The sequence below is a fragment of the Anguilla rostrata genome, chromosome 8 (assembly GCF_018555375.3).
Source record: "Anguilla rostrata isolate EN2019 chromosome 8, ASM1855537v3, whole genome shotgun sequence".
NCBI classification, from domain to species: domain Eukaryota; kingdom Metazoa; phylum Chordata; class Actinopteri; order Anguilliformes; family Anguillidae; genus Anguilla; species Anguilla rostrata.
The window spans coordinates 4,481,200-4,551,776 of NC_057940.1; the positions used below are offsets into that span (position 1 = coordinate 4,481,200).

General features: G+C 45.1%; 3 protein-coding genes and 1 long non-coding RNA gene across 17 annotated transcripts in view; 1 reads left to right on the forward strand and 3 right to left on the reverse strand.

Moving 5' to 3' along the window:
* Window positions 1–7,334: 7,334 nt before the first annotated feature.
* Window positions 7,335–8,187, reverse strand: LOC135260598 (uncharacterized). The gene is made up of 2 exons (XR_010331676.1): window positions 8,057–8,187; window positions 7,335–7,914 (listed from the first exon to the last, which is right to left on the reverse strand). It is a non-coding gene; the product is annotated as an uncharacterized LOC135260598 (long non-coding RNA).
* A 19,272-nt stretch (window positions 8,188–27,459) lies between these two features.
* On the forward strand, window positions 27,460–46,039 carry hnrnpc (heterogeneous nuclear ribonucleoprotein C). 6 transcript variants are annotated; one of them, XM_064345970.1, is made up of 11 exons: window positions 27,462–27,622; window positions 29,345–29,378; window positions 38,785–38,950; window positions 40,797–41,062; window positions 42,684–42,756; window positions 43,187–43,237; window positions 43,733–43,846; window positions 43,967–43,986; window positions 44,484–44,642; window positions 45,023–45,198; window positions 45,349–46,039. In XM_064345970.1, the coding sequence occupies exons 3-11, from the start codon at window positions 38,946–38,948 to the stop codon at window positions 45,454–45,456; spliced, it is 972 nt and encodes a 323-aa protein (XP_064202040.1). In that variant the 5' UTR covers window positions 27,462–27,622; window positions 29,345–29,378; window positions 38,785–38,945; the 3' UTR covers window positions 45,457–46,039. The 6 variants fall into 6 exon arrangements, with proteins under 6 accessions (XP_064202041.1, XP_064202040.1, XP_064202044.1 ...); XM_064345971.1 differs by lacking the exon at window positions 29,345–29,378 and having other exon boundaries at window positions 27,460–27,622; window positions 40,815–41,062; XM_064345974.1 differs by lacking the exons at window positions 29,345–29,378; window positions 43,967–43,986 and adding an exon at window positions 43,900–43,919 and having other exon boundaries at window positions 44,529–44,642.
* A 547-nt stretch (window positions 46,040–46,586) lies between these two features.
* LOC135260602 (uncharacterized) lies at window positions 46,587–56,104 on the reverse strand. Its single transcript, XM_064345966.1, has 11 exons — window positions 55,948–56,104; window positions 53,436–53,537; window positions 53,085–53,291; window positions 52,482–52,580; window positions 51,821–51,968; window positions 51,155–51,351; window positions 50,534–50,740; window positions 50,134–50,232; window positions 49,134–49,278; window positions 47,832–47,954; window positions 46,587–47,172 (listed from the first exon to the last, which is right to left on the reverse strand). The coding sequence occupies exons 1-11, from the start codon at window positions 56,080–56,082 to the stop codon at window positions 47,129–47,131; spliced, it is 1,506 nt and encodes a 501-aa protein (XP_064202036.1). The 5' UTR covers window positions 56,083–56,104; the 3' UTR covers window positions 46,587–47,128.
* A 7,452-nt stretch (window positions 56,105–63,556) lies between these two features.
* Window positions 63,557–70,577, reverse strand: part of LOC135260599 (uncharacterized) — a 19,476-nt gene continuing 12,455 nt past the window's right edge. For all 9 annotated transcript variants that reach the window (XM_064345956.1, XM_064345958.1, XM_064345959.1 and 6 more), the window contains 10 exons: window positions 70,455–70,520; window positions 70,307–70,381; window positions 69,988–70,065; window positions 69,658–69,723; window positions 69,434–69,496; window positions 67,993–68,067; window positions 67,804–67,843; window positions 67,308–67,359; window positions 66,254–66,668; window positions 63,557–65,337 (listed from right to left, as the gene is read on the reverse strand). In XM_064345956.1, coding sequence (XP_064202026.1) covers window positions 64,141–65,337; window positions 66,254–66,668; window positions 67,308–67,359; window positions 67,804–67,843; window positions 67,993–68,067; window positions 69,434–69,496; window positions 69,658–69,723; window positions 69,988–70,065; window positions 70,307–70,381; window positions 70,455–70,520 — 2,127 coding nt within the window. In that variant the 3' untranslated portion in view covers window positions 63,557–64,140. The remainder of the gene's footprint in view (window positions 65,338–66,253; window positions 66,669–67,307; window positions 67,360–67,803; window positions 67,844–67,992; window positions 68,068–69,433; window positions 69,497–69,657; window positions 69,724–69,987; window positions 70,066–70,306; window positions 70,382–70,454; window positions 70,521–70,577) is intronic.

Sequence of the window (70,577 nt, forward strand, 5' to 3'; positions counted from 1 at the left end):
TCCTCCTCTCCCCCTCCCCCTTCATTCATGTTTTCTCTCCCACTCCCTCTTCTTCTCAACCTTTCTATATATCCCTCTTTTTCCATCCTTCCCCCCCCCTCTCCTGTCTCTCCCTTCTTCCCCCTCTCTCTCAAACCAGGCTTTCTCTCTACATCCTCCTGCTCTCTCTCTCTCTCTCCCCCCTCGCGCTCTCTCCTTCTCTCCTTCTCCCCCTCTCTCTTTGTGTTACGTTCTGATCTCTCTCTGAGTGTTCCCTCTGTAGGATTATAAATAGAACCCCCTCCCCCCCCACTCCCTCCCCACTGCACTCTCCTCCTTTACTCCCCCACACTGTAGCACTTAGCACTCTGTCTCTCTGTCTCTCTCTCTCTCTCTCTCTCTCTCACACACACACACATGCAGACACGCACACACATGCCATTAAGAGAATCATGCATGCACGCATACCCTTATTGCAGTCACGGACCCGGATTTATACATGTATCACGGCTCATAGTCATCTTGGCTCCTCGGTTGCTTTGCTGTAATGGACATTTTAGAATTGAAAGTCAAATTATGTTTAGTTACCTCACAGGCTTGGCTATGCTGTCAAAGCCTCGCAGTTATGAGCATTTTCTCATTAAGCACTGAGTGGGCGGAGTCTCACTGGTATTTCCTCATTAAGCACTGAGTGGGCAGAGTCTCACTAGCATTTCCTCAAGCACTGAGTGGGCGGAGTCTCACTGGTATTTCCTCATTAAGCACTGAGTGGGCGGAGTCTCACTGGTATTTCCTCATTAAGCACTGAGTGGGCGGAGTCTTATTGGCATTGTCTCATTAAACACTGGCATTGGCTCAGTAAGCACTCAGTGGGCGGAGCCTCTCTGGAGTAGCCTCATTAAGCACTGAGTGGGAGGAGTCTCACTGGCATTGCCTCATTAAACACTGAGTGGGCGGAGTCTCACTGGCATTTCCTCATTAAGCACTGAGTGGGCGGAGTTTCACTGGCATTGCCTCATTAAACACTGAGTGGGCGGAGTCTCACTGGCATTGTCTCATTAAACACTGAGTGGGCGGAGTCTTATTGGCATTGTCTCATTAAACACTGAGTGGGCAGAGTCTTATTGGTATTGCCTCATTAAACACTGAGTGGCGAGCTTATTGGATTGCCTCATTAACACTGAGTGGGCACAGCATGCCTCTTGATTGGACTATCAGCCTCATACACTGTCAGTCTTTAAAATCATGGTGACCACCAGCTGCTTCCCTCTGTACCTCACAGTCATACAGCAGGCCTCCAGATACAGGTTCCTCTCTGGCCCGCCCGCAGCTGTGAATGTTTAATGGGAGAGGCTTTGCCAATCTCCATACCCACCAGGCCTTCACCTGCACACCCCCCCACCCCCAGAACCCCCACCAGCTTTACTTTGAAGGAGAGGATGACTTATGCCCCCCCCCCCCCCCCAAATAATTTATCTACTCTAATAATGGTAGGTAAGGAATGTACTTGTTTCCATACACCAATGAAATTAACTTGCCTGCTCCAATAAAGGTAAGTAAGAAATGCACCTGCTCCAGTAAAGGTTTGGCAATAATTTACCTTCTCTATTAAAGGTAAGGAATTTACCTGCTCCGATAAAGGTAAGTACAAATTACAGCAGAACAGAAAGGTGAGAAGTGAGCCTAGGCAGGTGCACGTCCCGGGCCTGCCTGACCACCCGGACCAGAACAATAGGCTCTGACCTTTGACCTTTGACCTCTGACCCACGATGCCTGAGAGCATTGCCGCTATTTTCTGCCGGATCCTGCTGATGCTCTGCTCCAGTGATGGTGGAAATTGCGCTCAGGCTGCTCTGGGTATGGTGGTGTTCAGGTGAAGGGTAGTGTTTAGGCTCATGTGTATGTCGCTCAGGTTACAGCTAGGGTTCGTGTGTGTGTGTGTGTGTGTGTGTGTGTGTGTGTGTGTGTGTGTGTGTGTGTGTGTGTGTGTGTGGCGAGACATAGTGTATGGGGCGACATAGCTCAGGTGGTAAGAGCGATTGTCTGGCAGTCGGAGGGTTGCCGGTTCAAACCCCACCCTGGGCGTGTCGAAGTTAGCAAGACACCTAACCCCTAACTGCTCTGGCGAATGAGAGGCATCAATTGTAAAGCGCTTTGGATAAAAGCGCTATATAAATGTAGTCCATTTACCATCTTCAGCTTATGGTTAGTTTCAGGCTTGTCTGTCTTTTGCTCTGTTTACGGACATTACATGAATGTTGCTTAGTATACTTAGAGTTTAGTAGAGTGTGTGTGGGGCAGTGTTTAGTAGACTTAATGGTATGCTGAATTTGCGTTTATCAGCGTTTAGTTGATGTCTTGCGAGCAGTGGTTTTAGTGGAGGAACCAGACTGTGTGTGGGGGACAGTGTTTAGTAGACTGTGTGTGGGCCAGTGTTTAGTAGAGTGTGTGTGGGGGACAGTGTTTAGTAGAGTGTGTGTGGGGGACAGTGTTTAGTAGACTGTGTGTGGGGGACAGTGTTTAGTAGAGTGTGTGTGGGGAGTCCAGTAGTGTGTTAGTGTTAGAGGTGTGTGTGGGGCAGTGTTTAGTAGACTATGTGTCGGGGACAGTGTTTAGTAGAGTGTGTGTGGAGCAGTGTTTAGTAGAGTGTGTGTGGGGGACAGTGTTTAGTAGACTGTGTGGGGGACAGTGTTTAGTAGACTGTGTGTGGGGGACAGTGTTTAGTAGACTGTGTGTGGGCCAGTGTTTAGTAGAGTGTGTGTGGGGGACAGAGTTTAGTAGACTGTGTGTGGGCCAGTGTTTAGTAGAGTGTGTGTGGGGGACAGTGTTTAGTAGATTGTGTGTGGGGGACAGTGTGTTTTAGTTAGAGTCGTGTGTGGGGGACAGTGTTTTGTAGAGTGTGTGGGGCAGTGTTTAGTAGAGTGTGTGTGTGGGGCAGTGTTTAGTAGAGTGTGTGTGGGGCAGTGTTTAGTAGAGTGTGTGTGGGGCAGTGTTTAGTAGACTGTGTGTGGGGGACAGTGTTTAGTAGACTGTGTGTGGGGGACAGTGTTTAGTAGAGTGTGTGTGGGGTAGTGTTTAGTAGAGTGTGTGTGGGGGACAGTGTTTAGTAGACTGTGTTTGGGGTAGTGTTTAGTAGAGTGTGTGTGGGGCAGTGTTTAGTAGTGCGTGTGTGGGGCAGTGTTTGGTAGAGTGTGTGTGGGGTAATGCTCAGTAGAGCGTGTGTGGTGCTGAGGTAACAGGGAGTGTTTAAGAGAGTTACTGTATGTAGGCCATTCCCTAAACGGGCTGTTGGCTCCAGAGGTCTGGGGAAGCGCTTAATGGGACACGTCCTGCGAGAGCAGGACTGGAACAGAGATCCACAGGGAACAGATGCACGTCACGGGCAGAGTGTGAGTGTGTGTGTGTGTGTGTGAGCATATATGTGTGTGTGTGTGTGTATGGGAGCGCATGTGTGTGAATGTGTGTAATGTGTAATTTGCCCCTGGCCAGTGTAACACTTAAAGCTTCTTATGCATGGATGGGCAATGCTTTTAAAATGTTATTTGCCCACAGATACAGTATGCTACCCAGATATTTGCTCCTAGCTACAGAACACTACACTACACTACACACACAAACACACACATATGTATGTACATACACCAAGTTTGAATCTGTCCCATTGAAAATGACAGTTGAAATTTAAAAATGTGTCTGGAGTAAAGTTAGACTGACTTCCACGGTCCTAAAATGGATGTGGAGTGGGAGGGGTGAATCATGGGTAAAAACTGCCTCAGCCCACTCCAGGACCGTGTGCCTGTGTGCTTCGCTTCGGCTCGGTTAAAGGAAAAGTAACATATTTTTGGGTTGGAGGTTCGATGCTTGTTTGCCTTCGCCGTGAGGGTCGGTATTACATTACAGGGCGACATGGCTCAGGAGGTAAGACCGATTGTCTGGCAGTCGGAGGGTTGCCGGTTCAAACCCCGCCCTGGGCATGTCGAAGTGTCCTTGAGCAAGACACCTAACCCCTAACTGCTCTGGCGAATGAGAGGCATCAATTGTAAAGCGCTTTGGATAAATGCAGTCCATTTACCATTTAGCAGACGCTCTTATCCAGAGTGACTTACATAGCATTTACACTGCATCCATTTATACAGCTGGATATATGCTGGAGCAATGCAGGTTGAGTACCTCGCTCGAGGATACAACGGCAGTGCCCAACCTGGGAATCAAACCTGTGACCTTCAGGTTACAAGGCCAGCTCCTTACCCGTTGTACCACACTGCCGCCCGGTGTGCTGCACGTGCTCCCTGTGGCTCTGAGTGACGAGCAGTACCCCTCTCAGTTCCTTCTGAGACACAGATTTCAGTTCAGTGTGGCGCGAAATAAAGTCACGTCCTTATGAAAACATGGAAACAAAAGTACACGCACACGCCAAAAAAAAAAAAAACATATAAATTATGTAGGTGTGGTGTGGGAGATGCGGTTACAGTACCCCTGCCTGGGTCAAGCATTGACCTGGCAATTGGATAATGTGTTAAGATTAAATCCAGGCAATGGACCCAGGAACAGGAGGCTGCACCTGCGTAGTGAGGTATCACTGCGCACAGGTTAAATCTCCCATCCCACCTCACAGGGACCTCTGTCATGACAGTTTTTAGATCTGCTCACTGCTGTAACATCTTGCCAACCCTCGTAATAAATCTGACTGCTTGAACATCATCTCTGGCTCTGTGCTGGAGGCCCTTGAAAACACTCGTGGCCTGTGGCAGGCGTGTTTGCCACAGTAGGATATCTATATTGTGCTTTACTGTATTCGATTTCCGGCCTTCTTGTTCTTTTCCAAGAAGTGATGCGCTCCGGGTTGCAGAGTCTAGTTTTTGGAAAGGGCAGGCGTGTGATTGGCTATTGCTTGGACCAGGGTTGGCTGTTCTCATTGTGTTATTGGCTATAGCTTTGCGCAGGAAGGGACAAGCTCAGTCCATGGTGGGGGGCCAGGGGTGTGTGTGTGGGCGTGGGGGGGGGGGGGGGGGGGGGGTTAGGTGGCTGTTCTCATTGTGTGATTGGCTATAGCTTGGCACAGAAAGGGACAAGCTCAGACCGTGGTGGGGGGCCAAGGGTGTGTGTGTGTGGGGGGGGGGATTAGGTGGCTGTTCTCATTGTGTGATTGGCTGTAGTTTGGCCCAGGAAGGGACAAGCTCAGTCCATGGTGTGGGGCGAGGGGTGGTTGTTCTCATCGTGTGATTGGCTGAAGCATGGCTCGGGGAGGGGGCGAGGGGGAAGGAATCCCAGGCTGATAGGCTGCAGAGTGAGAGGAGGGCAGCAACATTGACACTGGACTGGAGGCACACGTGACGTTGAGGTGGGAAAGTCCAGGTTCAGGGAGTAAAAGTCCTCTTCAGGATTTTGTTCCAGTCCAGTCGATTTGCCAATTAACGCAATTCTTCAGCCGGGAGGTAGAACTAATTAGTGAAACCAGCTGGGCTGAATTCATGTCTGGATGAAACACATGGCAGGGCTTTTACTTTCTGAACCCCTGGACTTTCCCACCTCTGGTTGCAAGTCACCAGTTTAATGGGGCATCTCTCAGTAATGTTACTGGGCAGCCACACTCCACACTGGGGGGTGGGGGGGGGTATAAAAAGCTTGGGGATAAAATGAGGTAGAAAAGTGAGGAAGATGAGGAAGACCACCCTTTAGATACGCTGGTACTGAACGCAGTGATCAACAAGATAGGCTTAATTAAAATTGTGCATATTCCTCATTTATTCTTGCAGGAAGGTTGAAAGACGTACCCCTGCATTCAAAAAGTATTTTTAAAATGCCGTTGCTTAGGCTACGACAACTTAAGTCTACACTTTTAAAAACAGGGCACGGCTGGCACAGGCAGCACTTGCAGGGGATGTGATGCGGAGATGTCTGCTCGACTGCCTTTAAATTACAGAGCACTGCGACACGTTTCACCTTCCACATCTCTATTTATGCAATCACGAACGAGGATATTCGCAGTTTGACTTCGGTCTGTTCTTTTGAGCAGTGCGCGGACGGTGGCGTTCTTTTCGCTTGACTAGTATAACGAAAAGGCGATTTCGATTTGCTTACAAAAGTCGTTGAGGCTCTGAAGACACAGTTCTGGCACTTTCTGACAGAATAGCCCGGCATCTTCAGCAGGCCCAAAAGCCTATGTCAGAGTGTTTTGTTTTTTTTGTTTTGACTTTAGTTTGCGTTTGACTCTGTGTTCAACACCATGAAGACACACATTCTCCGGGAGTGTTTGTTTGATTTAGAGGTGAACGGCGGTGTTATTCTTTGGATTAAAGAGTTCCTCTTTGGTCACCCCCCCCAAAGGGTTTCCATAAATGGAATTGTGTCAAATCGGTTTTAAATAATGGTGCACCTCAAGGTTGTATTATATCTCCTCTACTTTTTTCTATATATACAAATAATTTTAGAATCTTAGAGACTGATTTTTATTTGTTTAAATACGCAAATGATATATGACTGTACTTGGTCTTCTTGTTGAACAGGATGCCCTCATAAAAACACAGTATTTTAATTATGTTGGTGTCCGCTAAGTGCTTTGGAAATTAATGTGGGTAAAACCAAAGAGATTGTTTTTATAAATAGAAGGCATGTTCTACACTGGCTGACATAACCAGTAATAAAAGAGGGAAACTGTTGATAGGGTAACAAGTCTCAAGTACCTTGGATCAATTTTCAACGATTATCTATGTTTTGACAAGAAACTGTGCTTTTATGTACAAGAAGTGTCTGCAGTGGTTTCACCTCATAAGGACACTGCGTGATTTTGAGGTTAACCAAAATATTGCAGAGATGGCATGTAAACAAGTCTTATTGGAAGTGTCTTGTACTGCAGTATGACTGTTTGGTTATATCAACGGTAAGAGTAAGGCTAAACTTATGAGAGTGGTGAATATAGGTGGCAAAGCTGGTGGGGAAAACTCAAGACACAGCTCACAGATTTGTATATGGCTCAGATCCACAGGAAAAGCACAAGGAATTGTGGATGACATACAGTATCTCATCCCCTTTTCTCACAGTTTGTGTAACTTCCCCTGAGGTCAGATGTCAAGAGCCACTAAGAATCTCTATAAGAGGTTGTTTGCACCAAATGTAGTGAGCAGTCTTAACTCCTAAACTTGTGATACAATGCACTGCTTGGTTACACCTTTGCAAATCTCATTGGACAGTCTTTAATGAGTACTTATGCATAAATGGCCTACGTGTTCTATGTTTGTAATGTGATTTAGTGTGTTTTATATGTCATGTGTAGCCAAAGCTAAATCTCCATGTGTGTGGGCAATAAAGTTTTTTCTAAATCTAAAACTAGACAGAAAATGAAAGGACAACAGATCTGGTTTAACTGTTTGGCAGCAGTTTAATTTATGCAGTAAAATTAGACAGAACACACTCTACCCAATGATATTAGCACCTCTACTGCCCCGAGACTGTGTATGGAAACCAGATGCTTTTCCCGTTAAACAAAGTGCATAAAATCACACTGACTGTCACAAGCACTAAACAAAATAGTAACCCAAACTAGAGACGGAGAAACGAAATAAATACACACACAATTCAATGATAAATAATACATAAATTATATACCAACACATAAAATAAAATGAAAAAATTTAAAAGAGAGTTGGAGGGTGGGTAAAGTTTCCATACGCAGAGTGTAAGCGTTTCTCTGAGATGTGTTTAAGAAACCACGGGGCTTTCCTCATTCCTCATTCTGACAGTAAAACCTGGTGAGACCTGCATGTTGTACCGGTGTGGACTATCTTGTGAGACCTGTATGTTGTAGTGGTGTGGACATCCTGGTAAGAACTACATGTTGTATTGGTGTGGACACCCTGGTGAGACCTGCATGTTGTACTGGTGTGGGCCATCTTGTGAGACCTGCATCTTGTACTGGTGTGGACTATCTTGTGAGACCTCCTGTTGTACTGGTGTGGACTATCTTGTACTCCATGTGTATGGTGTGGACATCTGTGAACTGAGTGTACTGCTGTGACACCCGTAGACCTGTTGTATTGTGACCTGGTGGACGATCTGACTGGTGGGACATCTTGGAGACCTGCATCTTGTACTGGTGTGGACTATCTTGTGAGACCTGCATGTTGAACTGGTGTGGACTATCTTGTGAGATCTGCATGTTGTACTGGTGTGGACCCTATGTGAGACCTGCAGGTTGAACTGGTGTGGACACCCTGGTGAGACCTGCATCTTGTACTGGTGTGGACCATCTTGTGAGACCTGCATGTTGTATCGGTGTGGACTATCTTGTGAGACCTGCATGTTGTATTTGTGTGTACACCCTGATGAGACCTGTATGTTGTACTGTTGTAGAAAAATCTGGACAACCGTAGGCTGCTCCTCCAGGGGCAAACTGTACCTCACTGTATCTCAGCTTCACCTCTCAGTTCGGAAACATACTTTCTGATTTTCACTCATTGCTGCATTTTTCTTATATAGAATGGCTGTTGCATTACAATGATTTTCTAAAAGCGTAAAGTAGAAATTTCAGGGAGACGAGCATCGCCAGGCTAATCTCCCTCTGCCATAAAACAGTTTTGTTTCAGTCTCTTTCTCCCTTTCTGTACTTTAAATCCTCTGCTGAGAACTGTGTGTTTGAGGCCTGAGTAGAAAGGTGTGCGCATTCAATGTGAAAAGGCTTTGTTGCTCTCTATCTTTCTTTCTTTCTCTCTCTCTTTCTGTCTGCCTCCCTCTCTCCTTCTCTATAGTAAATCACTCCAGTTTGGGATTTTATGAGTTCAGGATTAAACCCTTTAAGGTGTTAGGGTAAGATCACACATACATGATTAGAATGTTCTTAACTGAACATTCTAATGCTGATGTAACAATCAGTACTGGTAACTGAAAGCACATAGAACACTGACTTGGAATTCTGAAAAAAAAGAAACATTCCAAAAAACCTACTCATTAATGGTTGCACAAACTCTGTGTTCCTGTACATAGTGCCTGACCTGTGTGCTCTGTGATTGGCTGATTGGTTTGTCATTTATATCAGTGCCAGGACACTGATTGGTGGTTCTGGCCCAAATGGCTCTGCCATGAAACACCAGCACGCACCAGAACAACACCAAAAACCCCAACCCACAACCGCACACCTGCCACCCACCGAAACCCTCTATGGGAGATTCACCTGAGTCCAACAGAGAGAGAGAGAGAGCGAGAGAGAGAAAAGAGGCAGGGGGAGGGAGAGAAAGAGACCGGGAGAGGGAGAGGGAGAGAGACCGGGGAGGGAGGGAGAGAGAGAGAGACAGGAGAAGGGAGAGTGAGAGACAGGGGGAGGGAGAGAGAGAGACAGGAGAGAGAGACAGCAGGGGAGATGGTGAGAGAGAGAGAGAGAGCGGGGGAGAGATGGTGAGGGAGAGTGAGAGACAGGGGGAGGGAGAGAGAGATGGGCGGGAGAGAGAGAGAGAGGGAGCAGGGGAGAGATGGAGAGAGAGAGAGAGAGAGAGAGAGCGTGCTACATGCGGAGCAGTGTGCTATCGTGGATAAGCCGTCTGAGTGGAGTGCTCATGTCTTCAGTGCTCGGGCCTGTGTGCTACCTGCTCCCTGCTAGGGCCCTGACTGACGAGTGCGGAAAAAAGGAGCGAGGGAGGAGGGAGGAGGGAGGAGGGAGGTGGTGACAGGGTACTTTTCATGCTTAGTTATTATAAACTCCTCATCCTTCTTTTTCCTATCATTCTCTCCTTCCCCTCTCTCCACCCCCCCCCTCTGTCCTTCTCTTCCCTCCTCTCTCTCTCTCCTTCCCCTCTCTCTTCCCTCCCCTCTCTCTCTTTTCGTCTCTCCCTCCCCACCCACCCCCCCCTCTCCCTCTCTCTATCACAATTTTCTGAGGATGTTGTTTTTTGTGAGTGTGTGTGTGTGTATGTTCTCTTTTTGCGCTTCTTATTTCTTCTTCTTCTGGAAGCGTCTGAACTGGTTCTGTATAGCCAGAGCAGCCTTCTCCGTCTCGGGGGCCTCCAGGTCGATATCAACCTCCTCCTCCTGCTCCTCTGGCTTCCCCGTCCCGCCCGGAACCTTCTCTGTGTTTGGGGGGGGGGGTGGGGGTGGGGGCGGGGGCGAGACAGAGAAAGTGAGCTGTGATTTTTCAATGTTTTTTCCTGTTAAAACTAAAATAAAATCTAAATTAAAAATTTACACTGAATGCCGTGAGCATGTGTACCAGGATTAATAATTAAATAGTAGATTAATATTGATGGAGAGGGGGTGGAAGAGAGGAAGATTTTATCAGAGTTGATGGTGGAAGAGGGGTTTGTCTATACTGCACCATATTGGAGTAATTAAGCCCAGCACTACAATCTTAGAGCTGCTCCAAACTCGAATAACCAAGTCCAATACAACCATCTTATTGCTGCTCCAAACTAGAGTAACCAAACTCAGCACGACCATCTTATTGCTGCTCCAAACTAGAGTAACCAAACTCAGCACGACCATCTTATTGCTGCTCCAAACTAGAGTAACCAAACTCAGTACTACCATCTAAAGAGTTTCCCCAAACTAGAATAACCAAACTGAATACGACCATCTGAAGAGTTACTCCAAACTAGAGAGACCAAACTCAGTACGACCATCTCATTGCTGCTCCAAACTAGAATAACCAAACTCATCACAGCCATGACACTGTGTAGAGGTATGGGGAAACACATACAAAACCAGCACTAATCCAATTTTCATCCTACAGAAGAGCGCTATAAGAATTGTAAATCGAACGGATTATTACGAACCAACCAATGCACTATTTATTAACTTACATGCTTTAAAATTTTGTGATCTAATTGAGCTTAAAACTGCACAGATAATGTACAAAGCACAAAATAATTTGCTTCCTATCTGTATTAAGAGGTTGTTTGAAATTAGAGAGAGCCAGTATGAAATTAGGGGAATAGGTATGTTTAAAAAAATCAAGGGTAAGGACAAATATAAAGATTAGATGTGTAACTGTCAAAGGGATTAATTTGTGGAATAGTTGTGACAAGGAATTATTTTATTTATTTATTTTTTTATATAACCTTTATTTAACCAGGTTAGTCTCATTGAGATTAGAAATCTCTTTTTCAAGAGAGACCTGGCCAAGAAAGCAGCAGTCGATTACAGACACAACAAAATTTCAACATTTAACATACTATAAAAGCAGACAAACAGCAATGTTCAAAGTTTCACAATCTGGTTAACATGAGTAATCTTTAGTGCAACTAGAGTAACCACACTCAGTACCACCATCTAAAGAGTTTCTCCAAACTAGAGTAACCAAACTCAGTACGACCATCTTAGAGCTGCTCCAAACTAGAGTAACCAAACTCAATACGACCATCTTAGAGCCCCTCCAAACTAGAGTAACCAAACTCAATACGACCATCTTAGAGCCCCTCCAAACTAGAGTAACCAAACTCACTACGACCATCTTAGAGCCCCTCCAAACTAGAGTAACCAAACTCAATACGACCATCTAAAGAGTTACTCCAAACTAGAGTAACCAAACTTTGCACTACCATCTTAGAGTTACTCCAAACTATAATAACCAAACTTAGTATTTCCATCTTAGAGCTGTTGTTTAGGATAGAGTCAGAAATGACCACACTCCCATTTGAACATAGAATAGGCACAGTGCAAACAGGTAAATATGTAAAGGACCGTCTCTCCTTGTGAGTTATGGTTATTCTGAAGAGAGAGGGAGGGGAGGGTGGGGGGTGGGGGGGGGGGCAGGGAGAAAGGGAGGTAAGGAGGGAGATGTTCAGAGAGGCAGGAGAAAAAGAGAATTATTTATAGTCCTAATTATGGAGAGAGAGAAAGGGAGAGAGACAGTGAGTGCAAAAAAAGACAGTGAGAGAGAGAAAGAGGAAGAGAGTGAAAAAGAAAGAGAGAGATAGAAAGCGGAAGAGGGAGAGTGAGTGGGAGAGAAAGCAAAGAGGGAAAGAGAGAGTGAGTGGGAGAGAAAGAGGGAGAGTGAGGGAAAACAGGGAGAGAAAGAGGGAGTGAGAGAGAGAGGGAGAGGGGGAGAGACAGTCAGAGCAAAAAAGAAAGGGTAAGTGGGAGAACAAGAGGGAGAGTGAGAGAAAAAGAGGGAGAGAAAGAGAGAGAGTGAGATAAAGAGGGAGAGAGAGTGAGTGGGAGAGAAAGAGGGAGAGCGAGAGAAAAAGAGGGAGAGAACGAGAGAGAGAGGAAAGAGAGAGTGAGAGGGAGAGGGAGAGGGAGAGGGGGGATCTGACCTTTGTTTTCAGCTACAGGCTCAGGGCTGCTGTTGGGGTTTCCTGTGGTTCTCTGTAAGGGCGAGACACAGAAGCTGCTATTATAACAGTTACCACACACACACATCACATAAACACAATCACCATCGTACATTACAGAAATAAAGTTATAAAATAGAAATAGTTAGTTAGAAACACAAACATATATCCGCAAAAAACAACACTTGTACATATACTGGAAAACTACACATTCTCATATATTACAGAAATATAAAAATACATAGTTTATTTCAGAAATATAACAGTTACAGAAACGACTTTCTGTTCCCATTGGGTTTGTCACAGCGATATCAGCTATGCTGACCTGGCACACCATCATCAGCTGCCGTAAGTATTCATGAATTTAAACGCATTAATTATGACAGGTGGAGGGAGAGACATTATTTACAGAAGACCCTACATGGGGAAAAACCAAAACATCTGCTGTAGAGTGAGCAAGGGTGTGTGTGTGCGTGTGTGTGTCCGTGCGTGCGTGTGTGTGTCCGTGCGTGCCTGTGTGTGTGTGTGTGTGTGTGTGTGTGCGTGCATGCGTGTGTGTGTCTGTGGGTGCCTGCGTGTGTGCGTGTGCGTGATATTATCGTTTTTAATTTGGGTTGCGGTAGAAATCAGATGTTTGCCAGCTGAAGCTGTAATCCCTGATCATTACTGCATGTCTAATCTGCTTTCTCCCTCGCTCTCCCTCTCTCAATCTGGCTAAAAATGCCTGACACGTGTGACCTGTGACCCACTTCTTTCTCTGCTTTATCGGTTAACGTCTCTCCCTTTCTCATTCTCTCTCTCTCTCTCTCTCTCTCTCCCCCCTCTCTTTCTGAATCCCTCACTCAATAGAGCTGATGCGATATGGCTTTGATACAGGAAGAGGTCTGGTCCATTCTGTCTCCAAGATGAAAGAACAGATGCTCTCTCCCATCTAATACAGTGGTGCCCTTCGGCTAAGAGCATAATACATATCCCAGTCCCTACACACACACACACACACACTCACAAACACCCCAATCCCTAAACACACACACACACACACACACACTCACACACACCCCAGTCCCTAACCACACACACACACACACATACACTCCAATCCCTACACACGCAGACACTACACACACACACACACACACTCACAAACACCCCAATCCCTAAACACACACACACACACACACACACACACACACACACCCCAGTCCCTACACACACACACACACACACACACATACACTCCAATCCCTACACACGCAGACACTACACACACACACACACACACACACACTCACAAACACCCCTAACCCTACACACAGACACACACACCCCAAACCCTACATACAAACACACATACTCACACAAACACCCCAATCCCTACACACACACAGAAACACACACACACGCATGCACACACACACACTCACAAACACCCTAATTCCTACACACACACTCACATACACACACCCACACACACACACACGCACCCCAATCCCTAAAGACACACAGGCACACACACACACATAAACACTCACACACACCCCAATCACTTCACTAACACTATACAGACACTCAGTTTACACACTCTACACACACACGGTATGCTTCTGTATGCAGCCACTCTAACCTGTATACACAATACAAAAGCAGGATACGTGTACAGACTGTACGCTACAAACGCACACTGCTACACGCATGCGCAAGATCAGAGAGAGAGAGAGAGAGAGTGGCACGGGAGAAAAGAAAAAAGAGGGAACGGGAAGGAGGACAGAGAAAAGACAGAGAGGATGAAGCCCACGCACATCCACAGTAATAGGCTGCCACTATATCCGAACCCCCCCCCCAAAGAATTACCCACCCCGTTCCCTTGCTCTCCTTTTCTGTGCTTTCCTCCTCTCCCTTTCTCTCTCTCTCTCTCTCACTCACTCACTCCCTCGCTCTCACTGCGCATCATTGCCTATAATTATACCATGTGTCCCAAAATGCTCAAGCTTCTCACGCCAGCAGAGTATTAAAAACTAATCTGGTGTAATGTACTACCCCAGTTACTGTGCCACATGACCCCAGTGTACCGCGCTGCATTCTCCAGTAACTGCACTGTACCATACTGCACTGTCCAGCAATGCCACTGCATTCTCCAGTAACTGCACTGTACCATACTGCACTGTCCAGCAATGCCACTGTATTCTCCAGTAACTGCACTGAACTGCACTGTCCAGTAATGCCACTGCATTCTCCAGTAACTACACCGTAATGCATTGTACTGCCCAATAATGACACTGTTCTCCAGTAACTCCATGGGAATGCACTGCACTGTCCAGCAATGCCACTGTATTCTCCAGTAACTGCACTGTACTGCATTCCAAAATGCACTGTTCCAGTAACTCAGAATGCACTGTATTCCCAGTAATGCACTGATTCCAGTAACTGACAACTGCACTGTCCAGTAATGCCACTGTTCTCCAGTAACTGACACCACGTAGCATGCCACTGTATTCTCAGTAACTGCACTACTGCACGTCCAATAATGACACTGTTCTCCAGTAACTCCATGGGAATGCACTGCACTGTCCAGCAATGCCACTGTATTCTCCAGTAACTGCACTGTACTGCACTGTCCAATAATGACACTGTTCTCCAGTAACTCCATGGTAATGCACTGTACTGCCCAGTAATGCCACTGTATTCTCCAGTAACTGCACTGTACTGCACTGTCCAATAATGACACTGTTCTCCAGTAACTCCATGGTAATGCACTGTACTGCCCAGTAATGCCACTGTATTCTCCAGTAACTGCACTGTACTGCACTGTCCAATAATGACACTGTTCTCCAGTAACTGCACTATAACGCACTGTACTGCCCAGTAATGCCACTGTATTCTCCAGTAACTGCACTGTACTGCACTGTCCAATAATGACACTGTTCTCCAGTAACTCCATGGTAATGCACTGTACTGCCCAGTAATGCCACTGTATTCTCCAGTAACTGCACTGTACTGCACTGTCCAATAATGACACTGTTCTCCAGTAACTCCATGGTAATGCACTGTACTGCCCAGTAACGCCACTGTATTCTCCAGTAACTGCACTGTACTGCACTGTACCACACCGCACTGTATTGCCCCAGAAGCTGCACTCACTACACTGCCCATTAGCCACACTGTACTGCCATCCCTATTCTTTCCCACCCCTATGGGATGCCATGTTCATTGATTTCTCTCTTTCTCCGGCTGCGTGCGAGCCTTTCAAATGCAAATTGCTGCAGCTCCTTGTACTAATCCTGTTTATATCGAGAGAATGGCTTCACCTCCTCCCCCACCCCCCTCCCCCCTCCCTACCCCTCTCTCTCTTTCTCTCCCTCTCTCATCCTGTTTCACAGTGAGCTCCATGTCTCTCCTTCTCTTTCCTCCTCCGGTCCGCTCTCTTCTAACTGCTGTCTCTCTTTCTTCCATAATCCCTCTCTTTCCGCTGCTCCTGTACAGTACTGACACTTCATTTTCTTACCCTGTCACCAGAAGGACCGTGGCGGAAATAGACAGTTTTACGGCAGTTTTGTGGTATTTTAATTATCAAATTAATCAAATACAAATTGCACAGCCAATGAAATGACACTGGTATAAACCAAAATTATGGATATTTTATGTTGGTATACATACACATACAAAGCATACATATTCATATACGCTACACAGGCGAACACACAACATCTTATTTTTTAACCACTGTCTCTCAGACTAAGGCAGGATAAGAAATATGTTGAAATATGCCATATTTATCCAGTTTTAATTCTCTCCCAGTAGGATAATAATATGGGATTGTAATGTTTGGAAGGAGGTTATCTTAAAATCAAGAGTGTATAGTCTATATATGTATCTCCATGTTTTCAGTCTTAAATGTATTTACATAGCTGTATTTCGGTTGGAATGGTTGTAATATGGGGGTGGCGGAGTAGGTATATGTTGGAGTAGGTTAGGGACGGAGAGACTGCCTGACATGTTGGAGTCGATCGGTGACTATGAGACTTGCTTGCTGGAGTCAATCAGTGAGATTCACTTGTACAATGGAGTTGGTCAGTGACTATGAGACTCACTTGCATATTGGAGTCGGTCAGTAACTCTGACTCACTTGAGTATTGGAGTCGATCAGTGACTATGAGAGTCACTTGAGTATTGGAGTCAATCAGTGACTATGAGAATCACTTGAGTATTGGAGTCAATCAGTGACTATGAGACTCACTTGAGTACTGGAGTTGGTCAGTGACTATGAGAATCACTTGAGTACTGGAGTTGGTCAGTGACTATGAGACTCACTTGCGTATTGGAGCCGGTCAGTAATACTGAGACTCACTTGCGTATTGGGAGTTAGTCAGTAACTCTGAGACTCACTTGCATGTTGGAGTTGGTCAATAACTCTGAGACTCACTTCCGTATTAAAACCGGTCAGTAACTCTGAGACCCACTTGCGTATTGGGAGTTAGTCAGTAACTCTGAGACTCACTTGCGTATTGGGAGTTGGTCAGTAACTCTGAGACTCACTTGCGTATTGGGAGTTGGTCAGTAACTCTGAGACTCACTTGCGTATTGGGAGTTAGTCAGTAACTCTGAGACTCACTTGCGTATTGGGAGTCGATCAGTAACTCTGAGACTCACTTGCGTATTGGGAGTTAGTCAGTAACTCTGAGACTCACTTGCGTATTGGGAGTTAGTCAGTAACTCTGATAATCACTTGCATGTTGGAGTTGGTCAGTAACTCTGAGACTCACTTGCGTATTGGGAGTTGGTCAGTAATTCTGAGACTCACTTGCGTATTGGGAGTCGATCAGTAACTCTGAGACTCACTTACATGTTGGAGCCAGTCAGTAACTCTGAGACTCACTTGCGTATTGGGAGTTAGTCAGTAACTCTGAGACTCACTTGCGTATTGGGAGTCGATCAGTAACTCTGAGACTCACTTGCATGTTGGAGCCGGTCAGTAACTCTGAGACTCACTTGCGTATTGGGAGTTAGTCAATAACTCTGATACTCACTTGCATGTTGGGAGTTGGTCAGTAACTCTGAGACTCACTTGCGTATTGGAGCCGGTCAGTGACTGAGACTCACTTGCATATTAGAGCCGGTCAGTGACTGAGACTCGCTTGCGTATTGGAGCCGGTCAGTGACTGAGACTCACTTGCGTATTGGGAGTTAGTCAGTAACTCTGATACTCACTTGCATGTTGGGAGTTAGTCAGTAACTCTGATACTCACTTGCATGTTGGGAGTTGGTCAGTAACTCTGAGACTCGCTTGCGTGTTGGAGCCGGTCAGTGACTGAGACTCACTTGCGTGTTGGAGCCGGTCAGTGACTGAGACTCACTTGCGTATTGGAGCCGGTCAGTGACTGAGACTCGGTCTCGTATTGGAGCCGGTCAGTGACTGAGACTCGCTCGCGTATTGGAGCCGGTCAGTGACTGAGACTCGCTCTCGTATTGGAGCTGGTCAGTGACTGAGACTGCCTTGCTTGCAGCTTGCTCACACGTGGCTCTCCTTGCGCTTGGCAGGAAGGCCGACCACATGGCATAATTAAGATCTGCTAATTAGCCCGGCTAAGACTGGGCCTGTTGTTTGGGGGCAAGACCCCTTTACTGCCTTATTAATTAAGGACACCGCCAATCTCAGACAGAAGGAAGGGAAGTATGTGCATATCATAGCTGCCAATGGTGAAAGCGTATGTGTGTGGTTATATATATATATATATATATATGTCTTTGAATGCGTGTGTTCTCTGTGTGTGTGTGTGTGGGTTCCTGCGTGTGTGTGTGTAAAATAGGGAACAGCTTGTTTTAAAGTGAGAGAATATGCCAAATGAATATCTGTGCACATCTACTCTACATCTCTGTCAAACTCAGTTTATGTAACGCAGGTTATTCCAGGTCCCCCACTCAGCCAACTATGAGAACACGGTGTCTGTGATCCACAGAAAAAAAAAAAAAACACATTAAAAGACACTAAACAGTGGAAGACTAAAATAATATAAATTATAAATTCCTCTTACCAAAAATAAACATGGAAAACAAACGGAGCAATCGAAGAGCAATACCTGTACAACTGATGATAAATTAACCTATAGCCTATAAATAAGTTAACACTCTGTTAATGAATCTTTAAATACATTTTCATCTGTAATCATTTTTTCTGCAGCAAATCTCTCTCTCTCTCTCGAATTCCTCTTAATTAGATATATGCGAAAAGGCAGATTTGGCGTTCGCTCAGTCTACCACGCGCTGTGCAGATGTTTTGCTCGCGGATACGCGCACACTTGTATTAATACAGTGGACTTCACGTTCTCGCGCTGTTGCCAAGGAGAGAACGACCTTAGAATTTCTCAAAGTAACGAAAGAACGCTGGTATAATAGATAACTATGACTGCCCTTCATGCGTGTATAAGTTAATTGAATTAAATCATGGCTGCAGACGAGGATGCGAAATAAAAACAATCCCCTCCCCCCAAAAATGCATACACATACCAGCAAATACTTTATTAACATCAGGTAGCATAAGTAGCAGCCGGAGTAAAAAGACCAAGAGCTGCAATGCGAAAGAGCGCGCATACAGTATGTTCTCAGACTCTTTCAATCCAAGCGCATTGTTGGCAGTGAGTCTGATAGGATTCTGGGAAATGTACCGGAGCGATTAGGTTTACCAGTGGTTTAAAAAGCACACGGTAGGCTATAATCTCCCCGTGCCAATATGATAGTGGCAATACGTGCAGTGGTGTGTATCTAAAATATGACTAGCCTACATTTTCTACTGAAGTCACATTATATTGTATCACATAACGTCCCATAATAAATAAAAAAACACTTATTTTAAATTGCACATCAACAATTATAAACAAGTGATGCACTATTTACATCCGAATTTTAACATTGCGCTATGCGGTTCGCCTGAATAATAAAATTAACTATCCTAATTTTCAACGGAAAACTTTATTCGCGACAGAAAGCACATACTTAAGCGTATTCAAAACAACAAAATAATTTGCAGCTCCGCGAATCGCATTTTATATGCGATTTATGAAGCAAAACCGGTAGCCTCGGCACCGTACTGTGCGCTTCTGCACCTTCCAATTATCCAGTGTAAGGGCCCCCACCTCCCTCTATGCGCGCGCGTCGGTGATAACTGCTCGAGATTGCCGCAAGTTGTATAACCTGTCAGTGCGCGAGAGTGGCAGAAACCGTCGCTGTGCAGTAGTGGTCGCGAGGTTTTGGGATGCAGCCAACGCTAGGCTGCAAGGCGACAGCGGGGAGTGCCAGATGTCAGGAAGAACTTGTCATTTATGTCTCAATTCCGCATCACCAACGAAGAAGCGATATAGACTCCTCGCTCGGGGACCCATTGAACCCAGGCGGATAAGGTAAAAGTGGTGTGGTTACCAGACGCGATTATGCATAGACCAATCAATAACACTTTGCCGCAAACAAGCCCTTTGACACGACACTATGTGTAACTTGTAATGTCAGTATTGTAAGATCTGTATTTCCATCAAGCACTGCGTTGTAATATTCAGTAGGCTAACGCTTTTATGTGTTATCCCCTGGGCTCAAAATAGACTACATGCTATCTTGTATGTAATGTATTATTTGAACCCAAACACAAAACCGATCCAATGCGTATCCGGCATTTATGACAGGAGTGGCACCTAGCAATCGCAGCATAACGGAGATTAATTGATTACCACTATGCTAGAAAGACGCCGTAGCCTACTAAGAACTAAAATCCAACCCGTGTCCCGTTCAACACGTGGAACAACTATGTAGAGTGGGACAGTTCGTGTGCATTATCCATGTCGTTCAGTTAGCGTGAACACGGCTTACCTCACTCATTTTGTAACCGTAGTGCTGCAATAGAGTTTCGCTGCCGTCGCGCCTCGCGCTTCCAGTCTGCACCTATTGGAGAAGCACTTGCCGGGGAGGCGAGCAAGAGGTTTCTAAATGCTGATAAACCCGAAAAACCAAATCCGGACACCTTTTTTTAAAATCGCCGCTGAAAGAGCAAGTTCACGCTAATCTGTAACGTTTCGCTCTAGCTGGAACGCTTACCGACAGCTTCTGGCCACGGCTGAAGTGCGACACGGAATAGTGCGTGTGTGCGGGGGGGAAAAATGAAGTAGAAATCCTAAAGACAGCTCTCTCTCTTCTTCCAGCCCACCTCCCCCTCTCTCTCTCTAGTGTGCCTTGTCAAATGGTAATAAGCGCATACACTGCGCAGCCGCTTCTTCTGGCGTACACTGGCTGCCTGTTGGGACAGCTACGTTTAAGAGCGAGTCTCTAACTAACCCCATCATTATGAGCAAGCTTCTGTGGATAAGGGAGACAAGGAAATAAATTAGCCGTATAAATAAATTCCTTAACAAATATGCGATAAATCAATTAACGAATTTTATGTACTAACCATAGACATGTACTAGCCCACTATTAGTTGTGGGGTGCTCAGTAATACTTATAATATGCGAATAAAAACAACAACAACAACAATAACAATACTCATAATAAGACTACTATTACTACTACTACTACTAATCATAATAATACTCATAATAATACTGCTACTACTACTAATAATAATAATAATAACAATACTCAAAATAAGAATAGTACTACTAATACTACTACTAATATTATTATGAATAATAATAATAATAATAATAATGATAATAATAATTCCACATTTGAACGTGCAGATTACACTTCACTGTCCACGCAGCGACTGCTTAATTCACAGAGACAGCAATGGCAGTATGTCGGTAGGAGGCCAATATCACACGCCGTCGGTGAAGCTGACGGCACTGCCCTCTGAGAGAAATAAAAAACTTCCCCATGTTCCAGAGTGCGGAACGGGGGGAGGGTATCATTTATCTAAAAGAACAAATAATAACAATGGATTTAACTTGCCATACATAAACATCATGCAGTACTGTGCGAACTGGACTTAATGTGTTCATGGCTATGAATAACTGTAACAACAAAATGAGTTTTGTACCTTATCGAACCTGTTTTTCGTAGTTGTTCCAATGACCTTCGGTGTGCACTTATTGTACCTCGCTTTGGATAAAAGCGTCTGCCAAATAAATGTAATGTAGCCTAATGCAATGGCTGCAATCAATGTTCGCAGGTCAACCAAGTTGTTTCACTTAGTTTTGTCACGTTTCAGGAATTGTGTAAAATTTGCATAAAACAGTCTATATTAATCTCTACCGTCAGCACTTTCATTTGCATTGCAGTTGTATTGGCAATGTCTGCAATGCTGTGAATGTACATTTTTGTTAAATATAAGCCGTTTAAGCAAGGACTCCTTAACAGTTAATGAAACCCCCTGATCAGATCATACATATTGCCAATACATATTTTATTAATATATTCATAATGTGGTATAAAACGGCAAGCATTTAAAAACACATAGCCTAATTTATGTATAACCTACATGAATGAAAGGGTTAAGACTAAGTAACCTAATTAATGCTGTGCTGATGTCATTGCAGCTACAACCCACGCAGGTAGATAACCAATTAAATCTTTAAATTAAAGCCACTCCAGGTTCCACCTTCCGGATACGCTCAAAATCAAAGTGCAAAAACCCACGGTAACGGCAAAAACGGCGTCTCCGCAGAACCTGCGTCCACCAGGTTCCGGTTCAGGTGTCATTTGGACGTACCGAGCTCTTATTGGATACAACGCTATCACCTGATTGTGTGCTTCGGCATGTAGTCTTGCACACGCGTGCAAATTATTGGTACGCTAGTCAACTTCAGTTGTATGCGGCCTTAGTTTCTGATCAAGTGTTCGGTTTAACCCCAGTGCATCGCTGCACTGTCATCTGGGCACGAGTGTTTGTGCGTGCGTGTGTGTGTGTTGCACTAGCGTTTCTGCGCTTGTGTGTGTGTGTGCGCGTGCATGTGTCTGTGTGTGTGTGCGCGTGCATGTGTGTGTGCATGTGCATGTATATGTGTGTGTGTGCATGCATGTGTGTGTGTGTGCGCGTGTGCATGTGTGTGTTTATGTGTGAGAGAGCACAGGCACAGTTAATTCACTTTCAGATTCATACAGTGTCTGCACTTTACACCATATTCACTCCTGTATTCACTCCTGTATCGGGCTCGGGTCCAGTTCAGCCAGGGTGCTTGTCCTGGCCTGGTCGCCCAGTTCTGTGGGATAGGCTGATCAAGGCGCTAAGGTGCTCCAGGTGCGACGGTACACCTGTCTGCCTTCTGATGATTCACTGTGCCCAAATTTTCAGCGTGACGGTCATTTTCAGTGAATGAATATTTTTCTGGATTTCTTACGATCTGTGCTTTACTCCAGTGGCCGCTCATTTAGAAAGTGACTTGTTCTTGAATCTATTTAAAATTTGATACTATTTTTTTCCCTCACTAATTTAGGTTGGAAGGAATTTAAAACTTTTTCAATTAATTAATCCCTGTATTTTATTTTCAGTATTCTCTCATCCAATCTTTACTGCTTTCCCTTTATCTCTTCCTTCATCTCTCTCCCTTCATCCACCTTTTCTCTCTCTCATCTTCCCTCTCTCTTTCCTTCCCTCCCTCCCCCCTCCCCCTTTCTCTCACTCCTACCCTCCCCCCTCTCCTACATTTTTTCTCTCTCTCCTATCCTCCTTCCCCCTCCCTTCATCTCTCTCACCTATACTCCCCCTCCCTATCTCTCCTACCCTTCATTCCTCTCTCTTTTTCTCTCTCTCTTATTCTTTAATTTTCATTTTTGGTTTTGTTATGTGTTTTGTGTATTCTGTTTCATATGAAAAAAAATATTTTATTTTTATTTTTTTAAAGCTGATTGATGCCCTGGGCGGCTAAAATAAAGGAGTATCCAAGGCCTCTCGCCCTCTCTCTCCCTCTCTTTCCCTCTCTTTCTCGCTCCCTTTCTCTGTCTCTCAGCTCTGGCCCTGGAGTCTGACTCCCTCTGCTCCATCCTTACTGCTGGGGATGACGCCGTGGTCTTGGGCATCGACCTGCATCTGGACCGGCCCGCCACCTGAGTCCACAGCTCTCTGCTGCACCCTGCTGGTCAGACCGGAGCAGCACACCCCCCCAGCCCTGTCCCCAGGACTAGCATTACTTTCATTCAGCAGATGCTAATTATCCGCTTTGCAAGAGAATGCCAGCGCATTCATCCGATCTATATGGGCAACTATAACTATGCTAATCAAGAACCAAAACACTAAACACTGAATGCAGAAATATTACATCCATAACAAGTCCCATGAAGAAAAACATGGGGTCTTAAAGATGTTGCACCCAACCAGAGCCAGTCTCCCCCGATAGTGCAGATCAGAGAAGTCTCTCTCTCTCTCTCTCTCTCTCTCTCTCTCTCTCAGTAAGCTGGTGGTGATGAAGGAGAGGCAGAAGAAATGAGGCAGGGAGATCAGTGCGGCACCCAGGTACTCTGGTACCTGATAAGACACTCGGGGAACAGAAGAACACAGAGGGTAAGATCAGTGCCAGTGTCAATATGTCTCTCAGTCAGAGGCTGGCTACCTCCCTGTTAGCCTTCTGTGTTTGGCTGTGAATGCTACAGTTAGCCAGAGTGCCCTCCCCGCAACAAGTTAACCCACAACAGCACTGCAGAGTATAAATTAGCCTTAAAGGACCATGACAGACTTTTACTATACTACAAGTTTCCTGCTAGCAATCACGTTGGGATTGAGAAATCATGGATGTTTGAATTTTGTACGTAAAACTTCTTTTCTCCATGGACTAATTTTCTGGCGGAGAAACATTCTGTTGTTGTGGTGTCTTCAGGAGATGTATTATGACTGACAGTTACACAGTCCTGTATTTACATTTTCATGTTCTTAACCTGCTCAACCAATCAAGGATTACTTCCAAGTGAGGATTGATGCTGATCCCTAGCAACACAATTCCAGATTGAGGGGAAAACAATGGTTTCCCTATCAATCCACACTTTAAAATGCATTGTTACACAACATTAACTAACTTTGACAAAACGTTGACAATGATGGATTACCTATCTCAAACAACTGTCAAGTCTCTGCAAGTTGATTTTCATACAGTAGGGAAATGAATGTAAACCAATGGCTGCCTGGAAGGTAGGAAAAACTTGAATTAAAAAATCTAAAAAGCTGTTGGTTTGGTTGGTTGGTTTTTGCAGCAATGTAAAGTACACAAAATTTGTATTAAATGGGCTTTAACATCCCAAAATACCGGTATGGTGCTTTAAAGCTGCTTTTCCACAGCATGGTACCGGCTCAACTCGACTCGACTCTACTCGCTTTTGGTACCAGGTACTTTGTTTTCCACTGCAGATAGTACCCCTGTCAATGTAGCTTGTCTTCAATAGCGACGCCGCATGAAACTGCCATTTCTGACCAATCAGTGATCTGCAGTGTTTTCACGTCACCTTTTGGTATCGCCTCAGCTCGCTTGGAACCTCGCCGGAGGTGATACCAAAAAAAGTACCAGGTACTGTCCACAACTTTTACCCGATGGAAAACCAAAAAAGTCGAGTAGAGTCGAGTCGAGTCGAGTGGAGCTGGTACCCTGTGGTGGAAAAGCAACTTAAGTGTCCTGAGGCTGCTGTACACTTTGGGGACACAGGGACCTGGAGGAGGAGTTCCAGTGGCAGACAGGCTTGGGCTCAACCTCCATGGTCTTGAGCTCTGGGTCTTGTTAAAGTTTCTCTGCCTGTACGTTCAGAGCAAGCGGCCAAACCTGGGCTCCATTTTTGAAGCTCACTTCCTGGTCTTGTTGAGAGACGGTGCTCACTAGTGCCAATGCGGTTGGCTCCAGTATAGGCGTTTTTACCACCCGTTTCAATAGTAAAAATATGGTCAAAATACAGTCAAATTTTTTTTCCCCCACTAGAAAATGTAGTCACAATAGGTGTGTTTTATCTTTGCCTAATGTCTCCCCATGTGCTGAAGTTATTGTGTTATTCTGACAAGATTGTAATATTTTGTGGACAAATCGGGGACAGTTTGTGTCACTGACGAGTCACCGTATCTCACGCACTGTATTTCATGGACGAACAGACTTCACGCCCATATAAGGTTCCCCCTTTTCCCTAATGAGCAGTCTCTGGCCCCAATTTGTCCAACATGGCGGCGCCCACAATCTTCCCTTCTCAGGCTTCAAAACGCTTTTCACCAAGCCCATGGAGAGTCAACGGGCGTTGTCACAGTGACTTGGTCCATATTTTTTTCTACTATCTATGTTTCGGAGCCAGCAAGCTGAGCTCAGGCTGCTGTACACTGCTCCCTGAGCCCCAACCATGACTGTGCCACCGTATATATATGTATACTGTACATACTACAGTATATATATAGTTTGATTTTGCAGCACTACTGCTAAGTCCTGACGTACAGAGATCTGCCTGCTTTTTGCTGATGCAGTGTTTCTTTAATGTAGGGCATTTGTCTGTGACACAGGACTGCTGGCCAGGCACTGCTCTGCTGCGTGTAACAAAACACTACATTGCACGGTGACCCACTTCTTTTCTCGAACAGGATGGATTCTCTGGGACACTCCTCAGGACTTCCCCTTTTGTGCTCTATTCTGGCTTTGGTGGAAGTGGTGAAGGTGCTAAAGGGACAGTTAATTTCAAACCCCTCCTCTGGCTGGACCGTAGGCTCTGATTGGCCAGCTGAAGAGGAGATTGATACTTTTGTGTCGCCTTGGTTGGCAGCTGCTGCTGCTGCAGCCGTTGCCGGTCCATGGCCAACTGTCGTTTCAACTTTGCTGTCATCATCATCTTAAAGCATGAATAAGGATTGTCAGATTAATAATAATAAATTAAAAAAGGAGTAAATCGATGAAAGTAAGAAATGTTTGCTATCCAGAAGCTTACTGGCCTCATCTCCCACCCCCATTTCCAGCTTTTTTGTCTAACTGTCTGGGGACCTGAAAACATTAGAACACAGAATGCCAATAACAGACTCCAAAGGCAATCAAAAGGCTAGAATCAAAACTAGATACTGAAAGCTCTCTTATACCTGCACTAAGGAAGCAATTGAACACACCCAACGAATCAGAAACACCTGTGAAGTAATTTGTCCCAAATATTATAATGCCCTGAAATGGGTGTCGGGGGACTAGGCTATTTATAAAATGTGCTGTAATTTCTACATGATGAAAACCAAAATAATGAAATCTGAGACTGTGCACTTAAACCACATGTGAATTGTTCGATTACAAATCTAAAATTGCGGAGTACAGAGCCAGATCAATAAAAAACGATGTTAGAAAGACTCCAAGGATCCTGACTGACAGGGGCCCTCAAAAAGCATTATAGTTATAGATAGTTATGTTGCATGTATAGGTGTGTATAGGTATGGGGGATGCCGCCCCACCAAGCAGTGACTTGACAGGTCCATAAATCGCAATCGCGACAGAACCGGAAATAGAGGGTCGCCCGAAGGTACAGCGGGACGCAGACCAATGAACTACATAAGAACATATACAGTTCGATGACGCAGACGGGGCACTTACACCAGTCTCGGAAATGCTAACGAACCTGAAGGGAATGACGACACGACTTATGGAGGCCCGCTTCAGCGCCTCGTTGGATCGATTGTAGACGTGTTATCAAACAGTACTTTGTGTAAAAAAAACTAAAATTGGTGTTAGGGGAAGAATATTTTTTGATCATACTGTGCAGTAACGGGTTAACTCCGCAGTGCATTACAACATTTTCCCTCTCTGTGAAGAGACTAAGGTCGGAATAACAGTAACCGATAGGGTTTGGAGAAAGGGGACGAGCAGGGTGTTGCGCGTTTGAGGGTATTGAAAATACAAAACACATCGACAGCTACCTTGTTCCGAAATAAAAGAAAAAATAAATGGTGTTGAACACATCAAAATAAATTATTGCGTTTTTGTACAGGTTATTGTTTAAAACACCAACTGTTTCTAAGTTAAACATCAACTCCGTCATTTTGACGGTGATCTCAGATTCCTCTTATATTACTTTAACCAATCACTGCCGCAGGACGATCAATCGTTGTGATTTTAACCAATAGTGTTTCGACTATCAATATTTGGGCGGTTCTTCGTCTGACCGTCTGTTCTATCGACCCGTTAGCTGCAAGGTCTTTTTGAAACGATTGTGTCACGAAAGTAGATGGACACATGTTTTAGCCACTCAGTGGCCAGAATGGCTAACGCAGTTGTAAAGGCAACCAGTTATATACCGGAATGAAGTACAAAGGCGGAACAAGGCGGAGTACCCTGTATTTGATGTGTTCACATCGTGCGCCATTTCGAGTGAGCAGACGAACGTCTCGCGAGCGGGAGGTTGTATGTGAAACAGAAGAAATAAAACACAACAAAATAATTGATAGAACCCGCCGAATTTTAATCATTTTAAACTTTAAACTCTTGGTGAGTATTTTGATTCGGAACAATTTTTCATTTTTTTTATTTTTCTGACTTTGCAGTGTCTGGGATTTTTATTTTTAATGTATTTTTTCTGACAAACTGGTAGACTTGGTTTATTGTGTCGTACATTTTGTGCAGCAGTACCAGCTAGCTTGTGTTAGCTAGCCAGCTAACTAGACTTTTTTGTTTTGTTTTTCAAAATGCATTTTTTTCATAAATCAGGATTTTTCCAGCTGTATTAGCTAGTGCTGTCCACAGTGGTTTGTGTCAGAACATATTTTTAAAACGGAAAATGCTGAAGATTGTTTATGATCTAAATGGACCGACGCTCCTTTTGCGGTGGTGGAGTCTTTTTCTCTGTTGGGATTCATAATTTGTTTGAGCTGATTTCGACCTTGTTTGCATTCGGTCAGTTGTCCAGATTTTTCAAAAGAGTTGCTTTTATTTTATTTTTTTGGTTGACCTTTTCATTTTTGCCTTTGGGTTGTTTGTGCACTACGCAGTCATGCAGTAGGACTGGTAACGATTTTTCTTTTTTTTTCTTTCTTTTTTTGAGGGAAGACATTTTTCGTCAAGAACGGTCGGGCAGTTTTTAAAGAGACATTTAAAATTGTTTTCCGTCATGATGGACAGGGTTTGCGGTTTTAGATTTGCATTTTTAAACTTTGAAGTTCTTTATGTAAATACCAGCAATATCTAAACATTTTACGCATTGTATTTTTTATTAAAGTACTTCTAAATAATGGTTGCGGGAATGTTTGTCTATTCACTCCCCACAGATCCTCTTGTCCCAGTTTTAAAGCACGTGAACGTTATAGTGGCGGGAGTACCCCTCCGCAATGCATCAAGTGACGCTGCGACCTGCGGGTTAAATTTAGCCAGCAACGTTGATAAAATATTTGTCTTAACTACATCGTTATCAGGGGGGCAGCAGTAAAATGCTCTAATCCGTGCTCATCTTTCAGAAGGGAATGGCAATGCTAGTCAGGCTGTAGACTGGCGCTTCCTCCATCTTGAATCAGAAAGCACACACTCGGATCGGTAGGGCTTTGGCTGTCCCCGTGTGCTTGGAGGCCGCCGATCTTGGAGCTCCGGGTCGTCGTGCTTTGTGTGTGCGCGCGCGCGCTCGCACAGACTAGGACCTCTACAACGCGGTGTCATATTTAGCATTTCTTTTTATTGATGTACAGTGCTATTGCTGGTGGCAGTGGAGGGAATCAGTTTGCTGTTCAGATGGAATTAAAAAAAAAAAAAAAAAAAACACTCAATGGGAAATGGGGCCAAATTTTTATCATTATATTTATTTTTTTGGTGTGTGGGGGGCTGGGTAGTACATGCTTCAATAACCGTCTTTAGAACTTGATCCGAACAGCCACACTGCTTCACACTTCCTGTTTAGTGGTTGAATATGGACTGCTGTGTTGTGCTTTTAGGGTGTTTGCAGGAAGGAGGGGTTGGTACCTTATGGCTCTACACATGTTTGCCCTGAGGCCCACAACCCTGCCTGTGCATCAACAAGATTCATCAAACACTGAATAAAGTGAATTGGCTATGTGTACAGAATCCAATATATTGGTCCAAATTCCCAGTAAAGGGTTCTAGCTTTTATTTATTCTCTATATTATTTTTTTGTTCCAGCCCCACGTTGGGTCTCACTGTGAACACTTTACAATCCCTTTTCTAATTAAACCTGTTTTGTTGTCCTTTTTTATTTTTATTTTTCAGTTTTTGCGGAGGCTTTTTTGATCAGCGGCGACCCGTAAGTGTTTTTTTTTTTTAAGTTTATTTTTAGACCTTTTTACCTCCACTGTCATACCAAGCTACACTTTTATCCTTTTTAAATCTTCTGAGCTTGACCATATTTTTGAAAGTAGTGTTGACTCCTACCCTACCCCACCCCCCACTCAGTAATTTCCTAAGCTGAAGGTCTCTCTTCCTGTTATGAAATAAACACCTTTATTATTTCCAGCATAACATTCACAGTGTCTACTCTACAGGCTTGATTGACACTTTTCCCCCCTCTCTTTGGAAATGATCGTTAAAATAATTTTGGAGCATGCTGTAGATTTTAGATCTAGTGTTTTAGTACGAACGATTCCCTAGATTTGTTGAACCACGGATATACGTGTCTATTTTGAATAGTTTTTTTTTTTTTTTTGCTTTTTTTGAGCAGTGTCACTGAATATTTGCATTTATACAATAAGTTTGTCTATTGGCTCATACATACATAGACCCAAACGTGCATACACTTGCACGCACAAACTACCATAGAAAGCATGCTTCCAATGGGATGCATGGTCACTCTCTCTCTAAAACGTTCTCAGGAGTGCACTGGACTGGAGGACCTGCTGTGGCTGGATATGTCCCCCAGTGCACTGCTGGGGAGTGACCTGACCCCCCTCTCTCTCGCCTAAAATTTTCACCTGCTCTAGTCTAACTGTCCTGGAGCAAAGTCATGCAGCAGAGTAGGAATGAGCTGTGGGGTGTGGTACCGGTTTGGACTGTGCAGAGTCCCTGGATCACTTGCACAGTGAGCTCAAAGTGAGTGCAGAGGGGAGGGTTTATAAGGGCGCACCAGGAGTCGGCAGGGGAGGGTTTTTAAGGGCGCACCAGGAGTCGGGAGGGGACGGTTTTTAAGGGCGCACCAGGAGTCGGGAGGGGAGCGTTTTTAAGGGCGCACCAGGAGTCAGGAGGGGAGCGTTTTTAAGGGCGCACCAAGAGTCAGGAAGGGAGCGTTTTTAAGGGCACACCAGGAGTCAGGAAGGGAGCGTTTTTAAGGGCACACCAGGAGTCAGGAGGGGAGCGTTTTTAAGGGCACACCAGGAGTCAGGAGGGGAGCGTTTTTAAGGGCACACCAGGAGTCAGGAGGGGAGCGTTTTTAAGGGCACACCAGGAGTCAGGAGGGGAGCGTTTTTAAGGGCGCACCAAGAGTCAGGAGAGGAGCGTTATTAAGGGCACACCAGGAGTCAGGAGGGGAGGGTTTTTAATGGTGCACCAGGAGTCGGGAGGGGAGCGTTTTTAAGGGCGCAACAGGAGTCAGGAGGGGTGGGTTTGTAAGGAGACACCGTGTCCGAAACGGCTTACTTGCCTGCTATTGAGTATACAAGTCCTATTCAACTGGTAAGCCGAGTAGTAGGCAAGTAAGCTGTTTTGGGCGTGGCCTTAGAGTGGAGATAGAGGGGTATTTAAGGGTGCATGAAAAGTGAGAAGAGGAGGGTCGTAAAGGATACAATTACTGCTGTTAAGTGCAGATGTTATCCATACTGAATCACCATGCACATTAATTTGTGCCAGTGGTCTTTTTGGTGGAAATTGGGGTGTGCAAATTGGTTGGGACCTTGCGCACACTAGTTAAAGGGGGGTAGTTAATTTTCTGGAGTTTTTCTTATTTCTGTTTTTGTGCGTTTTTTTATTTTTTATTTAATAACTGGCCAAGACCGTGTTTGTGTGTGATGGTTATTTTGGATGCTGACGAAAGTTTTATTTTTGACCGACTTTGGCTTTACAATGGTGGGTAACGGGGGCATTCAAACAAGAAAATACCTTTCCAGGTACCTTTCAACTCCAAAGCAACTTGCATAGAGGAGTTATGGTTACTGACGCCGTGCATGTGAACAGAGTGATTTCGTTCATTCAGTCATAAACATAAAAATGCGTTTTTATTCTGTAGCAGTACGTTCTGCTGCAGTTCTCGAGCAGTGCAGTTTTTCATTCCCTGGGTCCTGTGTGGTGATGTTGATTCTGGACGCCACTCCAAAGTCTCCTTGACTGGAGGGAGATTGTGTGCCCACAGTAAATGGAGCCCAACCAAATAGGCCTATATGGTTAAACATAATTTTTGTTGGTGCCCAATGCGTGGCACAATCCATAGGGGGTGGCTGACTTCAGAGTATCATCCCCATCTCCCAGGGGTTCGATCTCTGCTGTAGCGCTGTCTGAGATCTCATCCCTTCTCGATTACCCTCTTTCCCCCAGTCTGAATTAAAGCAAAGCAATAAATGTATGCAATGTGTATTAGCACTTTCCATTCATGGTTCTAAGCCCAAAGTACTTCACAACAGAGCGCTTGCATTCGCCAAGGGTTCATATAAGTATATATATATCATGATGTAATATACACAACTTGCTGCTTTGGACTGTTTGGAGTTGCAAAATATCTCTGATCCCCACCATTGTAAAGCAAGCAGGTTAAGTTTTGCAAGAATCTAAAGCATCCCTTATCGTACACAAAACTGTATGGTACAATCTAATCTAACTTAATACTTAACTTCAGGTTCATCATTTGAATTTTTATTTTTTAGGGAGTGGTATAATGAACACAGTGTTCTGCTGCCTCCTCGTGTGTGATAAAATAAGTGTTCTAATGAGTTTCTCAGCCCAGTTACAAGATGTGCGTATTAAAGTGTCGAGGTCTGAGATTACAAACGTGATCGGAATGTTCTTAACTAACTGAACATTCCAATGCTGATGTAATGAGTCACTGCTGGTCATTAAAAGCAACCGAGTTCTAGAACCAGGGTTCGTACGGTCATGAAAAACCTGGAAAAGTCATTGAAATTTAAAATGCAATTTCCAGGCCCTGGAAAAGTTATGGAAAATTATATTTTTTGAAAAGTAATGGAAATATTGCTAAAGTTGCATCAAATATAATTACTAATTAATCCAATCATAAAAATAGTATGTATAGTAATAAAACGTAAATTGGCACGTAACCTTCGCGGTATTTTGATGGTGAGAGAAGTTAATTCGGTCTGGCTCAGTCTGTTTACAGGCAAGCCCAACAGGCACGCTTCTGCTAATGTACCAGTTAGTAAACGTAGGCCCTACTGTGCCGACAATATGCCAGGGAAGTGCAGCTTCAATAATATATCAGGGCTCGAAATTAACTTTTTTACTTGGTAGCACTGGTGCTCCCAACTTCAAAAGGTTAGGAGCACCCACCAAAATGTAAGGAGCACCAACAATATATGCAATAGATTTTTTATTGATAAACGACAATATAACAGTACGGTTTACAAGTAACAGTTAAACGGTCACGCCTAAAATGTGTCGACTCTTCAAGCAATTGCGTGTTATGCATTCAAACGACAAAGCGCTTCTCGTCACATTAATACCGCTGATTAAATCAACCGCCAGTAAACTGCATCGGAGAAATGAGTTGTTTCAACCAGGTCGCTACACAAAACACTACGTTAACGTTTCAAAAAAAAAATGCCGTAATCGTTCGCTTCAACTTTTCAGCTTTCGATAACGCTAATAAATTGAACAAACTTTTCGAGCCCTGTTTGAGACATTGACAAAAATGTTAAACTATTCAAATTAAAATATGAGAGAATGTATCTAAGTGTGGTGTTTATTTGTTTTAGAGAGGCACCATATGTTTCAGATACAGACCTAAGTTTACTTAGTGTTACAATAAATAATTTTAAATCGTCCCGCTGTGATAAAGTCATTTGTTTTTGGTCATGGAAATTCAGTTAAAGGTTGTGGAGAAGTCATGGAAAAGTCATTGAAAATCATTGGTGAAAAAGTGTATGAACCCTGTAGAACACTGACTTAGAATTTTATAAATAAAATAGAATTTTAGAAAGAAATTAAATTAAAAAAAAAAAAAAAAAAAAAAACCTACTCTTCCAAGGATTAACTGAGAGGGCTATGAGCAGTTTTAAGTTGATCAGTGAAGTCGGTACCAGCTTGCACACCCATAAACCAGTTTTGTTTTTTTAAATTCCGTGTTCTCTCGCCCGACCAGTGCCTTATTACTGAAAGATCTGCTTGATCTGAAATCGGGTTCTTGGTCAGCAGCTTTCATTTTCTCCGATTACCTTCTTCCTGTCTGCCCCTTGGTCAGAATCTCCTTCCTGTTCTGGACCCCCTGGGAATGTGCTTCCCACTGTGGTCAGGACAGGAGGACCCCCCCCCTCCCCCCCCCCCCCACCCATCTTCTATTGCAGACTTAATACTTTCCACTTCAGTCCTGTTTACTTGACCAACTTTACACTTGCAGATTATAAATGCGCCTTCTGGGCCATCATTTTGTATTTCTGCGACTGCCACTTTCGTTTCGTAAGTTACACTTAGTGTTGTCTAATTGACCGTGATGTGACCAACAGACACGTGCTTCTTTCTTGCTGGTAATTATCAGCTATAAGCTGGGAATTATGCTTCAGTTAATGTGTCTTGGAAAGCTGATGTAGAAAATAATTATGTTCTGATGAGATGGCCACTTATTTAAAAAAAAATTTGTTTATACTTTAAAAGCTCATGAAGTGATTTACATGTGAAATTGGCGTATTTGGACATCACTTTAATAGTTAGGAACATTTTCGTTTCTAAATGACCCCCCACCCATTCCAGAAGGGCACATCTGATAGCCTTGATATGTAAAAATAAATAAGGGTGACAGTCCGGTGTTCTTTTAGTGAATGCATTGCACCACTGTGAGGATATCATTTATATATACACACACACACACACACACACACACATTCTGATGTCCTGGTAAGGCAGCGTCCTTGGTACACCTTACTGGAGACTTGCCGTGCATTTGGGGTTTGGTTCTAGCTTTCATCTCAAACCCACCAGTGGCTGCAGGAATAGTTCACTAGCTAGCTTTAGGCACACACAATATTGATGCGATTGCATGCTAGAAGAGTCAATATTTGTCAAAGATTTCCATGACGAGCTCTTGTATGTTTTTATATGCATGTTTTTATTGGAAGGGTGCATTGTAGGAATCCAGTAGGACGACATGTGCAAAGGAATTCTCTTGCATGACACAAACTGGGTAGATGGCCTTTTTTTGAACTGGCTCTCATGATCGTTACACTTTATTCCAGCGTTCAAAAATACTAATGCATTCACGTTGTTTGGCCTGAACGCGTGTCCATTCAGTTCCCAGATGGACTACAATCTGACTACAATTCGTGGACACTTTCTTCCCCCATACATTTAAACGTTCATTATTGTGTGTGTATCTCTTTAAATTTCCTCCACCATCTGTCCAAAATTAAGATTCCATTGAATGTTAACTTTTTTACAGGAGGTCAACATCCAGATCCAAAGACATGCAGGTTAGGGTAAATTTGATGGGTGTTAACAGGGTGTTTCTGTAAACAAGCTCAGTCGGCCTACCCTGTATAAATAAAGGTTAATGCATAAGATGTCTGCTATAAATTCAGATATTCAGTAAACATGCTTGTGCGGTCGTGGCAATAGAAATGGTGTGTCGTGCATTATGAGGTCCTTAATGCTAAAGTGTGGTCACCTGGCCATTGAGACTAAACCGTATGTGGGAAATGAAGAATACAAGGACAGAGCAATGATAATCAGCCAAACAAATTAAATTTATTAAATTATGGACCTTTCCGTATACTTTAATTGCTATGAGATTGGGGGGAGGGGGAGGGGGGGGGGGGTTGTGTGTAGCTAAGCAGGGTTACTCCGGGACCAGGGTTGAGATCCACTGCTGTAGAGCTGCCCCTTCAGACTGACCAATCAAAATCTGCCCGATACATCATATCTCAGGTTTACTCTGCTGTTATTGGCTGGCTGACCAGGAAACCCTGCCTCTTGACCTGTACTCTGTGTCTAATAGGACAGCTGACCGGACAGTTGAAGGATATTCCTGGCCCCCATTGCTTTTTTTTTTTTCTCTTTTGCACACCCACTTTCGTCCAAAATGCACACTTCGCTGAATCAGCCCTCCTGCAATTGGTCAGAGTCTGACACTGTCGGGATTTAGTCAGAGCCTTTGAAGGACTTATGGATGACTCTGAGACTGGGGTAAAGGCTTATCTTTTCCAAATTCTAAAATTATTATCTCCCCCCCCCCAAAAAAAAAGTTTATTTTGTTCTACCTAAGGGCGTGGGGTAAGCACCTTTTCTGGAATGGTGCCTATTATTCATTGAAATTTTCAGGTATCTGGAGAGAGTTGTTACCTTCACCTGCGCTGTTCCCAGGTTTACACTAGTCTCAGACTGACCAATTGTGTTAGTGTTTTGGGCAAAAGTGGGTGGCCAAAAAAAAAACAAAAAAAAACACCTGGTGCTCACTTTCCTAAATGCATGCTTGCACACCCCATGTATTAGCATACACAGTAGTGCACACATGCTTTTAGTGTTTAATCCGAAGCATTACTGAACGTTGTCGGTGTGCATGTTGGCAGAAGTGCCTTCCGATCTGCTTGCACACCCCATGTAATAGCGCACACGGTAGTGCGCACACACACATACATACTTTTAGTATTTAATCAGAAGCGTTACTGAGCGTCAGCGCTGAATGTTGTCGGTGTGCATCTGCTTGCACCCCCACAGTTGTGTCTCCGGCGTTCCTGCCCGGCTGCAGCCGCTGCAGAGAGCGCGCCTGGAACACCTTTTCCAGGTCGTGGTTTCTGCAACAAAAAAAAAAAAAAGAAAAAGGTTTGGCCCGATTGACACTGCGGCCGTTTCCACGGCAACAGTGAGAAGAGGGAGGAGCCTTGGCTCCAGTGCAGTGCAAGGGCTGTGGTCGCGTTTCTATGCGCCCTTTGTCAAATGCCCTTGCTGGGGGGCTGCTGGGTGGGATTTGGTAAATGAGCCCCCGCCGTCTCGGGTAGAATTCGTACCGTGCCAGCTCCGCAGCTATGGGGGGGTTCCTGTTTCATTGCTTATAGCGACCTCTTCCCTGTTGATTGGGAACCCGTGGCCTGCGTATTAAAATAGCACGTGAAAGGTCTTCCGACTCCACTCTGTGAGCTCAGCCGAAGTGTGATGTGTTAAGAAGTGGATTGCGATCTCTGTTTTTGGGGAGAACCGCGGATGTCCCCGCACCCCTCAAATTAGCAGTGGAACACTTGCTGGGGTAATGCAGACAGTTGGACGGTCCAAATTTGGGCGGGAATTGGACATGCTCAGCCCCAAGTTGGGTGACAAATTTAGGTTAAATACAGAAGTAAAATGCTTTGCTGGGAACATTTAAGCTGCTGGCTGAGTACTGTTTTGGATCAAAATAAAAAGAAAATCTATAAAACTACGTGTAGTATATCATTTCTAAGCACAAACTGTGGAGGTATGACAGTTTATTTTTGGATTTTCCTTTCACTTGTATAAAAACCCATTTAACATACTGCACATTTACTTTAAGTACATAATAAACATGGTCTTTAACTGGCCAAAACCGCGTGCACCATTTAATAATTATAATCTTGCTTATTAAAATGGGCTTAATGTTTATTTTTTGTATTTTGTGTGTAGTACAGCTATTAAATGCAGATTTAGACTATGGGGTTTTTAAGTTTATAAGTTTAAAAAAAAAAAAAGGGGGGGGGGTGGCGTTGACATTGATTTTGGACCCCCTACAGCGCCTTTGTGGACCCATGGTTGGGAAACCTGAAAAATAGATTTTGGTAGGAAATCCTGAAACTGCTCAGCCAACACTGTGGCACCCTGGTTCAGATTCACTCAGGTGTTGGAGCTGTTCCCCCAAGCTGGGTCAGCATAGGAGAGCTTTGAGCGTGGAGAAGAGATTCTCCACAGCTGAAACGAATGGGGCAAACCGTAGTGCTAGGACTTGGCTCTCAGGAAATGGACTGGAATTCGGTTAATTGTTTAGGGGGAAATGCCCATAATGCTTTGTGGGTGATTAAAAAAAAAAAAAAAGTAATACTTTTGTTTATTGTAAAGTGATTGAATTTAAATAGAGTTGACCAGCACTGTATCTTACTGTCACCTTCTTGGCCTCCCCCTTTTATTGATCGGTGCGGCAATGTGGTCTTAAGCCTAGGAATGAGCCACAGTAAACAGAACTTACCTATGAACTGCATGTGCCATCATCCAGTTTGCGGGAAGCCACTAGAATCCTCCTCTTTCAGAGGAAGTGAGACTAAAAAAAACGCTGCGAATGCTGTTGTAGGTGCATTGTGGGAGATGGAGTCCTTACGCAAAAGGTTTAAAGACACAGACGCAGTGTGGCCCATTAATAATGTTGCCTGATATCTGAGTAGCAATTAGATTATGGCTGGGGTGCTGATGGGTGGGTGTGGGGCTAGTTTGGGGGCGATGCATCTTGTCTAAATTATTATCTGTGTTGTTTTCTGTATTTCCTGTTTTTTAACATTCTAATTTCAGATTTTTTTCTTCAGTGTCTCTTCTTACATTTTTTCTTTTTTCTTTTTCACATTTTAAAGTTCAACATGAACCTTTTTTGAGTGCGGACACACCCCCCCTCCCCTGCCCCACCCATCCCGAATGAAAAGAGTAGCTATAGCCACTACCGCCAGCCCTGTGTGTGATCTTTGGGGTGCAAAGAGAGAGCAGCCAGTTATCACACACACTTAATTTTATCAGTAGAGGAGTCCTGTCCTGTCCTTTAATCTCTATCCACGTTTTTGGGGACCCCCTGCTCCTCTGACCCCATCTGCTACTGGCCAATGAAACGGCCCTAATTTTTTTTTGGATTTTAAAAATGTTTATTTTCTACCCCCCCCCCTCCGCCCCGGAAGTTGTTTGTTGAGAGGAAGAGGGATGCTGGGCTTTGGAGTCTTTTTTTTTTTTTTTTTTTTTTTTTTTTTTCCAGCTTGGGAATGGTTTAAATTTTTTCATGTGGTGGGGGGGGGGGGGGGGTGGTGTAAGGGAAAGGGAAGACTTGCAAGGTCACATGTTTAGCTGACAGGCTACTCTGTTTAAAAAAATTGTTCTTATTTCCCTTTCTCAGGAGAACAGCAGAAAAGAGGGGGGAAAAAGTGATCTAACTCCCTGAAGAGACCGTAAAGAGAGAGGGAGGGAGGGAGGGAAGGAAGGAGGGAGGGAGGGGCGTTCTGAGCCTAATGTAGCAGCGCACAGTGATGACTGGCAGAAATTCACAGCTGGAAACCGGCAGTTGGCCATTTGGTTGAGGCTGAGCCAACAAGTTCCACTTTGATCCGATAATGGCAGCTACCGTAACACGTAGGGTGTGAGCGTGAGAGACAGATTGGAGAGAGAGAGAGAGAGAGACAGATTGGAGACAGAGACAGATGGAGGGAGCGAGTGAGCGATATCTGACTATATTCGGCCAATAACTGTGTTCGCTCGCTATATTTGGCTCAGAACGTGGGGGGGGGTGGGGGGGGGTTTAGCGGGGTGAACTCCTACAAGAATGTGCTCCCCGTGTGGTTTTTTCTGAGGTGTGTTCTCTGTCGCCTCAGTTTAACTCGGTGGGCAAAGAGCTGCGTTGGGAGAAGTTAAGAGAAAACGGACTTGGGGCTGCTGGGAGTTGTAGTGTCACTGTGAGGGACGCCTGCTCGCACACACTCGGCCCGCCCACAGTGAAAGAGCAGACACACAGACAGACGACCGCCCAGACACTATGGAGTGAGTGATGATTGAATAACCCCACCGCTGTTGATGTATGCAGGCTGTACTGTGCCATTGTGTCCCCCTCAGCTGTTTGGTGTGTCCGGCAGAGTATCCGTTACCCCCGCTGCGATGCCCCGTGGTGCCCCGACCCGCCCCGACCCGCTCTGCCCTGTCCCGCCCTTCCTGTGTCTGCTGTATGTTTCCTACACTGTGGCCCCCAAAACTGGACATGTTCCCCCAAGACCGGGCCTACTCCCCAAAACCAGGCCTGATCCCCAAAGCCTGGCTTACTCTCCAAAACCGGCCTACTCCCCAAAAACCGGGCCTGCTCCCCAAAACCGGGCCTACTCTCCAAAACCGGACGTACTCCCCAAAACCAGGCCTACTTCCCAAACTGATCCCCAAAGCCGGGCTTACTCTCCAAAACCAGCCTACTTCCCAAAACCAGACCTGCTCCCCCAAAACTGGATTTGCTTCCCCAAAACTGGGTCTGCTCCCCAAAACCGTGCCTACTCTCCAAAACCGTGCCTACTCTCCAAAACCGTGCCTACTCTCCAAAACCAGACCTACTCCCCAAAACCAGGCCTACTTCCCAAACTGATCCCCAAAGCCGGGCTTACTCTCCAAAACCAGCCTACTTCCCAAAACCAGTCCTGCTCCCCAAAAAACAGGCCTGCTCCTCCAAAACCGGCCCTGCTCCCCCAAAACCGGGCCTGCTCCCCCAAAACCGGGCCTGCTCCCCCAAAACCAGGCCTGCTCCCCCAAAACCAGGCCTGCTCCCCAAAAACCGGACCTGCTCCCCCAAAACCAGGCCTGCTCCCCCAAAACCAGCCCTACTCCCCCTAAACCAGGCCTACTCCCCCTAAACCAGGCCTAATCCCCAATCCCGGGCTTACTCTCCAAAACTGGCCTACTGTGGAGTATAACTGGAGTTATTTTTTAATTTTATTTTTACATTGTATTTATTTATTTGTTTATTTTCATTTTGTTCTTTTAGTTCTGGTCTATTATTTTGAATGATGTTTTATATTTTTGGAGATGTTTCTCACAGCCTGCCTACTTTACAATGGCTGGTATATGCACCCACACACACACCCACCCACACACACACACACACACACAGAAAGTGACCAATCTGTTTAATCATAAACTGTGCAATGACCTTAATATCAGAGTTCTGACTGTGCAGTGATTGTAACTGTGCAGTTGCCCTAATGGCGTTTAATCTCCCTTACGCCTGTTAGCAGCCATCGTAAAGATGCCGTGTAGGTCAGCTGGGCACGTAGACACGCTTACACCCCTGGGCACACCTGTGCACACTCGCACGCGTACGCACGCCCAAACTCAGGTCAACGCTCATGCGTGCACCCTCGTGTGCACGTGTACTCCTTCACATGAAGGTTGCAGTGTGTCTGCGCACACGCACACGGGCAATTGTATCTAATGCGCAGGTGAGGCCAGGTGAGGATGCTACAGAAGGATGGTCATGTGACCATACCCATATTGTCTGATCCTCTTTAAAAAGCCAGGTGCTGAAACACATCTGGCTCTATGTAGAACGGCTGCTTTTAGAGATGACCGCTCCCTGTACCTGTTATTTCTACTGTGTATCTTTTATAAATGTATCTTCTGTGTGGATCACTTATTCGCTGTCTCTCTCTCTGTCTCTCTCTCTCTCTCTCTGTCTCTCTCTTTTTCTCTCTCTTTGGCTCTCTGTCTCTCCCTCTCTCTTTGTCTATCTCCGTCTCTCTCTCCCCATCTCCCCTGTTCTCCCCTCCACCCCCCATCTCCCCTGTTCTCCCCCCCCCACCCCCCATCTCCCTACTCTCTCTTCCCCACCCCCACCCCTCATTGCCCCTAGTCGTTCCCCCACCACCAGCAGCCTGATGGCGAGCAACGTGACCAACAAGACCGACCCGCGCTCGCTGAACTCGCGGGTCTTCATCGGGAACCTCAACACGCTGCTGGTGACCAAGGCCGACGTGGAGGCCATCTTCAGCAAGTACGGCAAGATCGTGGGCTGCTCCGTGCACAAGGGCTTCGCCTTCGTGCAGTACGCCAACGAGAGGAACGCCCGCTCCGCCGTGGCGGGGGAGGACGGGCGCATGATCGTGGGACAGGTGTTGGGTAAGCGTTCAGAGACTGGATAGAGCAGGTGTTGGGTAAATGCTACTGTAAGACTGGTTAGAGCAGGTGTTGGGTAAATGCTACTGTAAGACTGGTTAGAGAAGGTGTTGGGTAAGTGTTAAGACTGGATAGAGCAGGTGTTGGGTAAGTGTCGAGACTAGATAGAGCAGGTGTTGGGTAAGTGTTAAGACTGGATAGAACAGGTGTTGGGTAAGTGGTAGACATGGAAAACAGTGTTGGGTAAGTGCCGAGACTAGATAGAGCAGGTGTTCGGTAAGTGTTAAGACTGGATAGAGCAGGTGTTGGGTAAATGCTACTGTAAGACTGGTTAGAGCAGGTGTTGGGTAAATGCTACTGTAAGACTGGATAGAGCAGGTGTTGAGTAAATGCTACTGTAAGACTGGTTAGAGAAGGTGTTGGGTAAGTGTTAAGACTGGATAGAGCAGGTGTTGGGTAAGTGGTAGAGATGGAAACAGTGTTGGGTAAGTGCCGAGACTAGATAGAGCAGGTGTTCGGTAAGTGTAAAGACTGGATAGAACAGGTGTTGGGTAAGTGTAAAGACTGGATAGAACAGGTGTTGGGTAAGTGGTAGACATGGAAAACAGTGTTGGGTAAGTGTCGAGACTGGATAGAGCAGGTGTTGGGTAAGTGTTAAGACTGGATAGAGCAGGTGTTGGGTAAGTGGTAGAGATGGAAACAGTGTTGGGTAAGTGCCGAGACTAGATAGAGCAGGTGTTCGGTAAGTGTAAAGACTGGATAGAACAGGTGTTGGGTAAGTGGTAGACATGGAAAACAGTGTTGGGTAAGTGCCGAGACTAGATAGAGCAGGTGTTCGGTAAGTGTTAAGACTGGATAGAGCAGGTGTTGGGTAAGTGCTACTGTAAGACTGATAGAGCAGGTGTTGGGTATAAATGCTAAGACTGGATAGAGCAGTTGTTGGGTAGGTGCTACTGTAAGACTGGATAGAGGAGGTGTTGGGTAGGTGCTTCTGTAAGACTGGATAGAGCAGGTGTTGGGTAAGTGTTAGAGATGGGGAACAGTATTGGGTAAGTGCTAAGACTGGATAGTGCAGGGATTGGGTTATGGAATGGGTCTGGTGGAATGGATGTTGGGTAAGGATTAGGCCTGAAGGAACACGTGTTGCGTTGGGAATAAAGCTCAGGGAACAGTGTTGGGTAAGTGTTAGAGGTGAGGGGGAACAGTGTTGAATGTGTTCAAGATGGGGCAACTGTGTTGGGTAAGCAGTAGAGATGGGGAGCAGTGCAAGCAGTAGAGATGGGGGAGCAGTGTTGGGTAAGCAGTAGAGATGGGGAGCAGTGCAAGCAGTAGAGATGGGGGAGCAGTGTTGGGTAAGCAGTAGAGATGGGGAACAGTGTAAGCAGTAGAGATGGGGGAACAGTGTTGGGTAAGCAGTAGAGATGGGGAACAGTGTAAGCAGTAGAGATGGGGGAACAGTGTTGGGTAAGTGGTAGAGATGTGAAACAGGGCTGGGTAAGTGTTAGAGATGGGGGAACCGTTGGGTAAGTGTTAGGGATTGGGGAACAGCATTGGGTAAGCAGTAGAGATGGGGGAACGGTGTTAGTGGTAGAGCTTGGTGCTCAGTCTCTTGTTTCTTTCTCAGATATTAACCTGGCTGGTGAACCGAAGCCTCACAGGTCAAAGACCACCAAGCGCTCTGCAGGGGACATGTACAGGTAGGTGAAACGCACCTGTCCGTGTGTTCACCTGCTCCACAGGCGTTTTGCTCCCCCTGAGATTTCGGGCTGAGTCCTGGCGGCCTGTCGGGCAAATCTGGAGCAGGATGCCCTGACTCTTTGAGTCCCTCATCTCCCCCATACTCCATACCGGGCGTCTTGCCGAGATGGCTGATTGCTAGACTCTTTGCAAAATGAGGATGGGGTTAATCCTTTTCAGCAATCAAAGGGGTACAAGGAACTTTTATTTTACAGGCCGTTTACACTGCAGGGAACTGCAGTTTGACACGAGAAGTTATATCAGTTTAACTAAAGCAAAAAATGCATTTCTCTGGCCGTTTCTCACCTGGCTGTTACTGTGTGTGTCCCTCTTTTTTTTTTTTTTTTTTTTGTTAAAACTCAAAACTTTCTCTCTCTCCCCCCTCTGCAGTAGCTCCTCGTTCGATCTGGACTATGACTTCCAGCGGGATTACTATGACCGGTAGGTTTGCTGCTAGCATTTTTTCCCCTCTTTATTTTTCTTTTTGATCTTCTGTGTTGGTGGGAATGTGTTTGAATATGAGGTGGAGCCAGGAAGTGACATTACATTACATTACAGTCATTTTGCAGATGCTTTTATCCAGAGCAACTTACACAACTTTTACACAGCATTTACACTGCAATGCAGGTTAAGTACCTTGCTCTAGGGTACAATGGCAGTGTCCTAACTGTGACCTTTAGGTTACGAGACCAGCTCCTCACCCGTTATGCTACACTGCTGCCCTATCAATACATCAGTACCAGGTATACAAAGAATTGAATTGAGGCAAGAAGAACTGAATTATAAGTGTGATTATGGTAATACCATGTCCAAAGAAAAATCCCCAGGAAACCCCAGGACTGACCCCTTGAGGATTTAGGACTGTGCTGGGTGTAGCTCCCTGTGCTGATTCTTGGGTTAAATTTTGTTATTTTTTTTTTTTTTTTTTTGGTGCAGGATGTACTCGTACCCGTCGCGCGTGCCGCCCTCCTCTCCGCGGTCTCCCTCCAGCGTCCCGCGTCAGTGTGAGCGGCATCCCCCAAGACCGTCCCTCCTCCAGAGCAGCCAGAGAACCCCGCGCACAAGTCAGTGCTACTCCATCTCTCCCAGTACACCCTAACCCTAACCTCCTCCTCGCGCACAAGTCAGTGGCTACTCCCATCTTACTCCCAGTTTACTCACCCTAACCCTAACCTCCTCCTCGCGCACAAGTCAGTGGCTGCTCCCATCTTACTCCCATCTTACTCCCAGCTTACTCACCCTAACCCTAACCTCCTCCTCGCGCACAAGTCAGTGGCTGCTCCCATCTTACTCCCATCTTACTCACCCTAACCCTAACCTCCTCCTCGCGCACAAGTCAGTGGCTGCTCCCATCTTACTCCCATCTTACTCCCAGCTTACTCCCATCTTACTCCCAGTTTACTCAGCCTAACCCTAACCTCCTCCTCGTGCACAAGTCAGTGTCTGCATGCATCTTATTCCCAGCTTACTCCCATCTTACTCCCAGTTTACTCGCCCTAACCCTAACCTCCTCCTTGCGCACAAATCAGTTTCTACTCCCAGCTTACTCTGATTACTCAGTTTACTCAGTTTACTCAGATTACTCAGATTACTCTGTCTGCATACAGTTTACTTACAGATTACTCCGTTTACTGTCTGTGTGCAGCTTACTCACAACTTACTCACAGTTTACTCCCTCTCTATATAGAGCTCACTCTAGACTGCTCTCTGTCTCTACACCCCGCTCCTGCAGTGAAGGCTGATGACCTGCAGACCATTAAGAAGGAGCTAACGCAGATCAAGCACAAGGTGGACTACCTGCTGGAGAGCCTGGACCGCATGGAGAAGGACCACAGCAAGAAGTCAGGTAGGGTTCGGACCGTGCGTCTGCATACCAAGGCCGCACGCACTCGCCGCTGTGTAACCAGAAGCACAAGCGCTACTGTGAGCTAAACTGACGCTGAGTTCAGTGTTAATGGCCATGTTAAGGACTATGTTAACTTTTTGTGTGTGTGTGTGTGTCCCTCTCTAGGAGGGGAAGCCTGTGTTAAGATAAAGCCTGGTTATGATAATGTCTGTGTTGTGTTGTGATATAGCCCGTGATAAGGGTGGTATGTGTGCGTCCCTCTCTTGGAGGGTAAGCCTGTGTTGCGATACAGCCTGCGCTATTATAAAAGCTGTGTTGTTTTACTGTGATAAAGCCTGTGTTAATGGCAGTATGTGTGTGTCCCTATGTCCCTCTGTTAGAGGGGAAGAGCGTGAAGCCCGAGCCAGGGGAGGTCTCCTCTCTCCAACACTCCAGCAGCAAGAAGGAGGAGAGCGTTAAGAGGGAGAGAGAGAGGGAGAGCCAGGAGCTGAACGACTCCGAGGAGGAGGGGGACCTGCTGGAGGAAGAAGAGGAGGTGAGAGAGACCGAGGAGGAGGTGAGAGGAGGAGTAGGGGGACGATAGTTAAAACTCACAGAATTGTTCTCTTGGGGAAATGCAGTCATCGAGGGTGCGTGTGCGTGTGCGTGTGCGTGTGCTTGAGAGAGAGAGATGGATCTCATCTGGCTGCCTCCTCCTCCTCCTCAGGTGAAGAGTCGAGGGCGGGAGGATGACAACGAGGATGAGGAGGAGGAGGGAGAGCAAGAGGAAGGAGAGGATGATGGTGACAGCGTCAATGGAGATGAGGACTCGTAGATAAACACACGTACATGCCCACACACACACACACGCGCACGTGTGCACAAACACTGAAAGGCCGTTACTGCTCTTTCCCTTATCCGACCAGTCACCACTGTACCCCCTCCCAGCTTTTATTCTCAATGTTTAACAACCCCCTCCACCCAACACAGACTCACAGCACACACACACACACACACACACACACACACACACACACACACACACTCAATTGCAAAGGAGTGTTTTGTTGTTTTATTTTTTATAGCTTGTTCTATTTAGTGTAATGCATTGAGACTGGATCTTACACAGGAGTAGTTATTACTGTAGGTGACAGGGTGTGAGGTGTGGTAGTGCTGTTTCTGGACCAGCAGGTGGCAGTGTGCTGATGTATATAGAGCAGTCAGACGGGAAACGCATCTGAAAGTGCAGACCTTTTGTTTTGGGGAAACGAATTAAACTGAACTTTAACAATGTCCCTTGATACTTTAATATGGCAAATTACATGTTATGTCTCTTGTTTTGTTTTTTTTTTTTTGTCCATTTGTCGTTTCAACTGTTTAAAAGAAACAATTTCAATAAAATATTAAAATGAAAGAAAGTTGATGTCTTATTTCTGGACTTGAATGGGGGGGGGGATGTAAGCTGTTTTACTGGATTGCACCTGTTTGCGGTGCGTAACCCTCAGCAGCCCAAAAGTGCAGATGCAGTTTAGGTTGCTATGCTGGCGTGCCAAAAAGCCCTCTGAAGATTATATTTACTGTGAGTGTGAGAGTGTGTGTGTGTGTGTGTCTGTGCCAAAGTATTTGGCCAGTGACACGATTTTTGTTCCGTGTCGCCTGCCTGTCAGGACGGCGTGAGACGTACCCATCTCCCGTTGTCTTGCGTTCGTTTAGAACGATGGAATAATTCAGACTCCGAGAAGCTAGGCTGATTTAGCATCGCATCTCTCCCATGTTAAGTTCAGGGACAAGGTGCGCCCACGAGAGTGTCAGAATTTGGGCGATTTTGTCGTCCACCTACGCCAGGGCATTGAGATTGGTTTTTTGAAACGGCGAGGTTCAAAAATCACTGTTATTGGGGAGCTGACCCGACGCAATAAAGAGTAATGATCATTTTTGAAGGTCAGGAATGACAACAGACTTGAGTTAAATGTCATACAAAAATGAGGCATCGTTTATTGTGAGAACAAGGGTGATGATGAGCGTTTAATTAAAACTGTGCACGGCCATTATGTGGGATACTGTCATACAAAGACCACTGCGTTAGGGCTTGCCACACCTCGGCCAAATGGCTTCATTTGTAACAAAAATACACATCGGACCTGGGTCAAATACGATATTTGTTTCGGATTCAAATACTTTTCTGTGCTCTGTTGATCTTGCCTGGTCTCACTGAGCCTGCCAGCATGACCAGAAGGTGGGGTTTTCATTGGTACCAATACACCAGACAAGATCGGTAATGCGTAGAAAAGTATTTGAATCCAAAACAAAAACGTATTTGACCTGCATACACACACACACACACAGATGCGATACGTGCACATTCAAAAATAAACCCACAGTAAAAGAGGTAAATTAAAAGCTATAAATATTAGGAATTGGAGTTTCATTTGGCTTAGTACTGACAGACTTCTTTCCCCAAATGAGCATAATAGTACAGGCGGGGATGGTGGGGGTTGTTCAGCTTCTCAAACCAGACGGGAGATCAGTGCGCTGAGCAGGACCATCAAAACTGAGGAGTGAGAGAAAACAGAGAAAGATTATTAAACCATCTGTATTGGTTTATCATTTACTATCTTAAGCCAGGAATTGTGTGTTTTACTGATATTAAAGAATCCTGAATTTGAATCCAAAAGAGAGAAAAAAAATGGGGGGGAGGGGTTCCTATTCGCTAACTAATATCATCAGGATTCTGACAAATACCATGATCTGACACTCAATGGCACTCCGCAGCTTAAGTGCAGTGCAACAGATGCTTCATTTGCAGTGGGTAAGGAACTGGGCTTGTAACCGAAAGGTCATAGGTTTGATTCCTGGGTAGGACACTGCCGTTGTACCCTTGAGCAAGGTACTTAACCTGCATTGCTTCAGTATATATCGAGCTGTATCCATTTATATCCAGCTGGGGATATAAATGGATACAATGTAAAATGCTACGTAAAAATTGTGTCAGTCGCTCTGGATTAGAGCGTCTGCTAAATGCCTGTAATGTGATGTCATTTCCTGAAGGGGTCGGGGCAAATACTCTGATGGTGATAAATGGCTAGGGCTATGGGGTTAGGGGTTAAGTTTAGGCGATTTAACTTAAACACACTTAATTTCCTTTTTTCGTTTTTCTTTTTTTTTTTATCGCTGGTGCGGTCAGGTGGCAGTTAACGGGCGATTTCGTACCCAGGGAAACGGGGTGCAGGGAGGTTCCCCCGTTGCCTCCCGCTGCGGTCTGGCTGCTGTTGTTGTTGGTCAGGTCCAGGCTGGTGTTGCTCCTCAGGTCAAATGTGGGATCCCCCAGGACTCCTGCAGCGAAAGAAAAAAATAAATAACCCTTTTAGAGTCCTGAGGAAATGCAACACAGAGCAAGAGTAACAGGCAACAAGGGACTGTCCCACACAGTTATGTCTACCTGTGCTGTGTGTGGGTGTACTGCTGGACTAGGATTTGGTCAGTAGTTTGGTCGAGCTAGAGAGCAGGTCGATGTTTTGGCTGGTCAGGAGAGCGGGTCAGTGGTTTGGCTGATCAGGAGAGCGGGTCAGTGGTTTAGCGGTCAGGAGAGTGGGTCAGTGGTTTGGCTGGTCAGGAGAGTGGGTCAGTGGTTTGGCTGGTCAGGATAATGAGTCGGTGGTTTGGGTGGTAAAGAGAGTGGGTCAGTGGTTTGGCAGGTCAGGAGAGTGGGTCAGTGGTTTGGCTGATCAGGAGAGCGGGTCAGTGGTTTGGCTGGTCAGGAGAGCGGGTCAGTGGTTTGGCTGGTCAGGAGAGTGGGTCAGTGGTTTAGCTGGTCAGGAGAGTGGGTCAGTGGTTTGGCTGGTCAGGAGAGTGGGTCAGTGGTTTGGCTGGTCAGGAGAGTGGGTCAGTGGTTTGGCAGGTCAGGAGAGTGGGTCGGTGATTTGGTTGGTCAGGAGAGCGGGTCAGTTGTTTGGCTGGTCAGGAGAGTGGGTCAGTGGTTTGGCTGGTCAGGAGAGTGGGTCGGTGATTTGGTTGGTCAGGAGAGCGGGTCAGTGGTTTGGCTGGTCAGGAGAGTGGGTCAGTGGTTTGGCTGGTCAGGATAATGAGTCGGTGGTTTGGGTGGTAAAGAGAGTGGGTCAGTGGTTTGGCAGGTCAGGAGAGTGGGTCAGTGGTTTGGCTGGTCAGGAGAGTGGGTCAGTGGTTTGGCTGGTCAGGAGAGTGGGTCAGTGGTTTGGCTGGTCAGGATAATGAGTCGGTGGTTTGGGTGGTAAAGAGAGTGGGTCAGTGGTTTGGCAGGTCAGGAGAGTGGGTCAGTGTTTTGCTGGTCAGGAGAGTGAGTCAGTGGTTTGGCAGGTCAGGAGAGTGGGTCGGTGGTTTGGGTGGTAAAGAGAGTGGGTCAGTGGTTTGGCAGGTCAGGAGAGTGGGTCAGTGTTTTGCTGGTCAGGAGAGTGAGTCAGTGGTTTGGCAGGTCAGGAGAGTGGGTCGGTGGTTTGGGTAAAGAGACTGGGTAAGTTATGAGGTTTTGGTGCTCACCGTTAGTGAAGCTCCCACTGCCAGCGGAGATGAAGAAGGAGGTGTCGGCGCTTCTAGTGGCTGTGGCGTTCAGTCCCAAAGCGGTGAAGGTGCATTGGATCACACTGCCATTGAGTGAGGCCAGGACATCGCTGACTGCTCCGGTCTGAAACACGCAAAGGAAATGCCCAGGACGTAAACAATATGCAGGCACAAAGGCTAACCCTGCGTTCACACAGCAAACAACTCGGTCGATGGGTCGCTCAAGCATACTAGGCTGAGGGAGGGGCGGGAGCTTCCCGTTGTGTCCTCTCAGTGGTCTCGTGCAGCTTTGTGTTTATTGAAGAGAAATAACGGCGTCATCAAAGTTGTATATTTGCTATATAACCACATATCATCTCCGTTAATTCCTAGTTATGTCAGGACAATGATAAATATTATTTGTTACAGCTATGTTGTTGGCCATATATCTCTCTATCCTACTCACTATCTCACTAGCTAGCAAGCTAGCGATCTCTCCATATTTCTCTCTCACTAGCTAGCTAGCAAGCAAGTCGAATATCCCGTCCAAGCGTCATTTTTTAGATGCTTGTCCAGGTACTCTTTTTTTAAAAAAAACATTGTATAACACCGGGTATGATTGTAAGTTTTTGTTCCTTAATTTTTCCTCCCTGAGCGGAACAATAATTCACAAAATGGCATCATATTGGTTGGAGAAATCTGAACCCCAAAGCTCTGATTGGCTGTTGATGGTCATTGCCCTCGAAAAGTTAAACCATGGCCAACGTTTTTCGGGCAACTTTGGTTGCTCAGGTGCCCAGTTGCTTGGGTTGCTGGACGTCGCTCAGCTACATGGAGAAGGAGTGGACTTCCGGCGACTGGTCACCCGAGTTGCTCGCCGTGTGGAAAGCGGGGTAAGTCTCACTTACAAACATCGCGATGTGGATCACATCATTTAGTTGATCAGACTTAATGCTGAGGCTGATGTGTTTGGTCTGGCTGGCTGTGTGCTGATACTCACCCTGTTGTTTGTGATCAATTTTTTGTTGTTGAGGGTTGCGGTGAAGAAGCGGGGGGTGCTGTTTTGCTTCGCGCAGACGAAGGCCTGGTTGTTCCCTCCCTGCAAAAGCAAAAAAAAAGGGATTTTCACACATTTTTACAAACACAAGAGTCCTAACAGCTACAACCTGTGTGTACATGTGTGTGTGAGAGTTTAACACACTACACTCTTCAGACTGTATTTTACTTTCTGCATTTTGTGTGTGTGTGTGTTTGTGCTTGTGGGGGGGAGGGAGGGAGGGGGGGGCAGTTTGGGGGGGAGCTCTGTTTATTGGGAGTGATTGAGTGAGTGTGAGAACTGTGTCTGTTTATCAGAGGGGGATGGGGGGGGAGGGGTACAGTGCGAGCCCCGTAGTGCGTACCTCATTCTTTTGGGTGGACAGGATGAGGACGATGTAGCCGGCGGAGAGCCCTCGCAGCTCGAAGGCCACCTTGGTGCCGGCGTTGGCGCTGCGGTTGAGGGCGGCGGCGGAGACGAACAGGCAGTTTCCGTTCCCGCTGGGGTCGCACTGCGTCGGAACCTCCTGACAAAGCTTCGTCCGGCCGCAGGACGCACGACGGATGGTGTCCTGAGGGAGGGAGGGAGGAAGGGAAGTAGAGTAGTACAATGGGTAAGGAACTGGTCTTGTAACCAAAAGGTCACAGGTTCGATTCCCGGGTCGGACGCTGCCGTTGTACCCTCGAGAAAGGTACTCAACCTGCATTGCTTCAGTAAATATCCTGCTGCATAAACGGATGTCATGTAAACGCTATGTAATTAAAGTTGTGTAAGTCGCTCTGGATAAGAACGTCTGATAAATGTCTGTCAGTGACAGTCGTCCCTTTAAACTTCACCGCCATCACGTTGGCTTATTTTAATTTTATTCTTTTTTTTTTTCACAAAGAAAATGAAACGACGTCGAGAAGGCCGTGCAGAGACGTTTTTCCCCCCCCCGGCTGGCTGACAGAGACAGCGGAAAAAGGTGCATAGAGGCGAGGCTTACTTTAAGAGGGCCCACGGGGATGGCGGCGGAGGTTGCGTTGGCGGCGGAGGTTGCGTTGGCGGCGGAGGTTGCGTTGGCGGCGGAGGTTGCGTTGGCGGCGGAGGTTGCGTTGCCCGCGGCCGGAGTTCGAGGCGGGAGGCTGGTCAGATCCACACTGCCGTTGCTCGTAAAGGTAATTGTGGGATTCCCCAGGGCTCCTGCAATGAAAGAACAAGTAGCCGTTTAAAACCCCCTGAGGAAATACAACATAGAACCGGAGCAACGTGGATACAACATGGAAACCGGGACATTCCCAGAGTTATCTGTGCTGTGTGTGGGTGTGTTGCTGGACTAGGATTTGGTTGGTGTTTGCTTGGTAAGGAGAATGGGTGTTTGGCTGGTCAGGAGAGTGGGTCAGTGGTGGTCAGTGTTTTGCTGTTAGGGAGAATGGGTCAGTGCTTAGCTGGTGAGGAGAGCGGATTGGTCTTTGGCTGCTCAGGAGAGTGGGTCAGTGGTGGTCAGTGTTTTGCTGTTAGGGAGAATGGGTCAGTGCTTAGCTGGTGAGGAGAGCGGATTGGTCTTTGGCTGCTCAGGAGAGTGGGTCAGTGGTTTGGCTGCTCAGGATAACGAGTCGGTGGTTTGGGTGGTCAGGAAAAAGTGGGTCAGTTCTGAGGTTTTGGTGCTCACCATTGACGAAGCTCCCTCTGCCAGCGAAGACGTAGAAGGTGGTGTCACTGCTGGCCCTGGTGGCCGTGGCGTTCAGTCCCAGAGCGGTGAAGGTGCATTGGATCACGTTGGCATTGAGTGAGGCCAGAACATTGCTGACCGCTCCAGTCTGAAACACGCAAAGGAAATGCCCAGGACGTCAACAATATGCAGGCACAAAGGCTAAGTCTCTCTTACAAACATCATATGTGCATCAAATCATAAGTTAATTCTAAGACTGATGTGTTCGGTCAGGCTCTGTGTTGATGCTGACCGTGTTGGTCAGGCCCTGTGCTGATGCTGACCATGTTGGTCAGGCGCTGTGTTGATACTGACTGTTGGTCAGGCTCTGAACTGATACTGATTGTGTTGGTCAGCTTGACTGATACGATGTTGTCAGCTCTGAACATATGATTGTTGGTCGGGCTTGTGCTGATACTGATTGTGTTGGTAGGCTCTGAATGATACTGATTGTTGGTCAGGCCTGACGAATGATTGTGTTGGTCAGGCTCTGTGCTGATACCGACTGTTGGTCAGGCTCTGAACTGATTGTGTTGGTCAGGCTCTGAACTGATACTGATTGTGTTGGTCAGGCTCTGAACTGATACTGATTGTGTTGGTCAGGCTCTGTGCTGATACCCACCTTGTTGGTCGCGGTTAGCGTTGCATTGTTGAAGGTCGCGGTGAAGAAGCGGAGGGTGTTGTTGTCCCGAGCGCAGACAAAGGCCTCATCATTCCCCCCCTGTACAGGCAAAAAGGGATTTTCACATATTTTACAAACCCAAGTGTGTGTTTGTGTGTGTGTGAGTGGATGTATATTTATATACTTGTGTGTGTTTGTGTGTGTATGTGAAACGTGTGTTGTTGTGATGGATGTATATTTTTTACCTTGTGTGTGTTGTGTGTGTGTGAATGGATGTATATTTATATACTTGTGTGTGTTTGTGTGTGTGTGATGGATGTATATTTATACACTTGTGTGTGTTTGTGTGTGTGTGATGGATGTATATTTATACACTTGTGTGTGTTTGTGTGTGTGTGATGGATGTATATTTATACACTTGTGTGTGTTTGTGTGTGTGTGATGGATGTATATTTATACACTTGTGTGTGTGTGTGTGTCCGAGAGAGAGCTTGGGGGTTAGGGTTGAAGCTCTGTTTATTGGGAGTGATTGAGTATGTGTGAGAACTGTGTCTGGTTATTGGGCGTGGGGGGGGGGTACAGTGTGAGCCCCGTAGCACGTACCAGATCTTTATTGGGGGACAGGACGAGGACGATGTAGCCTTCGGAGTCGCCGCGCAGCTCGAAGGCCACGTTGGGGCGGCTGCCCATCACGGGGGTGGCGGCGGTGGCGGAGGTGAACAGACAGGTGCTGTTGCCATGGGGATCGCAGCCCGCTGGAGTCTCCCCGCAAAACTTCATGCGGCCACAGGGCTCGCGACGAATGGGTGTCTGTCAGCGAGACATCATCTATTTTACAAACTTCATCGCTAAATCACGCCAACTTATTAAAAAAAAAAACCAAAAAAAAAAACTAAACGACATTAAGAAGGCCGCGCAGAGCCGGGAGGAAGGCGCACGGAGCGCGAGGCTTACTTTAAGATCGCCCACGGGGACGGTCGAGGTGATGCCTTCGGCCGCCAGGACGCAACATCCTATCACCAGAGCGACGGCACAAACCAGCCTGTTGTCCATTTCCTGCCACAAAAGAGAAGATCCGTGAGCAGAGGAGAATCATGAGAAAGGTGGCAGAGTGTGATTCCTACTGGTCGGAGATGAACGGGTCCTGTAAGGTGAGTGAGCCCCCCCCCCCCCCCATACCCCCCCCCCCCCAGCCAGGTACTGACATCATTTCCTGAACACACCTGTCGAGCTGACGTCTCATTTTTGAATTCAGTCACAAATCTGGGAGCGTGAAAGTATGTGTAAAAATAAGGGCGTGTACATTTTTATGGTGTCATTGCTTAGACCTCAGGGTGGTGTTTAATAGCTGCTTCCGTGCTTGTGACCCGAAAAAAAAAAAAAAAACCCTGATAGGCACGTCAGAGAGAGGAAGGACAATGAGTGCCTCTCCTTTGGGTGAGGATCCTGGCCACCTACTCTTCCAAGGCGTTGACCGCGAAGAACAGGTTGATCTTGATCAGCCGACACGGGACAACGTGACGCACCAGCTCACTGTCGTGCTGATGACTCACAGCAGACACTCGATTGGTTGGAATCCACAAACGCATCGGAATAATAACGGCTACATGGCTCAGGAGGTAAGACCCGATTGTCTGGCAGTCGGAGGGTTGCCGGTTCAAACCCCGCCCTGGGCGTGTCGAAGTGTCCTTGAGCAAGACGCCTAACCCCTAACTGCTCTGGCGAATGAGAGGCATCAATTGTAAAGCGCTTTGGATAAAAGCGCTATATAAATGCAGTCCATTTACCATTTACCAATACCTTATTAACCAGAAGGGCCCCGTTTGCGAAAATGTTCTCGGATCTAAACTTAAATGTAATCTTAAGATCATCTCCAAGGATCTAGATCTCATTTTAACTTCGTAGGGACTGCAAACAGTACCAACTAGCGGTATCACCCAACATGATTATTTCATATTTTTGAGTTTTTTTTCGCTAAATTTGATTATCATTTAAAAGTTATTCCTAAACCGTGAACACACCCCACTGCAGGGATTCACACGCAGTGGTCAAACATGTCGTACCTTCACGTAACCAGCAGGTAATTCACTCACGGCTTGCGTAAATACAATCATGTCCAAGTGGGATTTTATAAGTACTTCATCGTGGTTTTCTGTGTAAGCTACTGTTTAAGATACAGTTTGTCCATAAGACCTCTTTATGACCGAAGCCCCGGGAGTCTAAGGAATATGTTTCTTCTATTTTCACAGCAATGTCTTTGTAAGTAATTATCCTGTATCTTCCACGGCTTATCAAAACTGAATCCACACACACTCACACACACACACACACACGCACACACGCACACACACGCACACACACACACACATGCACACACACACACATGCACACACACACACACACACACACACACACACACACACGCACACACACACATGCACGCACACACACACACACACACGCACACACTCATTCACACAACACCTATACATACACATGTATAATGCCACCCAACTGCACTGTGACCCAAACACACTCTAGGAAACCTCTTTCTTAAAGTTTCCCCTTTAACCTCCCCTATTAACTGTACATTTAAAAATAGCGGCACTACTCTATCTACTACTGATACATACTGTATGACTGAATGCAAAAATTAATTATTTTATTTAAATTTTAAATTTTAAATTTTTAAATTTTAAATTTTTTATTCCCGCCTCTTTTCTCCCAAATTTGCTATTTTGGAAAGCCCAGTCATGTGTGTATGTGTGTGTGTGTGTATTTGTGTGTCAGCGCATTTATTTGCTGTCAATTGGGGACAAGCCACTGGTTCACAGTGAGACGCTGTGACCTCGGCTGACTGAGGCCCTACCATCCCTGGGTGAAGCTGGAGTGAACGGTCTGCTGCTCCGTGAGGCTGTTAGCCACTGTTAGCGCCAGTACAGTTTGGATCCAACACAACATCGCCATTCACCAGGACAGTGCCTCACCTCTGTGATCGGTTTGGGTCAAATTGACCCGCTTTGAACTTTCAGTAAAAGAGGAATTTCCTAACCACCAGTGTGTAAATTTGGTTCTTGTTTTGTGTTTTTGTTCGCTCTTTATTATATATATATATATATATATATATATGCTTTATGTCTTTTTTGCCGACGTGGTTTCTTTTAATATAATAAAATAAAGGAAGAGAAAAAATAATTGAGATTGTCTGTTTGAAATGATGAATATCAATCTACTTCACGAAAACCTTGTTTCACTTAAAATTTAGTCAGGTAAACACGATTTATTTCCCCCGTGCCTTCCTTTGAGTGGATTTATGTAAACCATTAACCTGTCCTGGGTATATTTAACCCAAGCTTACTGTTTCACATGTGCCAATAAATAATCAAAATATAAGCATTAACAGATAGAGCCAGCCAACGTAACGCCGCTGGATGAAATCACCAAATCAAGAGAAGGGTTAGCCTACCTGGGTGGAATTTTTCTTGCTTGTGAGATTGTGGTAAATCCCTGTGTCGTGAAGATGCTGTTCTCTGTGCTGATGCTCCTCTGTCTCTGGCTTATAACAGTCAGTCTCAGGAGGGAGGGACTGGACTACCTGCATGGGGGTGTGGGCTAGCTCTCAGGTTTTGTTTTTTTTTTGGGCAGGATACAGTACATACGACCTCATGAAACTACGAGGAAATAATAGAACAGGGTGTCAGAACGCATCAAACTGGAATAACTGGACCTTCATTAGTCATTTCTGTTTATCAAAAATGGTGGTAGTAAAACAGCTTTCACTTATGACAGAAACTGCTTTATCCACTGAACCTCACCTGTTCAACATACCTATCCACTGAACCTCACCTGTTTGGCACACCTGTCCACTGGAGAATGTGCGTCATCTGTTACGCAAGTCACCTGATAGTTCAGACATAGCTTGTGACCCCTGTCAGAAAGCAAGAAGGAACACACTAGAAATATGAGAGTTACATTAATATGGTAAATGGACTGCATTTATTTAGCGCTTTTATCCAAAGTGCTTTACAATTGATGCCTCTCATTCGCCAGAGCAGTTAGGGGTTAGGGGTTAGGTGTCTTGCTCAAAGACACTTCGACATGCCCAGGGCGGGGTTTGAACCAGCAACCCTCCGACTGCCAGACAATCAGTCTTACCTCCTGAGCTATGTCGCCCCTAAATAATAATATAATTATTATTATTATTGTTATGAATAATAATAATAATAATAATAATAATAATAATAGTGACAACATTATTATTCTATGAAAGGTAAATAATTGTCTGTTTAATCATATATTTATAAATTGCATAGCCATGTACATACTGTTCATACTGTACATGCTTAAATATTTATTTCAGTCAGGACAAGTCACGTTGTTAGATTAAATATTTAAATGAATATGTGAGCACATTTTTTTGGTTTGGCGCTGGATGGATCTGCTTCAGGTATTAGTGCACGCACCAGACTGCTCTACCCCAATTAGCAGGGAGTGCTATATATCTTCCCTACTAAACAGGAACCCCAGCCCCCCCCCAGTACTTAGAACCAGATCCAAACAACAGGTGGTAGCTGGGATGGTGGAGGGTGAGTGTAGTTCTGTATAGTAGCACGTGAAGTTTAGTTTAGTTTACAGGCATTGAGCAGACGCTCTTATCCAGAGCAACTTATATTGTATTCAATTAAGGAGGTTTGGTGTCAATTATACATTACATTATACAGCTGAATTTACTGGACCAATGCCGGTTAAGTACCTTGCTCAAGCATACAACGACAGTATCCTACCCGGGAATTGAACCTGCGATCTTCAGGTTACAAGACCAGATCCTTAGCCATTATGCTACACTGCCGCCTACCTGCAAAGGTAATAAGCAGCTCCGGAGAGATCTGACTGTTGGTTTAAAAATGGTAAATGGTAAATGGACTGCATTCATATAGCGCTTTTATCCAAAGCGCTTTACAATTGATGCCTCTCATTCCCCAGAGCAGTTAGGGGTTAGGTGTCTTGCACAAGGACACTTTGACACGCCCAGGGCGGGGTTTGAACCGGCAACCCTCCGACTGCCGGACAATTGGTCTTACCTCCTGAGCTATGTCGCCCCTAAAAAGGCACTCAATTGATCTGATGTGTGCATGTGATTAGACGGGCATGAGAAAAAGGTGTCGTGTGTAATGTGATTGGTTGATTATGGAGTATTTTATTGCTGAGGCCAACCAAGGCGTTTTCCTGACCCAACTTGCTTTGCGCATTCCATTCGGTTTTTTATTTATTAAAATTTTTTTTATAAAGGATGGGCATATAACACCATGTGAATGCCTCACACCTCAAGTAACCTAACCTGAATGTCAGCATATATACCATACAATAAAGTGTATGTAATAATATGCACCTACTGGAGCTCCATTCAGAGTATTCTGCAGATAATTATGTTATGTAGCTTAATGGATTGATAATGTGTACTTGATGAGTTCAGTGAATGTGTGTTTATTAGGCAAGTTTGCATATCTCTCTTTTCTGCTTTCAACAGACAAGCTATAAATAATTTCTATTGAAACGGCCAGTTCAGAAAGAACAGTGCACACTCAAGTTAGCTCTTTGTGACCACAGGTCAGGATATTGAAAATACAGTAATTTTCTAATGGACTGCATTTATATAGCGCTTTTATCCAAAGCGCTTTACAATTGATGCCTCTCATTCCCCAGAGCAGTTAGGGGTTAGGTGTCTTGCTCAAGGACACTTCGACATGCCCAGGGCAGGGTTTGAACCGGCAACCCTCCGACTGCCAGACAATCGGTCTTACCTCCTGAGCTATGTCGCCCCTTTCTGAGAAGTCGGTGTGCATAATTATTAAGCAGATTTTACGTTGTCAGGTTTTAGAGGCCCCCTTCTTCAAACAGTGGCTTAAGAACCCAGCGGCCGCCCCCCCCCCTCCCCCACTTGTTACCCCATCCCAGCACTTCTTGGAAATTTGTATTTGTCCTAATACTGTAGCTTATTCTTCTGCCTACTTGGCTTTGCAGAGGTTAGGACCGAATAGCATTCACTGTGTGAACTAAACTGTGTGTTCTTGGCTAGAAATAGCTGTACAAAATAAGTATTATACCTTACTGAACCTGTGTTTAGCAGTCGTCTATGACCATGAAATGCACTTTTTGTACGTCGCTTTGGATAAAAGCGTCTGCCAAATAAATGTAATGTAATGTAATGACAATGCTGCATCACATGCATCCAAGAGTTCCATGGATTGGCTTGCCAAGAAAGGTTTCTTCTCAGGTCTTCCTCCTGAGGTCTCTTCCCATCTGCCACAGGGAGTTTTTCCTTGCCGCTGTTGCTTTAGGCTTTACTACTGTGGGGGTTTAGGCCAGGGCTGTCTTTGAGGTGTATTATGACAATTACTGTGAAATATACTATATAAATACAATTTGATTAATTAATTGATTGATTGATTGACAGGTGACAAAATCATGACCTGGCCCCCTTTGCTCTCCTGAGAACCCCATTGAGAACTACTGGGCTCTACTGAAGTGTGTATTTAATGTGTGTATAATGTATATGGATGAATCATATATGCAATAACTTATGGATAATTGTGTCTGTATTTGTGTATCGTACCCAGGGGTGTAGCACAAAATTCTGGGCCCTATACATAAGCAGTCTCTGTGGGCCCCATTCCTCTCTTGATCCATGTCTCTCATGCATCATTCCAGGCTTTTCGATGGCCCTCCCCCCATTCAGGCCCTGGGTAGTGATCGTACCCTTTGGAGGGTAGTTTTTTTTTGGAATGGTACCTTTTAAACCACTTTTCTAGAACTCCACTACTTTCAATTACCAGCAGTGTTTTTAAAAAAAAAATTTTTTTTTACATCAGATTTGATTTAATCATGGCATTCCTGCCGTTTGATTGGCCACAGATGTGATCTGTCCCGTCCTATCAAAGGTGGAAAAATTCAGTCTTGTTCCTGAACGGGGAGCTCTGTAGGTTTTCTGCATGTGTGAATTCCTGCCTGTTGGCATCACAAGTAAAAGACCGTGCCAGCAAATTCCGTAAGTTGACATCCGAACCTGTTCTGGTTTATCGATTCGATTATTTTGTTTCGGCATCAAGCGCCCGAGTTCCTGAAAATGTCACCTGATTTCACACAAACACACGGCACTTCCTGCATCTTCTGCTTCTTCCTCTATTTGTTTCTGTTGTTATTTTTGTAAAAAAATAAAATAAAATATTTAAAAAAACCCTGGGGGGCCTCGTGAAGAATCACGCATCTCACACAACCATGTGAGCAGAAAAATGTGGGTTTATTTATTTATTTATTTATTTATTTATTTATTTATCCTTTATTTATCCAGGGGTCCCCATTGAGACAAAATGTGTTTTTTCTACAAAACCTTGATGTATTATATCTTTCTGAAATGTGGCTTAAGGTGGATAAGAATTTTTGCTGTAAATGAGTTTTCATGTTTGGTCACATAGTCACTCTTTGGGGAGGTCATGTTTCCATAATCTATAATTACACTTTTTACTCCACCCAAACACCTAAATATAAATCGGACTTTAATAAAAAAAAAGTATTAGTCATGAGTGTTGACTGCTCTTTTTCCACTTCTTGGCCTATTGAACTTGTATAGGGCCAAAATACATTTGATTTAGACGCTTCAACAAGCTCCATGTCAACAGATATGGCAGATAGACAGGTACTGCTATGTGCAAAATGCTTGCCATTGTGCTCTAAAAAAAAAAAACATTTCTGAGAAGAGGCTTGGCATTTGGACTATTGCCCTGAGCATACACAAGCTCTTAAACAAAAGTCTCATCAGTATCAGTTGGAATGGGAATGTTGCACCTCTAAGATAGACAATCTGACTTTTCCTTTTCCTTATAGGCTGCAGTATAGTATAATGGGAAAGGAGCTGGTCTTATAACCTAAAAGTCATAGGTTCGGTTCCCAGGTCAGACACTGCCATTGTACCCTTGAGCAAGGTGCACGGTATGTAAAAAAAACAAATTGTGGAAGTCACTCTGGATAAGAGCATCTGCTGAATGCCTGTAATGTAATGCATTGAAGAAAATAAGAGTAATTATAGATTTCTTACTTTAGTAATAAATTATTTGTTTTTGTTCTCTCCTCAGACTTGTTGTACTTTCATAATCTTCCTGATTGACTTAAGTGCTTTGATACAATAGACCAATAGTAAATAATGAATTGTCTGGGTGCTCAAGGGTAAGCTGTCGAGTACCACAAGGATCTGTATTGGGCCCCTTTCTCTTTTCTCTGTATGTGCTACTTTTGGGGGACATTGTTAGCAGATGTGATGTTACTGCTATGCAGATGACAAACTTCTTTATATATCAGTTAAACATCTTTATATAGCTCAGGAGGAGAGTGGTTGTCTGGCAGTCGGAGGGTTGCCAGTTCGATTCCCCGCCCTGGGCCTGTCAAAGTGTCCCTGAGCAAGACACCTAACCCCTAATTGCTCCCAACGAGCTGATTGGTACCTTGCATGGCAGTCTTTCACCTTTGGTGTGTGAGTGTGTGTGTAAATGGGTGAATGAGAGGCATCAATTGTAAAGCGCTTTGGATAAAAGTGCTATATAAATGCAGTCCATTTACCATTTATATATCAGTTAAGCACAGTGAAGTAGCCCAGCTTGTCAAACAACATGCCTTTCTTAAAGATAAAGGTCTGGATGACCCAAAATGCCCTTTTACTGATTACTGGAATATATCAGGAAATTAGTAGCATGCCTTTTTAAAAATAAATTCTTCCATTTTTTGTTTGTTTTCATTTAGATGACTTGATTGTCACAGCTAATGTGATTGGCATGGATATTGACTCCATTCTCATCTTTCGGAGTCCCCAGTAATAATAGCACAAAAGTGGCCCATTTGTACCTTTTCAATATAAATTGAGGAAGACATCGTCCTTTGTGTGCTGCAAAAAAAGAAGTTGTTTCATGCTTTATTAAAAGCATGAAACAAGCTTGACAACTGAAATGTTTTACTATCTGGTTTCACCAATTTGACCTTGAAAAGTCTTCAACTGGTTCAAAACTCAGCTGCTATAGTGTTTACAAGAGCCAATATATTAGGTTAGTATTATATTAGTCTGGTGGTTGTGCCTGGTTGCCTGTTAAATTCAGAATTGGTTACAAGGTCCTTCTCCTAACATGTAAGGCATTTAACTGGTGTTGCTCCACAGTATCTTAGTGAATGGTTTATCTTTCATTCTCCACCGTGATTATTTTGTTCACAAGCTGCTGGCTATTTGAACGTTTCCAAGAACAGCTAAAATTAGTTTTAGCTCCCTTTGCACATTCAGTCTTCAGACATGCTCCAACTGTGGGCTCAAAACCGATCTTTTCTGTTATACACAGTTACATTTTTGGTAAAGTGATAAAGGATGGAACTGGAGTATTGAGCTATCGGGTGAGTTGACCTGATGGTGCTGTTGCCTTTCACTGAATATGATCTGCTCTGGATTGCTGCTCAGTGCCATGTCGGAGTGTTGCCTGTTCAGGATCACCCATGGTTATGTGCATCCCCCTTTCTGCAAATATTTTAGATATACTGACATTGTGTAGTATCCTGGGGCTTTTCCATATCACACTCAGGCCTCTAGACGTGCAACATTAATCCAAGTAGATTTTTCTTTTCTCTAAAATTTTAAGTCTGTGTTCTAGAACTCCACTGCTCTTTCCGTTACCGGTAGCGATTGTTACAAAAGTGTTAGAATGTTCAGGTTAAGAACATTCTAATGATATGTGTGATTTTGCACCCTTTAACAACACTGTAATCATCTGGCTCCCTGGCGGTTTCTGCCCCCTTTCTCAAACCCTGAATTCACAGACTAATCAAACTCCATCCCTCTCCTGGCTCAAGCCCAAATACATCACCCCAACCCATCCTGATCTGTATATTAATACATTTCTTTAGTTTGGAGTTTCCATCTTTCCAGCTAGTTTAATACCTCAAGTTATTCGCCCATACACTCTTTGGCTCCGATAAATTTACTATTACGTATCTATTAGTAATTAGCTTATCTTTAACTATGACATCGGCTCGGCCAGTGAAGGATGGGCTCCCCCTCTATATCTCTATATCTGGGGTCCCCCTGAGAACTCTTCCCACTGTGGAAGATGTGTTGGCAGAGGGAACACAGGTGGCATTCCCCTCACTTGTGACAAGCACTTCCTGATCGTCGACACCATGACTAGCATTGAGTTATGCTAAAGCAGCACTTATCGTTGAGGACAATCAGTTCCTGTCTGTCTCCTACAATGACGACAATCATAATAACCTTAATGCACAAACAATATATTGACTGTCTGCTCTTCCTGTTGGAAATGCTTTTGATTCCAAACATGTTTAGCAAGCACTTCCTTGTTGCCAGAAGAATTGTTCTTCTGAGACTCCCTTCACAAGGGTCTCTACAGCAGGTCTGTCAAAAAGCAGGGGTTCTACAGCAGGTCTGTCAACAACAGAGGTTCTACATTTGGTGGTCTCCCATTTTAAGCCATGAAGATCCACTAGTTTATTTGCTTGTCAACCTAAAATACATTTGTAAGGATTTCCCCCACCCAAGTCTGATATCTGCCTCCTTATCCCACACCCATGAGGCCACCTCATATCTCTCCAAACCAGAGGGAGCCTAGGTTTCAGGTGTCTCTTAGACTCTTCAGACGTTTTTTACTGGCTTCTGTGGTTTCCTTTCAATCAGCAGCCATTTTAGGCCTTGGAAACAAGGTGTGCAGACTTTTTAGCCAATCAATCACATGAATTATGCACTTAATTGCAGGAAAACATAAAAAATCAATCAGCAGATATATCAGCCCTCAGCGATTTATGTTTGAAATACCTGCTCTACATTATTCTTTCATTTTTACAGGCTAAGACTTGTCTCCTCCTAGTGGTGGAAACAGTAATTATGCATCATAACTGCTCACACTCACTAGATCTGCAAACCCTCATGTTTAGACCATGACCCCTGGTAATCACCTAATCATGGTCTTTAGTAAAGAGCTTGAGCAGTTGCATCAGATGGTTTTGTGCAGGAAAGACAACAAAGACCTGAAATTATTTTTAAAAAGATATCTTTATTGCTAATTACAAACCAGCTACAATGACAAACAGTAAATACAACCAAAAAGTCTATGATAACCACAAAGGCTAGGATCAGACAAGCTACCAAGCTAGCTAGTTTGTCTGATCTTCATTGATTTGACTTAAAGTTTTAGTTGGTTATCCTAAAAAAATATATAATAAAAGTGTCATTAAAAAATGAAATACAGTGTTTTGGAAATTAGTATTAAGAAAATATTTCACAAAAGAATTAAATACATTTATAAAATAATTTGGTCCTCTATACACAAGTTTGGTTCTGTAGTGTTCTTCAGGGGAGAATATTGATTAAAAGTTGAACGCATGAGTACAGCTGTGGCCAACAAAGAACAACGATGGCCGAAACAACCACAAAATGGCTGCGAGCCAGAGAAAAATCAGCACTCTATGAACATGGAATAATATACAGTTGGCCCACAAACAATCAGAATACAAGACTGGATTAACATGCAGCTGTCCCATGAACATGAACATGAACCCTGATGCCTGTAAGGTCGGCAATACCAGCGGACACGCCTGCATTCTGCATTAGTTACGGGGGTCAGATTGAGAGAGGCTCCCTCTGGGAAACACACCTCTTGGGTCGGGCAGGGGGCGGAGCTTTGGGGTCAGCGTCCGGCCCCTCCCACCTCGTCTCTTTCGTGCTGTGGGATATGGCTTTCGATCGAGGCCGAGCTGGCGGAGGAACGGAGTCCTTCTTTGCATACTTCCACTGTTCTCCCCCCTCTTTTGGTTCTTTTTTCCTTTGTTCATCGCTCTCTATCTTTGCTTTCTTTCTCCATTCATCCTGCTCTCTCCTTTCCTTTTTACCCTGTTCATCCCCCTCTTTTTTTCCACTTTTCCACTGTTCATCCCCCTCTCTCTTTTTTTCCGCTTTTATATCCCCCTCTCTCTTCTTTTCCCCTTTTATATCCCCCTCTCTCTTCTTTTCCCCTTTTATATCCCCCTCTCTCTTCTCTTTTTTTCTGTCTTCATTCCCATCTTCTTGGTGTCCCCCCTTTGACATTTCATGTATTCCAAATTTTCCACCTTCACTTTCTGCCTTCCCTTCTTTTTCTACTCTTACCCCCTTCTCTCCCTTCGCACTTTCTTTTTCACCCTTTTCCATCTTTCCACCTTGGGGCTTTACATGGTCTTGCTTACTATCATTTCTTCTGGACTCCTTTCTTCCCTCTCCCTCCCCCTCTTTTTTCTTCTCCAGAACTTCCTGGTCCAGTTTCTGTTCTATCTGGTTTATCTCCTCCTCCAGTTGGGCCATTTTTGCTGGGTCAGACTTAAGGGCCAAATCCTCTTCATCCTCCTCCTCCTCCTCCTCCTCTTCAACCTCTTCCACTTCAATGCCATCCATGGTCTTCTGCAAGGCAGTTTTGACTTTGTTCAATTCTAGAAGTCCATCCTGTAGTTCCTTGCACACTTCACGAAGCTTTTTTGCGAATTTGGTCTTGGCACCCTTGCGTAGATCATGAGAGTCCTTGGCGAGGAAGAAGATGTCGAGAGCGAGGAAGAGTGCTGACATGACACCAGTGGTGACACTGATTGCCTGGGCGGCTTTGGCAGCACCACCTGCTACACTCAGTACTTGCACGGTGCTGACCAATCTGTCTGTGTTGATCATTAGAGCCTTGCCTGCTCGAGCGCCTTCCTTCACAACGTGTTTAATGTTCCGATTCAGGGCGCGTTTTGCCACGCTGTCTGTGTACTTCTCAAAGTTCCACCCTTGCAGTGTATGCATCCCTTGCTGCAGAGAGAAGAGGCAAGAAGAGTGTATGTTTGGTGTGGGTGTGGAAATATAGACAGGCGAACACTTGAAATCTGGTTCTGCTGGAAAACTACTGTCAGAAATGGTCCCTGGCAAAACAAACATTTTTATCTTAGAAACTCACTTCACCATGCATCAGCAGCCATTAGAACATAGCACATCTTATACATCACCAATCTTTTTTCCATCAAGAAAAAATATATTCAACCACCTATGAAACACCGTTTAATTCTTAAAACCAACAAAATCATCTTTTCTTCTAAACGGAACTAACAGAAAACCTAATGGAAAGCCTAAACCAGGGCTCAAATGTGAGACCGTTCTGGTTACATAGCAACTTAAACTTAAACCGTGCGACCTGGAAGGTAAATTGAGAGCACCGGTGTGACCGTAAACAAAGGTCCTGGTGAAACTGTCAGTTATGTTTGTTTGTTCATTTATTTTAATGTGAGTCACCCACTGCAATCATAAAAACGACATGCAGTTCGATAACTCACTATTCAAATTTAGCCATGGATAACTTTTTTGTCAGACCAAATATTTTGAAATTAATTGAGTTCTGCAAAGCATGATTTGTAAATAGTTCTCTTTTTTTTAGATCATCTCATTAACTTCACATTAATCTGAGTCCATCAAAGTATACAACATCAATCAACCCCTGAGATACAAAGCCCAGTTCTCTTTGTTATCATACACTGAACTGCACCGCACAACATCTGCACAGAAATCAAGATGACCAATAACTTTTCATTTTACTGGTGAAACAAAAGGGGTTTATACTACTTCTTTTTTGGAACTTACATTGTATATGACCAACTTCTGTTCTATTATTCTGTAAATAAGACAAAACTGAAATTCGGTTTTTTGAACTGAGAGGTAGAGAGAGAGGACCCACCTGTACGAACTCCATGCATTCCCGGATGTCCTTTACCTCCTCTTGGTAGCCCTCGATCATCTTCTCCACCTTCTTGCGGTCCAGGGTGAAGTGGACGGAGTCCGTGATGTGGGCCGAGGCGGAGGTGATGGTGCCCGCGGTCGCCACGCCGATGCCCACGGCCGTGACGATGATGGAGCTGCCGAAGGTGAAGGGGGCGAGGATGAGGCCCGTGATGGTGGTCACGCTCCCGACCACGCTGGCCACCCGGCCGCCCATGCTGGCTTTCAAGGCGCGCTTGTGGAAGCTGTCCGCCGCGTCGGCCAGCTCCAGCAGCTCCAGGATGCGCTTCTGCAAGGACGCCCCCCGCTGGTTGAAGAGGCGCACGAAGAGCTGAGCTCCCAGGTACACACGGTCAGCGGCCTGCTCGATCGCCCTGAGGGAGAGACCAAGGGAGAGAGATCAGACAGGATCCTGTCCGTCATTCTAGAAACAATGGGGAAATGGGGAGGAGAAATAAATTAGGATGGGAGGAGATTGAAGGAAGGATGCAGTCTATACTGAGAGACACCGGTGGGGGGGGGGGGGGTTAAACAGTGCTATGAACTGGATGAGATAAACAAAAACATGGCAGAGGGAAGACAAGAGGAGATGTTCAGCGTTTATTGCTCAAGGGGGTCCTGTTGGCTGTCCAGATGCCCTTGGCTTGCTCTCTGCACACACACATAAATAATGGGGTCTCCTCTGCCCCTACTGCCTGCTTTCACACTTGTGGCAGTGGTGTGAAAAGAAGCAGCAAGCTGGCACTGTGGAGGAGGAGAACCACAGATTGCCTTCACTCTCCCGAATCCGGCAACAGGGGCTGTACAGTATATGAGCATACTTGTACATAGTTTGCAAATTGGGACATTCCAAATTCGGGTTGGGATTGGAGATGCTAAATTTTTTTTAATGTATATATATATTTTTTAAAAAGAGTTACTGCAGAATTAAAGTTGTACTGAGACAAAGCAAGAAGAGTGAGAAAGGAAGGGAGCGAGGGAAACAGAGAACTTAATAAAAGAGGTGAACTCACAGCTCTTCCTCATCCTCTTTAAAGTTTGAAGATTCATTCCACTCGTTCCAACCTGGCAAACACACAGAACAGTAATCAAAGCTCACGGTAGCTCAAATGATCCGCATGCTCTACACCTTTCTGTCCACCACTTGGTTCAGCATGTAAAGGACCCTTGCTGCCTTAAAATGGTTCTGACCCAAGATTGTACACATAAAAGCACAAGAAACTGCTAAGTACTACAATGGTAGAATTGGGAGGAAGAAACTACTCCACCCTCCGTCCATGCAGCATGAGGAAAAACTGCTTTGTGCTACACAACCAACTGGACAGACACACCAGGCCTATCTTCAAGGTCAACCATCTTGGCGGTAATAGGATAAACACATGAGGTCTACAACAGTTGTTTGTAAATACACGTGACAGGTCAATGGGTACATCTCAATGTCTAAGTCATACACATAACAGCTGAAACTAGTTTGACAGAAAAACAAATGAAGAGGGATGACATACGTACCTTCCACTGTTCTCCACCAATCCAGTAAGCCATCATCGTCCTGGGGAAGAGAGATTAATCATAAATATTCGCAATTAATTCACAAGGTGTGCGAGCCATTATCATCTAGGTGAAATAACTAGATTGCCAACCTACTAACAATGCAATTAATTAGTTCTGGCACAAAAATAGAGTACATAGTGTACATACCTCTGTAGTGTCAAGGGGATTTGTTTCACTTGGCAAAGGTGCCAGCTCCACCATCTGAACTTCCACTGAGCTCTCCTGTAACACACAGTGTTAAACTCCACAGTGTAGCACACACACAGTGTTAAACCCCACAGTGTAGCACACACACAGGGCTATACTCCACAGCGTAAAACACGTACACTACGTGGCCAAAAGTATGGGTGTTCGGCTACTAACTAGTTGGTTCGGCTACTTCAGCCACACCGATTTGGATTCTGGAGCGGTGGAAACGCGTCCTCTGGACTGGTGAATCACGCTTCACTATCTGGCGGTCTGACAGAGGAATCTGGGTTTGGTGGCAATGCACTGTACCAACTGTACTGGCCCAAATAGTACAAACTGTACAGTTTAGTGGTGGAGGAATAATGGCCTGGGGCTGTTTTTCATGTTTTTGGCAAGGCCCCTCAGTTCCAGTGAAGGGAACTCTTAATGCTACAGCATGCAACAACATTCTATAAATGTGTGTGCTTCCAACTTTGTCGCAACAGTTTGGGTACACAATTAACTTGAAATATTAGAATGGTTCTCAAGTTTTTACCAATGAGACGTGTTAACATTTAAAGTTGACAGTGCCTATCTATTCCATCCATGGATCCTGACACCTGTCCAAAACCCGACTTCACCAGAGATGGAGCGGTACGACAAATGCATAGCAGGTTGCATTCCTGCTATACACAAGATGCATCTTAAATACCGGCAGTTCATTTAAATGGACTCGCTGCGGCTGTACTCATTTACATAACCAGTCTTAGTAAATACCCAAAAAATTTTTGGCACTAACAGCAATCTGCAGCATGCTTAATAAATATGGCCCAATAAATCAAATCATACATCATTTAAAACAGATGTAAAAAGTTAGTATGGTTCTCGGAGTATATTCTAGAGGAGAACTGGATGTTACATAACCAAAAGAATGCAGATGCCCCCATTTGTATAAATGTAACAGCAGTTACATTTATGCTGCCTCTGAGTTGCTACAACAAACAGCATGCTTTTTTGCTGTTGCACTTTTACAGAATGCCATCTGAAGAAAAAACAAGACGGTTGGTACCCAAGGAGGTCACGGAGAGGGCTTCAGATTTGGAGATTAGGGACACCAGATGGTGTAGATGCTAACAATGTCTCCTCATAAGAGTGGATGTGCTTATCTTGTGCCGAAAAGAAGTTAACACCCGATTTTCCCAGGACTTAATATACAGATGCAATTACCTTTGCTGCAATGGCCACCAGCCATGATAAATCAGCTGTAGCAGGTAATATGCATACATTTCTATTCCCTCCTCCTATAGTGTTACACTCCACAGTGTAGCTCACATGGTGTTATACTCCACAATGTAGCACACACATAGTGTTACACTTCACAATGTAACACACATATTTACCCAAATAGGTATAAACAGACCTGCACTGAGGGCAGTTCCACCATCTCAAAAGACTTCTCCAAGAGTTCCTCTTCCTCAGAGTCCTACAGATGGGAGAGGAATATAGTAATGACATGTGCGCATGTATCCCACAATCCCTCTAACCTCTCAAGCTCATGTAGACAGGAAATGAGATTACATGTGAGCAAGCAGAGAAGGAAGTGGGTGGCTAATAAATTAAGGTAGGTGGCTTTGTCTCACTTACCTGAATTGGGGGTAGTAAGGTAATTTTTGGAGTTCTAGGAAGAGTTCTCGTCACTCTGAATGATACCTAGTGGCCACAAATCACAAAAAACAAACCGTAAACAACCCTGTACAGTGCACTACAGTCACATACAGGGCAGCGTGGCGTAGTTAGACACAGGGTGGAGTATAGTTATTACACACAGTACTATGGAGTCGTAAAACTCAAAGGGTACTGAGAGCAGTTACACAAACAAGGCGCTGTAGAGTAATTAAAGACACATGGTACTACAGCAGTTAGTTACACAGGGTAGTATACACCAATGACAGCTAAGGCGCAAACCACACCCACCTTCCTCTTCGGCCTACGTGACTCCTCCCTCTTTTCATCTCCTCCTGCAAGGGTTCCACTCTCAGTGTCCATGGAAACCTGTAAAGCGCACATGCACAGATGCAAGAAGACATAAGCTTCTGCTGTCACTGAGATAATCCATCAAACAGTTCAGGACTGGGTGTCAGGACTGAATACAAAATAGAGATTGAGTACGAAGAGGAATTGCACAGTCACCACACACTAACGAGTACAGGTTGAATACTGTGGTGATGTAGTTACCTGTACATTGGCAAAGACCTGCTTGTACATCAACCAAAACACAAGAACAGACACTTACCTGTGCAGGTGTAGGATCCTTAGAACCTTTGGGAAATTTGGATCTGAACATTCCACTGAAGATTCCTCCTTTCTCCTAGAGAGGCATGAGAGGGTTAATAGAGTTTATTTAACTGGGGAGGGTACAGGCAGGACAGACAGACACTCACCTTTGTGTTGATGTCTAAAAGATTTGTGTTGCTGGCTGAGAGTTCACTCTCTATAGATTCATCTTCCTGTGAAAGAGAGGTCATTTACCACAGGATTTCCACACAGGTAGTCTGTACAAGTAC

Excerpts from the sequence above, each read along its gene's own strand:
- LOC135260602 (XM_064345966.1), bottom strand. The coding sequence starts at position 56,082 with ATGCAGGTAGTCCAGTCCCTCCCTCCTGAGACTGACTGTTATAAGCCA. Across the intron at positions 51,969-52,481 it reads CGCTAACCGCGACCAACAAG|ACTGGAGCGGTCAGCAATGT; the intron begins GTGGGTATCAGC and ends TGCGTGTTTCAG. Across the intron at positions 47,173-47,831 it reads CCTGCACCCCGTTTCCCTGG|TTTTGATGGTCCTGCTCAGC; the intron begins GTACGAAATCGC and ends CTCACTCCTCAG.
- hnrnpc (XM_064345970.1), top strand. Across the intron at positions 43,847-43,966 it reads CTCCTCCAGAGCAGCCAGAG|AACCTCCTCCTCGCGCACAA; the intron begins AACCCCGCGCAC and ends CACCCTAACCCT. Across the intron at positions 43,987-44,483 it reads AACCTCCTCCTCGCGCACAA|AGCTCACTCTAGACTGCTCT; the intron begins GTCAGTGGCTGC and ends CTCTCTATATAG.